This window comes from Bufo gargarizans, unplaced genomic scaffold (assembly GCF_014858855.1).
Source record: "Bufo gargarizans isolate SCDJY-AF-19 unplaced genomic scaffold, ASM1485885v1 original_scaffold_1017_pilon, whole genome shotgun sequence".
Lineage (NCBI taxonomy): Eukaryota > Metazoa > Chordata > Amphibia > Anura > Bufonidae > Bufo > Bufo gargarizans.
Window position 1 is genome coordinate 25,112 of NW_025334201.1, and position 72,089 is coordinate 97,200.

General features: G+C 44.9%; 1 protein-coding gene across 1 annotated transcript; it reads left to right on the forward strand.

Annotated features, from left to right (window-relative positions):
• The first annotated feature begins 22,348 nt into the window (after positions 1 to 22,348).
• Positions 22,349 to 44,089, forward strand: LOC122922881 (keratin, type II cytoskeletal cochleal-like). Its single transcript, XM_044273634.1, has 9 exons — positions 22,349 to 22,729; positions 22,989 to 23,206; positions 23,901 to 23,961; positions 24,209 to 24,304; positions 30,294 to 30,458; positions 42,728 to 42,853; positions 42,992 to 43,212; positions 43,370 to 43,404; positions 43,941 to 44,089. The coding sequence occupies exons 1-9, from the start codon at positions 22,349 to 22,351 to the stop codon at positions 44,087 to 44,089; spliced, it is 1,452 nt and encodes a 483-aa protein (XP_044129569.1).
• Positions 44,090 to 72,089: the final 28,000 nt, after the last annotated feature.

A 72,089-nucleotide genomic window follows, 5' to 3' on the forward strand; every position in this document is an offset into this window, starting at 1 on the left:
GCGTCAAACTGGCTAGGCCCAGAGCTGCTACAAGATTTCGCCCATTATCGCATACCACCAGGCCGGGCTTGAGGCTCACTGGTACCAACAACTCATTGGTGTGTTGTTCCATGCCCAATCAAAACAGCTCCTGTGCAGTGTGGGGTTTGTCCACCAAACAGATAGGTTTTAAAACTACCTGCTGTTGTTTATCCCTAGCTGTGCTAAAGTTGGTGGTGAAGGTGTTACGCTGACCAGATGAGGAGGCGGTAGAGGATGAGAAAGCGGAGTAGGAGGAGGAAGCAACAGGAGGCAAACTGAAGTGCCCTACAATCCTCGGTGGAGGAAGGACATGCGCCAAACTGCTATCCGCCTCAGGCCCAGTCGCCACTGCATTTACCCAGTGCGCTGTTAGGGAGATATAACGTCCCTGACCGTGCTTACTAGTCTACGTATCCGTAATTAGGTGAACCTTGCCACAGATGACATTGCGCAGTGCACACCTGATTTTGTCCCCCACTTGGTTGTGCAGGGAAGGGATGTCTCGCATGGAAAAGTAGTGGTGGCTGGGTACGACCTACCGTAGGACAGCCACCGCCATAAAGCTTTTAAAAATCTCCGCCTCCACCAGACGGAATGACAGCATTTCAAAGGACAGTAATTTTGAAATGCTGGCATTCAGTGCCAGGGATCACAGTTGGGTAGGCGGGTACTTCTTCTTCCGCTCCAGTGTTTGGGAGATAGAGAGCTGAACGCTTCCGTGGGACATTGTGGAGATGCTTGGTGACCCAGGTGTTGGTTTTGCTGGCAGATCCTCTGTTTGCGGGGTGGCAGGTGCCACTGTCACTCCAGAGGTGGATGAAGAGGCCGAGACTGCAGCAGAAGAGGAAGCAGGAGGAGCCAGAGACCATTCTTCGTGTTTGATGTGTCTACTCCACTGCAGCTCGTGCTTTGCACTTAGATGCCTGGTCATGCAGGTTGTGCTCAGGTTGAGAACGTTTATGCCTCACTTCAGGCTCTGATTGCAAAGTGGGCAAATCACTTGTGTCTTGTCATCAGCACATTGTCTGAAGAACCGCCACACCAGGGTCCCTTTCTGCGTTGGGCAGTATTAGGTGTACTGTCTAGGGGACAGCTGCTCCGCTTTTGCACCCTGGTCCCTCTTCTGCTGTTGCTGTGTTGGTGGCTCTGTGCGACCACCTCCTCTTCCTCCGAACTACACAGGTCACTCGCATGACCTTGATTCCATGTGGGGTCAAAGGCTTCATCATCCTCCACATCATCTTCCACCCAGTCTTCACATCTGCCCTCCTTGTCCGTCTGCAGACTGCAGAAAGCCACAGCAGTTGGCACCTGTGTTTTATCATCATCCGAGATGTGCTGTGGTGGTCCTCCTATGTACTCATCTTGAAACATAAATGGTTCGGCATCTCTTGCACTTCTGGGGCAGGGCTATGTGGAGGGCCCTGGGAAACGCTGCTAGTAGAGTTATCAAAAAGAAGAAGAGACTGCTGCATGACTTGGGGCTCAGACTGCTTTGTTGATTTGCAAGGGGGTGAGGTGAAAGACTGATGGACATCGGCTGCATGTGCTAACTCTGATCTTTCAGCAGGAGACTGGGTGGGAGACAATGTGAAGGAACTGGAGGCACTGTCAGCAGCCCAATCTACTATCGCCTGTACTTGTTCTGGCCTCACCATTCGTAGAGCCACATTAGGCCCGACCAAATAAAGGTGAAGCTTCTGTCGCCTACTCGCACCTGAGGAAGGTGTTTCACTTGTGCGTATAGCTGGCACAGATCGACCACATCCTCTCCCTGCAACAGGAGCTCCAACAGCAGCACCACCACGACTGGAACCACGTCCCTTATTCAACGCTTTCCTTATTCTCCGCAAATTTAGTATCTTGCCCAAAATGGGTGTTTTTTTAATAACAGAATATAACAGCAATATCTAACGCGTGTATTTCACACTGACAGATGCAGTAAAGGCCGCAAATTTTGTATTTTTGCCAAAATGGGTGGTTATTTTTTATAACAGAATATAACAGCAGTATCTAACGCGTGTATTTTGCACTAACAGATGCAGCAAAGACTGCAAATTTAGTATTTTGCTCAAAATGGGTGTTTTTTTAAGCTCAAAAAATAATTGCAGTATTTCAAGCTTAAATTTCAAACTGACAAATGCTGCATAGGCCCCACATGTAGGTTATTGCCAAAAATGGGTGCTTTTTTAAAACCCAGAAAATTATTGCTGTATTTCAAGCTTGTATTTAACAATGAGAGATGCAGCAAACGCCACAAAATTAGTATTTTGCCCAAAATGGGTGTATTTTTAATAACGGAATATGACAGTAGTATCTAATACTTGTATTTCACACTGACAAATTTAGTATTATGCTAAAAATTGGTGTTTTTTTAAGCCCCAAAAATTATTGCAGTATTTTAAGCTTAAATTTCACACTGACAAATGCAGCATAGGCACCAGATGTAGTGTATTGGCAAAAGTCTGGAATCCAAATGTCTAAAAATGCCCTCCTAAAAGGAAATTGGGCCCCTTTGCGCATCTTGGCTGCAAAAAAGTGTCACACATGTGGTATCGCCGTACTCAGAAGAAGTAGGGAAATGTGTTTTGGGGTGTATTTTTACATATAACCATGCTGGGTGAGAGAAATATCTGTCTATAATGACAACTTTGTATAAAAAAATGGGAAAAGTTGATTTTTAGAGAGATATTTCTCTCACCCAGCATGGGTATATGTAAAAATACACCCCAAAACACATTGCCCTACTTCTTCTGAGTATGGCGATACCACATGTGTGACACTTTTTTGCAGCCAAGATGCGCAAAGGTGCCCAATTTCCAATGAGTACATTCAGGATTTCACAGGGCATTTTTACGAAATTTGGATTCCAAACTACTTATCACGCTTTAGGGCCCCTAAAATGCCAGGGCAATATAAATACCCCACATGTGACCCCATTTTGATAAGAAGAAACCCCAAGGTATTCCGTGAGGGCTATGGTTAGTTCATGTAAAAAAAAAAAATTTGGGTCACAAGTTAGTGGAATATGAGACTTAGTAAAAAAAAAAAAATAATAATAATTTTCCGCTAACTTGTGACAAAAAATAAAAACTTCCATGAACTTACTATGCCCATTAGCTAATACCTTAGGGTGTCTACTTTCCGAAATGTGGTCATTTGTGGGGTGTTTCTACTGTCTGGGCATTGTAGAACCTCAGGAAACATGACAGGTGCTCAGAAAGTCAGAGCTGCTGCAAAATGCGGAAATTCAAATTTTTGCACCATAGTTTGTAAACGCTATAACTTTTACCCAAACCAATAAATATACACTTATTGCATTTTTTTTTATCAAAGACATGTAGAACAATAAATTTAGAGAAAAATGTATATAGAAATGTAGTTTTAATTGAAACATTTTATAACCGAAAGTAAAAAATGAATTTTTTTTGCAAAACTTTTGGTCAATTTCGATTAATATCAAAAAAAGTAAAAATGTCAGCAGCAATGAAATACCACCAAATGAAAGCTCTATTAGTGAGAAGAAAAGGAGGTAAAATTCATTTGGGTGGTAAGTTGTATGACCGAGCAATAAACTGTGAAAGTAGTGTAGTGCAGAATTGTAAAAAGTGGTCTGGTCATTAAGGGGGTTTAAGCTAGGGGGGCTGAGCTGGTTAAATAAAAGAATATGACAGTAGTATCTAACGCTTGTATTTCACACTGACAGATGCAGCAAGGGCAGTAAACTTTATTATTTTGCCCAAAAAGGGTGTTTTTGAAACCCAGAAAATTATTGCTGTATTTCAAGCTTAAATTTCACACTGGCAAATGCTGCATAGGCACCAGATGTAGGGTATTGCTAAAAATGGGTGCTTTTTTAAACCCAGAAAATTATTGCAGTATTTTAAGCTTGTATTTAACAATGACCAATGGAGCAAAGGCACCAGATGTAGATAATTGCCAAAAATTTGTAATTTTGTAGACCCAGAAAATGTATGCAATATTTCAAGCTTGTATTTAACAATGACAAATGCAGCAAATGCTTAAAAATTTGGATTTTGCCCAAAATGGGTGCTTTTTTTAATAACAGAACATGACAGCAGCATCTAACGCTTGTATTTCACACTGACAGATGCAGCAAGGGCTGTAAAATGTAATATTTTGCCCAAAAAGGGTGTTTTTTAAAACCTAGAAAAGTATTGCAGTATTTTAAGCCTAAATTTCACACTGACAAATGCAGCATAGGCACCAGATGTAGGGTATTGCCAAAAATGGGCGCTTTTTTAAACCCAAAAAATTATTGCAGTATTTCAAGCTTGTATTTAACAATGACAGATGCCGCAATTGACACAAATTTTGTATTTTGCCCAAAATGGGTGTTTTTTTACATAAAAGAATGTGACAGTAGTATCTAACGCTTGTATTTCACACTGACAGATGCACGAAGGGCAGTAAACTTTATTATTTTGCCCAAAAAGGGTGTTTTTTAAAACCCAGAAAATTATTGCAGTATTTCAAGCTTAAAATTCACACTTACAAATGCAGCATAGGCACCAGATGTAGGGTATTGCCAAAAATGGGTGCTTTTTTAAACCCAAAAAAGCTTGCAGTATTTCAATCTTGTATTTAACAATGACAAATGTTGCAAAGGCCACAGATGTAGGGTCTTGCCAAAAACAGGTGATTTTTTTTAAACCCAGATTATTATTGCAGTATTTCAAGCTTCTATTTGACTTTCAGAAATGCACATATGCAGTGCTGGTGCACTGAACTTGCATAAAATGGCTGCCTTTGCCAACCTAACTAACAGATGGCTAAAAGTTATTTTTCTGGGTCACTGGGCTCAGGGCAGGGTAAAAAGATTGTGCACTGCACACACAAAATAAATTCAAGGTAGATCGCTGAGTTAACAAGCATTTCAGATTAAAGATTATTTTCTATTCTCTCCCTCAGAGCAGCAGCATCCTATCCCTACACTAATCAGAGCAGAGTGACGTGCAGCGCTATGTGACTCCAGCTTATATAGAGGCTGGGTCACATGCTGCACTGGCCAATCACAGCCATGCCATTAGTAGGCATGGCTATGATGGCTTCTAAGGGCACACAAGTTAAACGCTTGTTGATTGGCTCCCCTGCAGCCTTTCAAAAATCGCCTTTAACTCGCCGAACCCAAACTTTTACTGAAAAGTTCGGGTTCGGGACCGGGGTCAAAAAATCCTAAAGTTCGGTATGAATCCGAACGTTACAGTTCGGGTTCCCCCAACCCTACCAGAGATAGAAAAAATATTTGTGAAATCTAGTATATTTTTTCCATACTTTTGAAGTACTTTTCCATACTTTTTCTATAGAGGGTGTCTGCTGTGATTTGTGACATCTGTGCAATACCTTCTGTGTGTCAGGGCCAGAGATAGAAAAAATATAAGTGAAAATGTTTTTTGCATACTTTTATGTACTTTTCCTATAGAAGGGTGTCTGCAGTGACTTGTGACATCTGTGTAATACCTTGTGTGTGTCAGGGAAATCTATTTTCCTTTTCCATACTTTTACGTACTTTTTCCATATACTGTGCTTGCTGTGACCTGAGACATCCGTGCCACATCTTGTGTGTCAATCGTGCATATAACTTTTAATATGAAGAAGGCGAGCATTAAGGGGTGGGAAAGTGGCAGTGATGCTGATGGTTTACGCAGAGGCCGTGGCCCTGGGTGTGTTGAAACTGTGCCTACTGCCAGAGCCCAAGAAAAACAATCATCCACAATACCTATATTCATGTCCCTGTTTGGAGGGCGTGGCAGGGCAAAACTCTTGAAGTCAGACCAGTGCGACCTGGTCGTTTGGATTGCAGAAGATAATGCTTCCAGTCGGTTAAGCACCACCCTGTCTTCCACCAAGTCCAGTCTCAGTAACCAAGAGTCTTGTCAACATAATCCTCACCCTGATACTCCTTTTTTCCACCATGGGGAGTCTGGCCAAACAAGTGATCCCACACTCGGATATTCCGAGGAGCTCTTTTTATCGCCATTCCTTGATTTGGCCCTCTCGCCAAGCACGCTTGAAGAGAGACATGAGATCATGTGCCCTGATTCTCAAACTCTTTAGCATCCACAGTCACAAGAACATGAAGGTTGGGCACGGCAATTTGTGTTTAATGAGGTGGATTATGATGAGACACAGTTGCCAATGAGTCAACCGCAATTACTGTCTCAAGAGGTTGATGAAGAGGATGAGACACAGTTGTCAATCACTGAGGTTGTGGTTAGGTCAACAAATCAGATTGAGGAAGTGGAAGAGGAGGTGGTGGACGATGAGGTCACTGACCCAACCTGGGAAGGTCGAAAGCCAAGCGAGGATGGCAGTACAGAAGGGGAGGGATATGCAGCACCGCAACAGGATGAACGAGGCAGTGGGGTGGCAAAAGAGAGAAGGCAGGCCCGCAACTGTTCCACGGAGCACCCCCTTGAGGAAATCTCCCTTGCCAATGGGTAGGTGGTCCGCAGTAGCGCTTTTTTTTAGGAAAGTGTGGATGACAAAAGAATATTAGTTTGCAACCTGTGCCACACCAAAATGGGGTGTGAACACTAGCAACCTCACCACCACCATCATGATCTGCCACATGGCATCCAACCCCCGCAATATGTGGGACGAACGCCTTGGTCCACAATCTGTGTCTGTGGGCCACACCACTGCCTCCTCTTCCCCTATGGTACGTGCTGGCCAATCGCCTTATTGATTTTTTTTTTGATTGGGTGTCTAAAATAATAGATGGCGGATGTGCAGTAGACATAGCTTATCTAGACTTTAGTAAGGCTTTTGATACTGTCCCACATAGAAGGCTTACCCCAAAAAATTGCAGTCCTTGGGCTTGGACTCCCATATTGTTGAATGGATTAAGCAGTAGCTGAGGGACAGACAACAGAGGGTTGTAGTCAATAGAGTATATTCAGACCATGGTCTTGTTACCAGTGGGGTACCTCAGGGATCTGTCCTGGGACCGATATTGTTTAATTTCTTTATCAGCGAAATTGCAGAAGGCCTCGATGGTAGGGTGTGTCTTTTTGCTGATGACACAAAAATTTGTAACAGGGTTGATGTTCCTGGAGGGATACACCAAATGGAAAAGGATTTAGGAAAACTAGAGGAATGGTCAAAAATCTGGCAACTAAAATCTAATGTTGATAAGTGCAAGATAATGCACCTGGGGCGTAAAAATCCAAGAGCAGAATATAAAATCAGTGATACAGTCCTAACCTCAGTATTTTAGGAAAGGGATTTAGAGGTCATTATTTCAGAAGACTTAAAGGTAGGCAGACATCGTCATAGAGCAGCAGGAAATGCTAGCAGAATGCTTGGGTGTATAGGGAGAGGAATTACCAGTAGAAAGAGGGAGGTGCTCATGCCGCTCTACTAGTGAGACGTAATTTGGAGTATTGTGCTCAGTACTGGAGGAGACCATATCTCCAGAAGGATATTGGTACTTTGGAGAGAGTTCAGAAAAGAGCTACTAAACTGGTACATGGATTGCAGAATGTAAAGGGGGAATAATAATCATCAATATTATGCGAATATCGATAATTAATATTCATAAATAGGAGGAACCGTCTAGTGATGACTCCGCCTATTTATACCTTTATATAACAACACAATACTTTCGCTATGCTTTACACTAATCACTAATGCTAGCTGCATGCGCCTTACTAACTCGCTACCGCTAACAAGTACACGCTACACAAAGGGTACAAATATAACGGTATTTATTTAGCACACTAAGCACGCAATACACTAACAATACACAGCACTACACATATACAATACTCAAACTACGCTACACGTTCCCAATTCCACCCATAAACTAACTAGACAATTCACACATACAAGTATAACAACCCACCCGCCTAGCTCTATACTGTCCCTACGGGGTTACAAGAGGGTTATACAGTTTGTATACAGCAAGGGTCCAGGGACACAGCAGGGCAGAGTAGGAGAAGGTGTGCAGAGTAGGAGAAGGCGGTTAACAGGGGACTGGCGCAGCAGGGGTTAATGGATAAGGGACTATGGTTGGCACTGCAAGGGAGGTACAATGCCATGCCAGCGTATACTCAGCCATCTCCAGGGTCAAATGGGCCTCTCTTCCTTCAGGCAGCAGTCCTCATGTGTCTCTGGATCTAGTCTGGTTGCAAAAAGAGCTCACCTCTGTTCGGTTTGGGTTATTATAGCCCCAAAACAGCCCCCTCCTCCTTCCTCAGGCATGTGACATCATAGTGTGGTTTTTGATGTCTCTGGTTAGAAGGTCCCCTCACAAATGGTGCCAAAGTGTCTGATTGCTTTAGGCCTGAACAAAAGGGGACTGGATGCTAATCAGCTGTTATCCTACAGGCTATCAGCACAAGTTTTACTCTAAACAACTCTGTTGATAACAGTTGGAATTGAACCGGGGGTATGAATGGGCAGCAATAAGCCCACATACATACTGTCATGCTGACATAAGTGTATATACATAGACACGTGTGCAAATACATACACACATATCTATATATACACACACCCTCGCATATATCTGGGGCATCACATACAGGGGACATGCATATGTCCCCACTTGCCATACAGGGCCAATATATACACGGTCATACAGGAAATATATACTAACTATAAGGGGATACATATAAGGGGCCACATACATACTAATATAAGGGGGATTATAAGGGGGCACAGCTTCCAGGGACCACATATTTCCCACAGGGGCCACCATGAGCCCCTGGGGATCACCATGGGCAGACGTGCGCAGATGCTGGGCACATCTGCGCACATCACCCCATGATGCGGTGGTTAATGTATGCATATATATACCATACATGCCCGCACGTGTTTGCAGGCATGCATGGATATACACGCATACGTCTCAACCCTTCCTCAACACAGGCCCTCGCATATAATGTTTTACAGGGTCAGCTCACCTTCAGGCCCTCGCATATTATGTTTTATAGGGTCAGCTCACCTGCAGGCCCTCGCATATAAAGTTTTTCAGGGTCAGCTCAACTGCAGGCCCTCGCATATAATGTTTTACAGGGTCAGCTCAACTGCTGGCCCTCACATATAATGGTTTACAGGGTCAGGTCACCTGCAGGCCCTCGGATATAATGTTTTACTGGGTTAGCTCACCTGCAGGCCCCAGCATATAATGTTTTACAGGGTCAGGTCATGTGCAGGCCCTCACCTCCAATCTTTTAAAGGGTCAGCTCATCTTCTGATGACGACAGCGAAGTCATGCCTGTTGGTTCTCTCGTACGCATGGCTGACTTCATGTTAGGCTGCCTTTCCCACGACCCGCGCGTTATACGCATTTTAGACAACACAGATTACTGGTTGTTCACCCTTCTTGACCCCCGCTACAAAGAGAACTTCTCATCTCTAATTTCTCTGGTGGAGAGGACAAGCAAAACGGTGGTATACCAGAATGTCCTTTTTGAAAAATTGCTCCAAAGTTGAAAGGGCAGACATCCAAATGGATCGTCGCCGTCACGGCGACGTGCGATCGCCTAGAAGTTATCTAGAGTCAACAAAGCGGCAGCAGGCCCTCACCTACAAGTCCAGTGTCAGTAGCCAAGAGTCTGGTCAACACAATCCTCACCATGGCGGCACACTGGGTGAACGTTGTGGAGGCCGGGAGCAAGTCGACTGCTGGCACCAGACTTGCCCTCCAATAGATCCTCGTTAACGGAAAGTGTACTTAATCCAATAACAGGGCCTCTTGTTATCTATCGACACTAGTGATGGCCGAACATCAGCCAGAACAGTTTGCGAACGCGATCGAGCAAACGCGATCAAATGTTCGCGAACCGCAAGTTCGCGGCGGGCCCCAATCACTTTAAAGGTGGGCAAACCTGGAATACCTTCAGGTCATATTTGCAGCCACTAAATTCTTACTAGAAGTGCACAAATAGTCCCACAACATGGACAGTGACATACCAGATGTATTATTCGAATTTGTGACCTCCATTCATTCTTTTTTTTCAATGTGAAATATCGGCAATGTAATTTTCGCCTATGCGCATGCACAAAATAGGCGCGACCTAATACAGCAACTGGGTTTCCACCAGACTGAAGTTGGATGCGATCAGTAAAGATGATTGGCAACAATTTTTGCAACGTTAAGGAAGAATTTCTGATCACTGTAAGTAATTTGACATTAAAGCAGTGTATTTGATTACATTTCTCATGCATGTTATAACAATCGCTGTATATTCAGATTGAGTGTTTAAAAAAAGCGCCATTGCGAATATTCCTAATGATGCAATTGTTTTTTTTTTTGCGGTACATACAACTTCACATTTTATAAGGTCTCATGAGGTATTAGTGATTGGTGCACTAAGTATTGTTTTGAGAATTTGTTGCCACTCCAGTACAGGCCCCAAAAATTTGCCAATATGCATTCACCTGACAGCAAATAATTTGGGATTCTGTGGCTGGAGGTACATTAGGTTGTCACAGGATAAATATGCAACTGTCGGCCAGTACAGGCCCCAAAAATTAGCCGTTAGGCGTTCACCTGACAGCAAAGAACTTTGGATTCTGTGGCTGGAGGTACATTAGGTGGTCACAGGATAAAAATTTAACTGTCGGCCAGCATAGGCCCCAAGAATTAGCCAATAGGCACTCACTTGACAGCAAAAAAAATGGGATTCTGTGGCTGGAGGTACATTAGGCATTCACAGAATAAAACTGGAACTGTCGGCCAGTACAGGCCCCAAAAATTAGCCAATATGCGTTCACCTGACAGCAAAGAACTTTGGATTCTGTGGCTGGAGGTACATTAGGAGGTCACAGGATAAAAATGTAATTGTCGGCCAGTACAGGCCTCAAAAATTAGCCAATAGGCATTACCTGTCAGCAAAGAACTTTGAAATCCGTGGCTGGAGGTATATTAGGCGGTCACAGGATAAATATTTAACTGTCGGCCAGTACAGGCCCCAAAAATTAGGCATTCAACGGACATAAAAGGCCTTTTATGCAGCTGTATTTACCTAAGACAGGGACCATGATTTGTTCTGGGTGGTGGCGGATATTTGTGGGCTGTCATGAGGAAATTCAATCAAACATGGCGACTCGTCATATGTGTTGAATTCCTCTGAGAGACATACCTTGTTCATTTTTAGAAATGTGAGGTAGTCCACACTGTCGTGAGCTAGGCGAGTGTGCTTATCGGTCACGATCCCCCCTGCTGCGCTGAACGTCCTTTCGGACAGGACACTGGACGAGGGGCAAGCCAACACTTCCATGGCAAATTGTGCCAGCTCTGGCCACAGGTCAAGCCTGCACATCCAGTAGTCCAGGGGTTCATCGCTTCTCAGAGCGTCCACATCGGCTGTTAACCCGATGTAGTTGGACACGTCAGTCTAGGCGTTCCCTGAGGCTGGATCCGGAGGACGGCTGTTGATGGGTTGGCATGAATGATCTCATATCCGAAGTGACCAACACATCTTCAAACTGCCCTCTTCTTCCATGCGCTGTTGGATTAGTACCTGCAACTGTTTCTCTGTGAGTGGAAATTCCTTTGCCAGCGCCCGCAAAAGCAGAGTGCAGCATTTCTCGAAGCAAGGCCTGGAAGTTCTGCATTCTGACAACCCTCTGTGATGGTGGTAACAATTCTGCCATTTTGTGTTTGTACCGGGGGTCTAAGTACATTGCCACCCAGTACTGGTCCTTGCCCTTTATGCTTTTTATACGGGGGTCCCTCTTCAAACACAGGAGCACGAAGGCACCCATTTGCACTAAACTGGAAGGGGTGGAGTGGCCTGACTCCTGCTCATCATCCAGGATAATGTCGTCCTCGTTCTCCTCTACCCATCCACAGACAACACCAGGGATCCCAGAAAGGTTTAAAGCATGCTCTTCTTGCTCCTCCTCCGCCCCGGCACCATCCTCCTCTGACTCCTCTTCGGACTCCTGTTGTTGACTTGTCTCAGATGGAGTAGCCACCCCTGGGAATTCATCCAGCATTGCGACTTCCTCATCTTCCTGCTCCTGCTCCTCGACAGCTTGAGCAATGACATGACGCAATGCATGCTCCAGAATGAAGGCGTAACGTACAATGTTACTGATGGGGCCCTGGCTGCGACTGACCAGTTTGGTGATCTCATCAAATGGCCGCAGAAGTCTGCATGCGTCGCGTATGAGCAGCCACTGGCAGAGTGAAAAAAAAACAAGATCCCCAGAACCTGTCCTGCAGAAGAGTTCGTACAGGTAGTCATTAACTGCACGTTTCTGCTGGAGCAGCCTATCAAGCATATACAAGGTGGAGTTCCATCGCGTTGGGCAGTCACAAATCAGACGTCTGACGGGCAGGTGGTGTCGCTGCTGAATGTCAGCAAGGTGAGCCATGGCCGTATAAGATCTTCTGATCCACTCAACCAACTCTGGTGCATCCTTTGACATAATCGCACGCACCTTCTGCAATTTCCCACTTAGGCTCTGGCCTGGTGCACCTGCCCGACCCCTAACACCCCTGCGGAATGGCCTGCCTCTTCCTGTCATTTTTAAAATGACCCTGTGACAAAAGTCCCTATAGAAGAGCAGTATTTGTGGAAGAAGGTATATCACACCACTGCCTCAATCAGTTTTTTTGGGGGGCAACTGTTAAATCACACCAGTAGAAATTATTGGTTCCAATAGTGTTTGTCACTCTGTGTAGATGCGGTAACACAGCAAAACCGCAGACAAATGCTGCACTACCTAAATGCACTATATAGAACTTATATTATTGGTTTATACCACCCCTGCTTCAATCAGTTTTTTGGGGGGGGGCAACTGGTAAATCACACCAGTAGAAATTATTTCTTCAATTAGTGTTTTTCACCATGTAGATGCGGTAACGCAGCAAAACCACAGACAAATGCTGCACTACCCAAATGCACTATATACAATGTATATTATTGGTATATTACACCCCTGCTTTTTTAGGAGGCAACTGGTAAATCACACCAGTAGAAATTATTTGTTCTAATAGCGTTTGGCACTTTGTGTAGCTGCAGTATCACAGCAGAACCGCACACAACTGCTGCACAATACAAATGCACTATATTATACTTGTATACCATGTTAGAAAGTATATTATAAGTATGTTACACCCCTCAGTATGTCACACCTATCGATAGTACACCTATTCCAGTCCTTAAAAGGACTTTTGTGGCCCTAGTCTGTCCCTGCTCCACACAGCAACCTCTCCCTACACTGGCAAAAGACTGAATCTAAAATGTTGCGCCAAGATCAGGTTTATTTATAAGGTAGGGGGTTTGTCCATGTGCTGAAACGTCTCAATTGGCTGTCCTGTACCACCTGATGGATGTGTCATGGGTCAAAGTTCTTCACAATGTAAAAGAATATGGCGGGCGCGAACATCGCCATATGTTTGCATGATCAGCAAATAGCAAAGTTCGCTGTGAAACGACCACCAGGCGAACCGCATGGCCATATCTAATCGTCACTACCTCCCCGAAATAGTAGTGGGTAATTGCTGTGCGCCTGCTGCCTTTCTTGGACGCTTGTGCTTTAATAACTTTACCCACCCTCTCTGGGTGGTTCACAATTAGGAAAAAAAGGGGCAAGGCAACAACAGCCAATCAGATTTCAGCCATTGACCTCCCTTGGATGTGGTTCCCGTTTCTCAGGCTCCCTCTCCAGAATGGAACCCTGATTCCCCTTTACCAGTGATCACCATAGTAGACGCAGAAAAGAACATCGAAAGTTGATAGGGCAGACATCCAAATGGATCATCGCTGTCACGTGAACGTGCAATCACCCAGAGGTTATCTAGAGTCACCGATGCGGCAGCAGAACCTCACCTCTAATGTTTTAGAGGGTCATCAGGAGGGTCCTTGCTCCAAATGTTTTTGAGGGTCACCAGCAGGCCATCAATCATAAGTTTTCAAGGGTGTGTGTATGATGCTCTCCTTTATGTGTAACAAAGGGTGTTTTGGAGTGCCGGTTCCTTGTCATTTTTGGCAGCCATTTCACTTAGTGCATAGGCTTTATGAGTGTAGGAGTGCCACTACATGAACAATTGTACCACAATGTGAATGAGGCCCTCCTTTATGTGATATACAGGTTGTATTGGAGTGCCTCTTGCTTGTCATTTCTGGCAGCACTTGCACTTTATATACAAGTAAATATACAAGAAAGAATGTTTCTTAACTATTTCTTCTCCGGTTTTGTGCGTATTATTGTCAGTCTGTAAAAGTGGCGTACTACTCGGACATCATGGTTCCCAGCAGCATCCTGGGAGTCCAAGATGCATTGACACATCCTCCCCATGCTGTTCCCGAACCATTTTGGTGGTGTTTCCATCAATTTCTGACCTTTTCCTATGAACCAGGCACCCTCCCCTCTTCAGAGCAGGTGGTGCCTGTTTAATGCTCGGGTTCCCCCATTGACTTCCATTGTGCTCGGGTGCTCGGTAGGGCACCAGAGCATCCCGATGTGTTCAGTCAGAGCACCTGAGCACTTTGGTGCTCGATCAACACTAGTAGCAAAGTGAAGTAAAAGAGAACACTAGTTTTCTTCAGAAGGTGGTTGTAAATGTGCAGCAGAACAACATTACAGTAGGCTACAGTAAATAATATGGACATTACAGCACTTGTCTGGTTTAGAAAAACAATTTTCAAAACGTCTTTTACGTATTATAATAGAAGTAGTATAGTAAAAGCAGCAATCAACCCTTACTCTTGAAGGCCCATCATCTCCAGCTCAATGATTTTAACAGCAGTTATGGAATGTTTCCTTTCTCTGTGGCACTGCCAGGGAAGTGAATACTTGCCTCAAGGATCCAACACAGTATTCAACTGAATGCTGGAAGTGTCTGCAGCAAGATATCCTACGGTCAGCTTATCATCTGAGGACCCTATCAATTAAGAGGTATCGTGATCGTCCAAGGTAGACAATGCCTCTTCTACTGTACAGTAAAAACGCAAAATGTATTCTAAATTTTAGTATGTAAGAGTATTTACATTGTGGTGTCATCATGCGCTTATACCAACTGTGCATATCGCCTATGTTGATAAGTAATTTTTGTTATGATTATGGATGGAAATAAACTAAACATAGAAAAATACTAAAAAGTTGTAGTGCCCCCCTTATAATGGCACTACTACGTTTTAGTATTTTATAATATAGTTTATAATATTTCAAAGTTTACATTTATTTCAGTACTAAAACACATGAAAAAGTATTTGAATGTGGTGTCACTGTAATCATACTGACCGAGAGAATGAAGGGCACGGGTCAGTTGGAATGTTTTCCCTGCTACATTGTATGCAGTATAAAATGGTTCCATTAGAAAATACAACTTGACCATGACCACAAAAAGCAGTCCTCATTTGGCTATATGATTGGAAAAATAAAAAAGTTATGGCTCTGAGAAGACAGGGAGAAAACGTAAAAACGGGGTTAAAAAGACCTATGTCCACAAAATGCTGTGTAATCTGTAGGAAGCATATTATAGGTCAGGAGAAGCTGAACAGATTGATTTGTGGTTTTGTGGGAAATGATTAAGTAAAACCTCTAATTTTATACATTTAAATCTCAGCTCTTTCAGATTCGTTTGTACATAGGAAGGTGTTATCAGTGACTGACAGCATTCTCTGTGTAAGTGTATTTAAGATAGCTGTGAGTCACTGATAGCTATATGGGCTTAAGTTTAGAAAAAACAGAGATGCAGTATAAATGCCATTTTTTACAGAATTTTTGGCCACAAAACATCACTCTGCTCAACTTCTCCTGCTGTACGTGCAGATTGCACTGCATTTTGTGTTGGAAATTCTTTAAACTGTCAGCCTCAAGAAGGCATGGCATTCTAGGGTTTGCTATTACACCTTATAATTTAGAGTTACACCTCTGCTGCTGGCTATAAAATATTGTTTTAGTACAATCAGTGCGTGCATATTCCACACAGTGTGTAAATAGTTTTACTAGCTTGCATATTTGTTTTACAGAAGAATGATAGATTCATCATTTTTAAGCTTCTTGCAATAGTTTAAATGGCTCTCCAGAAAGAAGCGGTTTCTTGCAGTCCCTTGATCTCCCACAAATAATCTACCCCATAAGTTCCAGTGACTGTTGTTTCCACTGATTGCCCTCTTTTTCAGCTGCATTCACTTGCAGCAATCATTTCCTCTGCATGATCAGGATGAATGATTGCCTCTATGATCATTCGTCCCCACGCAAATTCATTAATTGTTAGCAGCACATCCCTGTTTACTCAGGGAATTTTAGGTGCCACCTGAAAGATGCAATCACCCAAGAAATGAAGGTTTGCTCGTTTGTTGAGTAATCGACTGAACCTTTACTCATGTCCCGCTCCTTGACTCATGTAAAAGTGCCCTGTGACATGAACATTTCATGTCTCAATTCCTATGACATACAGATAGTCAGCTCAACAGCCACAATATTCCTATGCCAACCATATTTCCCCATGCCAACCACAATTCCAGCCGCAATGCCCTGTGACTAAATTTCCTATATGCAAGCTAAAATACTGCTCACGCCAGTCAAAATACCTGCAATTCATGCTATGGCAGCCACAGTGTTCCCAGCATCAGACATAATATCCCACAAAACTTACAATTCCATCCATACCAGCATTGGTGCCCTCCATGTCATCCATAATGCTGTCAGTGTACCTATCCCAGCCACAATACCCCTATTTAAGCCAAAATATCCAATTACTAGAAATCAGCTTAGACTGATCTCAAGTAAAAATAGAGTTTTTAAGGCTAGATCATGTGTCCCTGGTGCATGGGACTACTGATGTCATTGCCGTTGGAGCCAGTGATGTTTGTTTATGGGACATTTTAATTGGGGCTTTCACGGAATTATATATTGATGGTCTATCCTTGGAATAGTTGGGGTTCTGACTCCTTGAACTCCCACCCATTAGTTGCTTGAAGGGGCAGCAGTGTAATAAGAAATGACTGGGTCCCATAATACATCTTTGAACAGTCCACACCAGCTACTTTCCTGCAACCCACACTTCCCATGCAACCACCACTGCTGCTACTAGTCAAGATCGCCCGCGCTCGCTATACAAACTGCTAACCACTCTCTGTAGCAATAGGTATAAAACGTCCCCATCCCTCCTTCCATCCCCCAGGCATTGTTAAAACACGGTTAGCGATATTAATGATTTGAAGCTCTTCAGCGGGATCTGTGCGTATTATGGGCCCTTCCTGTTCCTCAATTGATAGTCTGACGCCGGTTGCGCAGTGCCTAAAAAAAACGCCCTGGAGCCTCTCTCACCTCTACCCAAACCTTGACTCCTATTTGACTACCAACCTCTACTTCATCCTCTCCCTCTAATGTTAGAACCAGATGCCGTATATGTATCTGGATATGTATCTTGCTATTGCGGAAAGGGTGGCTTTAGACATGCTAAAGAGGGACAAAACAATAGTGATCAAGCCCTCGGATAAGGGGGGCAATGTAGTGGTACTTGACAATGATGTGTATATCGAAATGTGTACGAGTATTTTGAATGATAAGGCATGCTATGAAATCCCACAAAAAGATTCAAACATGAATTGGCTGGAATTCTTCATGAGGCTAAAAGGCAGTTGTTCTGTCCCCAGACACAGATCCAATTGGTTCTGTGTGTTTATCAGGTTGACTTTGCATTTTAACTGTGTTGTAATTCATTTGCATTATATTGTATGGTAACAGCACCATCTACTGATGAGTTCATGTATTTCATCCAGCCTGTTCTTCCTATGCATTATGGGAGTCCCAGGGCATTGTGGGTAGTTTCTGGTTCTTTCTAGTCTTGTGCTGGGATAGCAAGCAGCCACCATCTTATGTCTCAGGAGCCACACACTCTCACTGGTTTTCCTGCTCCATCATCTGTTATTCAGCCTGTTTTTAGGCATAGTCGCTAAGGGCACTATCTATGTGTCATTATACTACAGTTTATTATTTTGTTGCATTTGATAGAATTGTCATTGCATTACCTGATGTACTTTATGTATAGCAGATTATTCTGTATCCTATACAATGTACTATTGATGTATATGTTCTAAAATATTACTGTTTTATTCTGTAGTTTCACCTTTCCTGTCAATCTACTATCAATAAAGAGAAAGTTAAAGCAGTACAGTTTTCTCTTCTTATCAAGACAGAGAAGGTTTAGCTACATGTCAGATTACACACTGTGCTAACGTGTATGAGGACGGTATAGCAGTAGCTCATTAATAAAACAGAGCCTGCATTTTTTCTGCCTGAGTATCCGGTGTTAACAGTTTTCTTTAGTCTGCCAAAAATTCATAATGGGATGACACCCCTCAAGGGGAGACCTATGATATTGGGGGTTGGAAGCTTGACAGAATAGATTAGTATCTACGTAGACAAAATGCTAAGTCCGTTTGTGACCAGTTTACCGTCCTTTGTTAGAGACTCTATGGATGTGCTAAGATGCCTTAATGATATCTATTGTGAAAAGGGTACCCTCTTAGCCAGTTTGGATGTAGAGGCTCTGTACAGTTCAATCTCCCATAACAGCGGATGTGAGGCTGCCAGAGCCTTCCTAGCTGAGTGTGGATCACATCTCTGCCTGCATAATGACTTTGTGGTGAGACTTTTGATGTTCACATTGGCCCACAATATATTCTGGTTTGACCACAGGATTTACCACCAGCTCAGGGGAGTGGCAATGGGGAGCCCTTGTGCCCCTACCTTTGCCAATCTCTACCTGGGCTGGTAAGAAAGAGAGGTGGTCTTAAGTGAGGAGATGGAACAATGGACTTCCTCCATCATTTAGTGGATGAGGTTCATTGATGATATCTTCATCCTTTAGAAGGGGACTAAGACCAGATTTGAGTATTTCATCTCCTCACTCAATAACAATAACCTGGGTCTATATTTCACCAGTGAAATCAATGAAACGCGTCAAACTTTTCCTGGATCTCTATATAAACATTGATCAGTCCCGCAAGATTACAACTAGGATTTCAGGAAGCCGACAGCGACAAACACCTTGCTTAGATGGGAAAGTGGTCATCCAAATACATTTAAAGAAGGAATGCCTTAGGGCCCGGTGCAGCTGTTATCAACGGGGTGATTTTAAGATGGCAGCCAGTGACCTCCAATGGAGATTCACACAGAAAGGTTATCCACAATCAACCATAAGAAAGACGTATCTGCATGAGGCTGCATGTGATAGAGAGTGTTTTTTGCACCCCAAGATTAGGGACAGCGAGGATACCAAAGTGCGTATCATTGGCACCTATGACCAGGCACATAAAGAGTTGCGACAAATCTTAAGGTATCATTGGGGATTCTCAAGTCTGATTCAGACATTGGGCATCTAGTTGGTGACTATACATCCATCACATATCAGCGAGGATGCAACCTCAGGGATAAGTTGGTACATAGTGCCTTTACCACCTCTACGAATGAAACATGATTAGCTAAAAACCTGAATGGCACCTTTAAATGTGAAGGGTGCATTGCTTGTAAAGCAATTCAGAAAGGCAATACATTGACAAGCTTAACTACCCAAAGGAGCTATAACATCAGATCCTTCATTATCTGCAGGACAGTAGGGGTGGTATATGTGTGTTTGTAACAAGCAATATGTAGGTAAAAAAGAGGTAGTTCATTAGGGGAACAGCTCCTTGATATTGCCAAGTAGGTGGATACTCCGATTGTACAGCATATACTGACACACCACCCTCATATCAATAACTGTATAAGGTTTCAAGGGATGGAACATATCATACCACCTTCAAGGGGGGCTGATGTCAATAATCTATTGTTGCACAAAGAGACCCAGTGGATATTTACACTACAAACAGTCAAACCACTGGGAATCAATGATTATATTTCATACACCTGTTTTATTTAAAGATCTCAATCTTAGGTTATGGTTATATTGTGGACCAGTAATGGGGATGATTAATCTATAAGGGTCAAAAATCACCTATATGTTTTGCAGCACTATAATGCAGATTGCTATACATTCATATACATATGTTTGAACATATGTATATACGGGCTACATAGATAAGCAATCTATTTATGATCACAAATTACGGTTCCACTTCTCCATGCACTGTATGTTACCTATGTGCTTATATAGTCATCTATGGAAAAATGGGTGGTTCTTCTTTAGATTACCACAATGGGGGCTATCATGCCATATGCAGAAAGGAAATTGCCCCTTATACTAAAAGAAAAAAACGCTACTTATAACACTTCTTTATTTATTCCCCCCTTGATTCTGGCAATGTATTGAAGGAGGTAAGGGGAGTGGCATAGTGGATACTCCCTTCCTGATGTCAATAATCTATTGTTGCACAAAGAGACCCAGTGGATATTTACACTACAAACAGTCAAACCACTGGGAATCAATGATTATATTTCATACACCTGTTTTATTTAAAGATCTCAATCTTAGGTTATGGTTATATTGTGGACCAGTAATGGGGATGATTAATCTATAAGGGTCAAAAATCACCTATATGTTTTGCAGCACTATAATGCAGATTGCTATACATTCATATACATATGTTTGAACATATGTATATACGGGCTACATAGATAAGCAATCTATTTATGATCACAAATTACGGTTCCACTTCTCCATGCACTGTATGTTACCTATGTGCTTATATAGTCATCTATGGAAAAATGGGTGTTTCTTCTTTAGATTACCACAATGGGTGCTATCATGCCATATGCAGAAAGGAAATTGCCCCTTATACTAAAAGAAAAAAACGCTACTTATAACACTTCTTTATTTATTCCCCCCTTGATTCTGGCAATGTATTGAAGGAGGTAAGGGGAGTGGCATAGTGGATACTCCCTTCCTGTGATTTGTTCCCACCCTCTAGCAGATCCCAGGGGGCGTGGCAAGTTCTATTTAGGAAACGGCAATGAGCGGCCATGCTACAGCCACTTCAGAGCTGGAAGCTACCTAAGCTGCACGCACACCATCAGTAGCGTGCAGCTATTACAATTTATGTGTGTTTGTCTGTAAGCTATTGCTCCTGATGAAAGGCTGAAGCTGTTCAACATAAGAAACGCGTCGAGCGCTTACATAAGCTAGCAGTTCAAGTATAGATATTATAGCAGAAGGGTTCATGTAGCCAACTGGGCATCGCTATTTTGATCAGGGTACCTGGGTGTACTGCGAGTAGCTTTATATTTATAAAATAAAGCAGATGCAGATACTGACATATGACTAAGTTGCAGGCACTAACTGATCATATATAGACAGCGTAGTAAATAGCCGCCAAATAAGACATAGGTCTGCATTACAAGAACCTATCCCACGACATAGCGGGCACGGTGCAGGGCTTTGAGTCTACATATAGGAGTCTGATCATATGAATGAAGTGTTGGATAAAAATAAAGCACGGTGTCATACTCTGCCTGATATGAAGTGGGTCAACTTCCACACAATTTTGAACTTGAGTATCCAGTAAAGAGTTTATTTTAGCAAAATGTATTCAGGCAGTTAATAGATAAGATAAGATAAGAACTGGACTATAGTAAGTGATCAGAGATATAGAAGTGAGCTAGCTGAGGAAGAGAATGAAAATTTAGAGGCAGCTATTAGAGCATCTCAGCTATATACAGGAAAAGGGCTCCATATTTTTAATAAAGACCAATTTAAAAAAAGATTTTTAGCTCAAAGTGAGTGCAATGCAATAATGAAAAAAGCATTGCCCCCAAAGGTGTACTTAGCCTTTTAACCTTGATGCACTTTTTGTTGCCAGCTTTTCAAAAGATATAGCCAAAAGTATTGTCAATAGTGTATGATAATGATGTGTTGAGTTTTATTTTCATATCATATCTCTAGGAATGGACCATGGTATCATATATGTTGGAGGGTTATGTGTCCTGGCATCTTGGAACCAATTTTAGATTGACCAAATTATTTAGATAGTGGGCTAAGACTGCAAAGTGAATGTTTGCACCGGGAGATAAAAGGCCTAGCTATGAACATGAGGTCTCTCAACAGATGTCTAATAGCCCTACTGCATACAACAATGCTCTTAGAAACAATGGAATTCACTTCTTACTACCAGCAAATATTTGTATGCATTTTAGGGACACTAAACTATGTAAGTTTACAGCATTAAATTAGGAGCTTTCAGGCAAAACAACATACTTGCTTTCAAGCATGTTTAGCAGGTTGAAAACAACATATTTATCCAAGGCAAAAAGCCATATGCAAATCGATCTGTTTTGAAAAGTGGCCAAACCCAGTTTTTTTTCAAGATATAAGTGAAAGAGACAGTGCATCGGTTCTCCTGCTTAACCTGACTCTAGTTTATCTTCAGTCTTCAGTGAAGTAGCTGCATCTACAATGCGTCGGCAACATGCATCGCCTTCCAAAGGCTTTAGCTCATCCTCTGTAGGAGGCGGCAGCAGGATCAGCACCAGCTCATCTGTTCAACGTGGTGGCTCAAATCTTTTTTCTGCACCTAGTGGAGGCTTTGGTAGCAGAAGTCTTCTTAACCTGGGCAACAAAAAAACATCTGGTTTTGGATTTGGCAGCTCAGGAACAAGCAGAGGATTTAGTGGTTCTGGAGGTGCCTCATCTCCAGGTATTGTAAATGTGACCATCAACCAAAACCTCTTAGCTCCATTCGCTGTAGATATTGATCCCAACATTTCAACTGTCAAAAAAGAAGAAAGAGAACAGATTAAGACCCTAAATAACAAGTTTACATCTTTCATTGACAAGGTACAATATTTTACATATTCTACTTTACTTTTTCACGTGTTATTGCTAGTAATGTCCTCAAAATCAACAGATAGATCTAATTTTTATAATGCTATTGTTTAACCAATTATGCTTGTTAAACCTAACATTAGATATCATAAATAGTGTTTTCTGTATCTCTGCATATGCCTATGTTGCTGTAATGATGATTTACTGATGTATGTATTTGAGTTGTTTTAATTAAGCTCTGCACCTTTTGTGCCATGTTTTCTTTTCATAGGTCCGATTCCTCGAGCAGCAAAATAAAGTTCTTGAGACCAAATGGAAACTGTTGCAGCAACAAGCGGGTCAAGCGAGTGCAAAAAGTAACATTGAGCCTCTCTTTAACGCTTACATCAACTCCTTGAAGAGCCAGTTGGACGGCATACTGGGTAGTAAAGGTCAACTTCAGTCAGATTTAAGTAACGAACAAGATCGGGTCAAAGAGTTTAAAGGAAGGTAAGTTTGTAAAACTCTGCAAGGGGGCTTAAGGCTAAATTCACCTCTTTGTTTTAGGTTCCATTCTGGTCTTTTCTAAGTAGATTCCATCAAAATCAGTGCATGCAGGACTTTTATTTGCTGAAAGTGAGGACTTCTGAATGGAAAACAAATCTCATTAATGATATCTGTTCAGCACCATTTGGTTGAGTTATGTGCCGTATCTGCATGTCTGTTATCTTCATTGCTCTACTCCTCTAATGGAGCAAAATATCAGAAATTAAGAGTAGTGGTGAAAACCCAGCCTTAGGGTGAAACAAAGTTTTAGCTTGGTAGCAATCTTCTTCAGGATTAATTAATCTGTCTTAAAAACTATATATTACATAGATAGTGGAACACTGCTATATTCTTATCTTCTATGTCACACTTAACCGTCTAAAGGGCTATTTGCATGAGCTAAGGATCCACCAGATAATCGCTAACAAGCGTTTATAGTAACGCTCATTTGCGATTATCCGACAGTGTGAAAGGGCCACCGATTTCCTGCTATCGGGTAATAGATCATTCCTGCGGACACAAAAATCGTTGTTTGGTGGCAGCAGACCGTGCCCTGCCAAAAGCATCTGAGGCCAGCAAGTAATGTAATTCTAAATTCTGTTGTGCCGCTATAGGACATATTTAATTAAGACAATTGATGAAAATTATTTTCCTTTAGGTATGAGGATGAAATTGATAACAGAGCTACAGCAGAGAATGAATTTGTGCTGATCAAAAAGGTAAGAATGCTGACAATATGGTGAGGACACATGCTTTTATATATATACTATATATATATATATATATATATATATATATTTTTTTTTTTTTTATATATATATTTTCTTTTGTTTACTTTTATTATATATGTATGTATTATAAAGTTAGTATAAGGAAATCAATCTCTTCTTGCTCTCCATACTCAGTGCAAACATTTCAGAATTTAGATTTCATATGTTGTAATTTCTTTGTCTTCTTATTTCCTAGGATGTGGATGCAGCCTATCTACAAAAGGTAGAGCTGGAAACTAAATTAAATGGACTGAATGATGAGATCGCCTTCCTAAGATCTCTGTATGAACAGGTAACTAATGCCAGCCACACACATGAGAACAGGGGAAATTAATGGTATCATGGTCCCCGAACAGTATAGAAAATGTAAGCTCCCCCCGGCCCAGAGCTTAGTATTTTAAATGGCTTGCCAGATTTATCTATGTACACTGACTACATTAAATGTATTTATGAATTATAGATTGGTAAGTGCACATTAAGTACTTACAGTACAACGGGAACCTTCCAAGCATTTACATTGCACATATACTGAGACACCAGTGTGAATTCATCTTTGTATACACATACACATTGTGCCCCCCTCACAGTAGTTATGCCCACATTGTGCCTCCCTTACAGTAGTTATACCCTCTCTTTGCCCCTTTCACAGTTATAATGTCCTCTTTGTGCCCCTTTCACAATAATAATTCCCATTGTGCCCCTTCACAGTAATAATTCCCATTGTGTCCCCTTCACAGTAATAATTCCCATTGTGTCCCCTTCATAGTAATAATCTCCATTGTGTCCCCTTCATAGTAATAATCTCCATTGTACCCCCTTTAAAGCAATAATGCCACCTGTGCCCCATTCATAGTAATAATGTACATTGTGCCCCCTTCACAGTAATATTGCCCATTGTGCCCTCTTAATAATACTAATGCCGACTGTGATAGTAATGCCCTCTGTGCCCACTCCATAGTAGAAATCTCCATTGTGCCCCCTTCACAGTAATAATGCCCACTGTGCCCCCTTCACAGTAATAATGCCCTCTGGCTCTGTGCCCCTGTAAGCCGTGTATCGGGGTGGGCTCCTCAGGATACAGCAAAGTCACAGACAAGAAAAGCGACACTGACACCAGCTTTATATGCAAGAACAGAAACTTTACTTTGACAATAGTAATAACACAACAATACAAGTATACACAGACTAAGTTATACCCCAGGCCCACAGTCACCGTCCCTGTCTGAGGGACAGGCCTAGCTTGATGGCGCACACAGCAGAGCCTGCAAGTTGTGCTGTGCCGCTAAAGAGGACACACGTAGCCGGTGGCAGACGAAGCAGAGCCTGCAAGTCAATTACTGCGCCGCAATCCAGTACAGTAAGGCCTAGCAAAACATATAACCCTAACTATCTAACTAATACAAGGCCTAGGCTAGTCTCTGTTACTTTAGGCGCCACACAGTATAATACAATCAGTAACCAGGTGTACTGACCTGTGTCCGTTCTGGGCCCGAGGATGCCGCTTACCCGGGATGGCCACCAAACCTCTCAGCAACGGAGAATCGGATTCAGTCTTTCACAGAATAATTCTTCCATCATGTCAGATCAGCTCAGACTTCCTGGTTCACATTGACCAGGTTCATACCAGTGCTATATCGAGTCTGGAGACTGATCACTCTATAGTGATCAAGCCCTCTGACAAGGGGGGCAACACTGTGATTATGGACCATGGCCAATACACTGACATGTGCGAGGCCCTGCTGAGGGATTTATCCACATACGAGGTTCTATCATCGAACCCGTTGAACAAATTTAGGTCACAACTCAAAAATATCCTAGATGAAGCTAGGACCGCGTCAATTATTTCTGATGACGAATACAGATTTATGCTGCCGATCCATCCCCGCTTAGCGACATTCTATTGTTTGCCTAAGCTACACAAGGGGACACGTCCACTGAAGGGGCGTCCCATTGTGTCGGGAGTAGGTAACTTATCCCAAAATGTCGGGATTTATGTGGACCGCGTCCTGGCCCCATTTGTCACCGCATTACCCTCGTACACTCGGGACACCACACACCTGCTCAAGCAATTGGAGGGCATTCACGTCGAGGATGCGAGCCTTTTGGCTAGTATCGACGTGGAGGCCCTCTATTCAAACATTCCCCATGCCTTGGGCCTCAGGGCGGTCGAGTATTTTCTGAGCACCCGTGGATGTCAGTACCGCGCCCACAGCCTTTTTGTCATCTCTCTCTTGGAGTTCACCCTGACCACCAACGTCTTCTCATTCAATGGGAGACTCTACCACCAGCTCAGGGGCACTGCGATGGGGAGTTCCTGTGCCCCGTCGTATGCTAACCTGTTCCTGGGCTGGTGGGAGGAGACCCTGGTGTTCAGGGATGAACGTTCCATTCTTATGGACCAGGTAGGCATGTGGGCGCGGTACATTGATGACATCTTCATCATATGGAACGGGAACGAATCCTCGTTCCGTGCCATGGTGGAGATGTTCAACAATAACCAAATCGGCATGCACTTTACTTGTGAGGTTGGGGGCACCAGATTACCTTTTCTTGATGTCCTCATCTCTACAACATCGTCTGGTGAATTGGAGACGTCGATTTATCGCAAACCCACGTCTACCAATACCCTGCTTAGGTGGGAGAGCAGCCACCCTCTGCCACTTAGGCGGGGTATTCCCAAAGGACAATATCTCAGGCTAAGGAGAAATTGTTCAACCAAACGGGAATTCATCAGACAAGCCACTGATCTATGTACCAGGTTTCGCCAGCGCGGTTACCCTGATAGTGTTCTGAGGAGGGCATTTGAATTTGCCCTACACTCGGACAGAACATCTCTCCTCACTCCCAAACCCTGCACGGTGCCACCTGTCAGTATCATCCGCCCCATCATGACTTTTGATAGGGCTGCGGCTGATATCAGACAAATCCTCCAGACTAATTGGGGCATTCTTCAATTAGACCCAGATTTGAGAGCAGTGGTGGGCGACTACCCACATGTTACCTACCGCCGAGGACGTAGTCTCCGTGACACATTGGTTTCGAGTGAGTTCACCCCCCCCCATTCCGTCGGGCTCAACATGGCTCAGATCCGACGTGAAGGGATGCTACAGGTGTAGTGGCTGCATTGCCTGTCCCTATTTAAAATCTGGGAAAGTATTCAGCAGTGCGGCCACAGGCAGGGAATATCGCATACACCATTTTATCAACTGTAGGACTCGCGGGGTCATCTACCTCCTGTCATGCGAGTGTGGCAGGGGGTATGTGGGTAAAACCATACGGGAACTCCGCAGACGTATTGGGGAACACCTTAACGATATAGCGAAAGCTAAGGACACCCCTGTCGCCAATCATGTCCACAGTGAACACAACGGTAAAGCCCGCATTTCAGTAATGGGGATTGACCGTATCCTGCCCCCAAAGCGTGGAGGCGATTGGGACCGCGCAATTCTGCAGCGAGAATCACGCTGGATTTATTATTTAAAAACCATGGCCCCTTTGGGCTTGAATGAGCAGCTCAATTTCAGTTGTTTTATTTAGACTTTCTCCTTTTCTTTTCTTCTGCGCTTCTATCATATCAGAAATATTTCTCCTGCGGCCGGTGTCCCCTGAGAGCCTGCCTCTAATAGTTTGGTCTATTATGTTCCACTGTTACCATGGGAACCCTCTAACTAAGGGTCCCTTCTGCAATCATGTTGGTTTGCATTTACCTTGCAACCACAGCATTGCATGATGCTTAATCCCGCCCCCTGTTTGAACTATAGACCACTCCCACACTGGCACCTGGGCGGTGGGCGTTCTCTCCTGGGATGACGCGCTCCTTGTCCATGCGATTCCTCGCATCTTGTGTGATGTCATCAGTTGGCGCCGCGCATCTTGGATCGCGTCTCCTTTGGAACGCACGCTCACTTCCCTGCGTTCCACCGCACATGTGACTGGAGTCACATGACCGGAAGTGGGGCGGTACAGGGCAACCGGCGCGATTCCTTGCATCTTCATAAGACGCTTACAGGTGAGCGCACTCTGCTGACAGCCCCCCTGGATTTTTGACTATCCTGCGGTTATTATCTATTCACTATAGTTGGTACCCACTGGTGCAGCTATACCCTAACTAGGAGGTACTTTGTTGCGGTCATTTAGGTGTCACTGTCTGACTGACTCTACACCTCTGTACTATTTTTTGACTACTGACCCCTACATCCCCTCCTTTACCATCTACTTTTATGGTTATACAAGCCCCATCCATAGCCTTGTCATTTCCATACTCTCCCCTGATGATTTTCCTTCACGAATTGAAACGTGACACGTAGGGAGCACCCTTATAGGGTATATTAGGGATTCTGCCCTTACAGGGTCAGGCATCCGGACGGGGACGCCCCTTGATCCTCGTGTAGGTAGGTAGGGCGTATTAGCCCCTGTCCCCCATTTAGGGATGTCTAGGGTTAACCTACCCCGTCACCCCATTACTTAAAGGGGCATTTACGCCTGTTACCATCCAGTACGGTGATCCAACAACACAGGTCCGTTTCTATCCTCAACAACCTCCAAGATAACCCTTGGTCTACATCTACAACCGGGTGAGAACGTTCCTTTTTGTTTTTCCATGCCACCGTTCCCGTACTGTTTTTGTGTGTTCAGTCTAGGCCTTTGGGCTGTTTTTTATGTTGTACGTTACAGAGGCTCATCCACATTAATTCTTGGGAGTAAATAGGTCCGGTCGTCAAACCTGGCCTTCTTGTGTTTTCTTATTTCACTCAGAAGCAGCCTGCATGAGTCATCACCTGCTTTACATATGCAAATCCCAGAGTGTGCTGGTTGTAGCTGCAAAACAGTGGCCTCTAGTGCCTGGAATGCCAAATGACAGTTTAAATACTATTTAGGCACAAACATTATACAGGCAGAGTTGTTCCACAATCTCATACCCCCTCCATAGTAGAAATGCCCATTGTACCCCTTTAATATTAGTAATTCCCTCTTTGCCTCCTCCATAAAAAATAAAAATAACAAGCAGTAATTACTCGCCTTACCCCGTGCCTACATACCTCTCTTCCTTGCAGGCACAGATCATTCTGCAGGACTGTGTGGGCGGAGCTTATGCAGATTTCTGGGCTGCAGGCCCCGCCCACACATGCCGGCAGCATCTTTCTGCTTCACCATTCTGTGCGCCGCTGTCCTGAAGGAGGTGAAGAGCGCGGGAAGCTGAGTGGTGAGAGACAGGATGGCTGCTCCCAGCGATCCAGCAATGAGCTCTTTCATCTGCATTGATGGAAGCGCTCATTGCTTCTGGCACCCCCCTGAGAACCGGCACCCGAGGCTGACTGCCCTCAACGCCCCTCCCTTAATACGCCACTGGTTGGTAACATCTAACACTGCTACCTAGAGGTTCCGAACGCCGCACACTGAATGTTGCCTGCTGACACTGCTCCTCCACCTCCAATGAATCCTGGAGGACGCAGTATGAGTGGTAGCAGCTGCAGCTCTTTCTATTCTTGTGTGGTTTGGGTGGCCATGGGTCCCAAAAGGGCCTTAGGCCCCCAGGCAGCTGCCCAAAATGCCCATATTATAATCTGCCATTGCATGAGATAACTATTGTTCAAGCACTGGTTCCGCCGACATCTATCTCTTCCGAAATCTCCCCAAGAACAAAAATATCTGACAGTTGAAATCCAACCACCCTATCCTTATTTCACCCCATTATTTGCTGTTAGGTGGAGAGTTATACACATTACCTGTAGGTGGTTAGCTAATACAGTGAACATTGCCAGGTTTGGTCGACATACAGTACATCTAATCTGTATGATAGGCTTAAAGGGGTATTCCCATCTCAGACATTGGTGGCATATCACTAGGATATGCCAGCAATGTCAGATAGTTGTGAGCCTAACCTCTGGGACCTGCTCCTGTCTCCAGAATAGGCACCCCAAAGTGAAGGAGTGCACACTGTGCAAGCGTAGCCTACCTCCAGTCACTGCTATGGGAGTCCCAGATATAGAAAAGATCTGATTCATCTATTTCCGTCAGTCTCATACTTGTATTTTCAGAACTCTCATAAAAGTGAAAGGAGAGCATGCGCTCATGTGTGTCTCAGTCTACTTTTCCTTCCTTAGCCATTTAAGATCTGCAAATTAAATCATGATCCCATTAGATCTGCAAATTAAATCATGAACCCACTCAAATTATGAAGAAAATAATATATTTATAGCAGTAACAATATGGACAGGATGGTAAGATAAAATTTTACTATGGCTGTTTTCCTCATTTTCTTCTTTATTCTGTATTTCCAGGAGCTTGGTGAAATTAATCAACAAGTGTCCGACACCTCTGTCATTCTATCAATGGATAACAATAGGTCCCTGAACCTCGACGACATCATTGCTGAAGTGAAGGCTCAATATGAGGACCTGGCTGCCAAGAGCAGAGCTGAAGCAGAAGAGGCCTACAAAAACAAGGTTAGAAAATGTCTTCAAGCTAACTATGGACGAAGAACACTGTAATGTGTTTTAGATTTGTAGTATAATTGGTTATATTACATTCAGTTTGGTTGTACTATTGTAGGATGTACAGGAGGGTGGCGGCAGTGACACTGAGGCAGCGGTTGTAGTCAGCTGTTTTTTTTTAATAGTAGGATATGCAGAAATCTGGAACAAACAATGCAACAAGCACTAATTCTTGACAGGTTGCCAAATACACAGCAGTGTAACAGTCCATATGTATACTGTACTGGCAGTCCTGATCATTATTAACCACTTGGACAACTACATAAGTTTTACTAGGCAATGTCTCAGCTGTCTTTGCATTTATTGCCAAAGAACAGTTCAATTTATCAGGCACTCCTGTTCTCATTACTGACTGTTTCGCTTTCCACTGTCCCTTTGTTCTGGTTTGGGGTGTACAAGCTATTTTGCTAGTGCAGAGACCAGTGGTGTACATAGAGAAGTAAGGGCCCCATAGCAAGGATCAAACCAGGCCCCCACACAGGACAGAAGGGTGTCTGCCTAAACCCTTTTCAAAGAACCCTGGGCCATTTTTCCACTACTTCATTTGCTAAAAGTTGTTCCTTTAGAGGGTAGAGTCTTGACCAAGTTTTCTCCTCCAATAGAAGAAGGAGATAATCCCAGCTAAGACTGGGCCTCCTCTTGTCCTGGGCCCCATAGCAGTCGCATGGTCTGCCGCTATGGTAGTTACGCCCCTGGCAGAGACCTCCAGTACCTGGCCAGCGCTTTTCCTGTGAATTGATGCTCCAGAACTGTGGCTCTCTGTATCACCATTCCAGTGTGATGCCACCTCCCCATTGAGATAACACTCTGGTACTGTTCCCATAATACTGCAAGGGAAAGTTAGTGGTCAGTCTGCAACACTCACAACAGACCTCAGATCACTCTGCCCAGCACTCTGCATATGTTCTTACATTGGTCCTGTTTTCTTTCTGTCTTAAGATCCTTCATAGGAGGGGCATGTGACCAAGAGGTCCTGCTGCATGTACACAGTGCCACAATATCAGTTTGGACACTAGGTTGCAGCATAGTAATGAACATAAAAAAAATCATAGCTATTGTATCTCAGGCTCTATGAAATGGATGTGATGCACATTACAGTGAAACATACTTATGAAGGTACATTATAGTAGATAATATCTGTCAATTTAAAGGTGTAGTGACTATACAAAAAAATAGTTATCAATAATCTCAAAGATTAGTGAGGTCTTTCCAAACCATTCATCACAGTTGTTGTTAGATATTGCGAGCACAAATATTTCTTTAAATAAGTGTTAAATATTAAAATCTCAAGGAAGATCAGTTAAGGGGTTATCTCTAGCACAATTTCCTTGATGCTGTAATTGTAATGTCACAGATCTTTGATTTTCCTCCTGTGTAGGGATGAGCGAACTCGAACTGTATAGTTCGGGTTCGTACCGAATTTTGGGGTGTCCGTGACACGGACCCGAACCCGGACATTTTCGTAAAAGTCCGGGTTCGGGTTCGGTGTTCGTCGCTTTCTTCGCGCTTTTGTGACGCTTTCTTGGCGCTTTTTGAAAGGCTGCAAAGCAGCCAATCAACAAGCGTCATACTACTTGCCCCAAGAGGCCATCACAGCCATGCCTACTATTGGCATGGCTGTGATTGGCCAGAGCACCATGTGACCCAGCCTCTATTTAAGCTGGAGTCACATAGCGCCGCCCGTCACTCTGCTCTGATTAGCGTAGGGAGAGGTTGCGGCTGCGACAGTAGGGCGAGATTAGGCAGATTAACTCCTCCAAAGGACTTGATTAACTGATCGATCTGCAGCTGTGGATCATTGAGCTGCTGATCCTCAATTGCTCACTGTTTTTAGGCTGCCCAGACCGTTTGTCAGTCACATTTTTCTGGGGTGATCGGCGGCCATTTTGTGTCTTGTGGTGCGCCAGCACAAGCTGCGACCAAGTGCATTTAACCCTCAATGGTGTGGTTGTTTTTTGGCTAAAGCCTACATCAGGGTGAAGCTGTCACACCAAGTGCATTTAACCAGCAATAGTCTGTTTATTTTTTGGCCATATCCCAGTCTAATTCTGTCACTAAATCCATACCGGTCACCCAGCGCCTAAATACTAGGCCTCAAATTTATATCCCGCTAAATCTGTCCTTAGTGCTGTAGCTGGGCGAGTTATTTAGTGTCCGTTCAAGCACATTTCTTGTTCTGGGTTGAAATACAATTCCCAATTTAGCAATTTCATAATTTAGTGGTTTCTGCTATATCAGAGCTATTTGAAATCTATCCCTAAAAGGGTATATAATATTCAAGGTGCACATTGGGTCATTCAGAATAACTTCACACACACCCGCTACTGTGTATTTCCAAGTCTAATTCTGGCACTAAACCCATACCTGTCACCCAGCGCCTAAATACTAGGCCTCAAATTTATATCCAGCTAAATCTGTCCCTAGTGCTGTAGCTGGGCGAGTTATTTAGTGTCCGTTCAAACACATTTCTTGTTCTGGGTTGAAATACAATTCCCAATTTAGCAATTTCATAATTTAGTGGTTTCTGCTATATCAGAGCTATTTGAAATCTATCCCTAAAAGGGTATATAATATTCAAGGTGCACATTGGGTCATTCAGAATAACTTCACACACACCCGCTACTGTGTATTTCCAAGTCTAATTCTGGCACTAAACCCATACCTGTCACCCAGCGCCTAAATACTAGGCCTCAAATTTATATCCCGCTAAATCTGTCCTTAGTGCTGTAGCTGGGCGAGTTATTTAGTGTCCGTTCAAGCACATTTCTTGTTCTGGGTTGAAATACAATTCCCAATTTAGCAATTTCATAATTTAGTGGTTTCTGCTATATCAGAGCTATTTGAAATCTATCCCTAAAAGGGTATATAATATTCAAGGTGCACATTGGGTCATTCAGAATAACTTCACACACACCCGCTACTGTGTATTTCCAAGTCTAATTCTGGCACTAAACCCATACCTGTCACCCAGCGCCTAAATACTAGGCCTCAAATTTATATCCCGCTAAATCTGTCCTTAGTGCTGTAGCTGGGCGAGTTATTTAGTGTCCGTTCAAGCACATTTCTTGTTCTGGGTTGAAATACAATTCCCAATTTAGCAATTTCATAATTTAGTGGTTTCTGCTATATCAGAGCTATTTGAAATCTATCCCTAAAAGGGTATATAATATTCAAGGTGCACATTGGGTCATTCAGAATAACTTCACACACACCCGCTACTGTGTATTTCCAAGTCTAATTCTGGCACTAAACCCATACCTGTCACCCAGCGCCTAAATACTAGGCCTCAAATTTATATCCCGCTAAATCTGTCCTTAGTGCTGTAGCTGGGCGAGTTATTTAGTGTCCGTTCAAGCACATTTCTTGTTCTGGGTTGAAATACAATTCCCAATTTAGCAATTTCATAATTTAGTGGTTTCTGCTATATCAGAGCTATTTGAAATCTATCCCTAAAAGGGTATATAATATTCAAGGTGCACATTGGGTCATTCAGAATAACTTCACACACACCCGCTACTGTGTATTTCCAAGTCTAATTCTGGCACTAAACCCATACCTGTCACCCAGCGTCTAAATACTAGGCCTCAAATTTATATCCCGCTAAATCTGTCCTTAGTGCTGTAGCTGGGCGAGTTATTTAGTGTCCGTTCAAGCACATTTCTTGTTCTGGGTTGAAATACAATTCCCAATTTAGCAATTTCATAATTTAGTGGTTTCTGCTATATCAGAGCTATTTGAAATCTATCCCTAAAAGGGTATATAATATTCAAGGTGCACATTGGGTCATTCAGAATAACTTCACACACACCCGCTACTGTGTATTTCCAAGTCTAATTCTGGCACTAAACCCATACCTGTCACCCAGCGCCTAAATACTAGACCTCAAATTTATATCCCGCTAAATCTGTCCTTAGTGCTGTAGCTGGGCGAGTTATTTAGTGTCCGTTCAAGCACATTTCTTGTTCTGGGTTGAAATACAATTCCCAATTTAGCAATTTCATAATTTAGTGGTTTCTGCTATATCAGAGCTATTTGAAATCTATCCCTAAAAGGGTATATAATATTCAAGGTGCACATTGGGTCATTCAGAATAACTTCACACACACCCGCTACTGTGTATTTCCAAGTCTAATTCTGGCACTAAACCCATACCTGTCACCCAGCGCCTAAATACTAGGCCTCAAATTTATATCCCGCTAAATCTGTCCTTAGTGCTGTAGCTGGGCGAGTTATTTAGTGTCCGTTCAAGCACATTTCTTGTTCTGGGTTGAAATACAATTCCCAATTTAGCAATTTCATAATTTAGTGGTTTCTGCTATATCAGAGCTATTTGAAATCTATCCCTAAAAGGGTATATAATATTCAAGGTGCACATTGGGTCATTCAGAATAACTTCACACACACCCGCTACTGTGTATTTCCAAGTCTAATTCTGGCACTAAACCCATACCTGTCACCCAGCGCCTAAATACTAGGCCTCAAATTTATATCCCGCTAAATCTGTCCTTAGTGCTGTAGCTGGGCGAGTTATTTAGTGTCCGTTCAAGCACATTTCTTGTTCTGGGTTGAAATACAATTCCCAATTTAGCAATTTCATAATTTAGTGGTTTCTGCTATATCAGAGCTATTTGAAATCTATCCCTAAAAGGGTATATAATATTCAAGGTGCACATTGGGTCATTCAGAATAACTTCACACACACCCGCTACTGTGTATTTCCAAGTCTAATTCTGGCACTAAACCCATACCTGTCACCCAGCGCCTAAATACTAGGCCTCAAATTTATATCCCGCTAAATCTGTCCCTAGTGCTGTAGCTGGGCGAGTTATTTAGTGTCCGTTCAAGCACATTTCTTGTTCTGGGTTGAAATACAATTCCCAATTTAGCAATTTCATAATTTAGTGGTTTCTGCTATATCAGAGCTATTTGAAATCTATCCCTAAAAGGGTATATAATATTCAAGGTGCACATAGGGTCATTCAGAATAACTTCACACACCCGCTACTGTGCATTTCCAAATCTAATTCTGTCACTAAACCCATACCTGTCACCCAGCGCCTAAATACTAGGCCTCAAATTTATATCCCGCTAAATCTCTCGTTACCGCTGTCCTGTTGTGGCTGGGAAAGTTATTTAGTGTCCGTCAAAGCACATTTTTTGTTCTGGGTTGAAATACAATTCCCAATTTAGCAATTTCATAATTTAGTCGTTTCTGCTATATCAGAGCTATTTTAAATCTATCCCTAAAAGGGTAGATCATATTGAAGGTGCACATAGGGTCATTCAGAATAACTTCACACACACGCTTCTGTGCATTTCCAAGTCTAATTCTGTCACTAAATCCATACCGGTCACCCAGCGCCTAAATACTAGGCCTCAAATTTATATCCCGCTGAATTTGAATACAATACATTGGGCCAAATAATATATTTGTTGTTGTGGTGAACCATAACAATGAGAAAAACATCTAGTAAGGGACGCGGACGTGGACATGGTCGTGGTGGTGTTAGTGGACCCTCTGGTGCTGGGAGAGGACGTGGCCGTTCTGCCACATCCACACGTCCTAGTGTACCAACTACCTCAGGTCCCAGTAGCCGCCAGAATTTACAGCGATATATGGTGGGGCCCAATGCCGTTCTAAGGATGGTAAGGCCTGAGCAGGTACAGGCATTAGTCAATTGGGTGGCCGACAGTGGATCCAGCACGTTCACATTATCTCCCACCCAGTCTTCTGCAGAAAGCGCACAGATGGCGCCTGAAAACCAACCCCATCAGTCTGTCACATCACCCCCATGCATACCAGGGAAACTGTCTCAGCCTCAAGTTATGCAGCAGTCTCTTATGCTGTTTGAAGACTCCGCTGGCAGGGTTTCCCAAGGGCATCCACCTAGCCCTTCCCCAGCGGTGAAAGACATAGAATGCACTGACGCACAACCACTTATGTTTCCTGATGATGAGGACATGGGAATACCACCTCAGCATGTCTCTGATGATGACGAAACACAGGTGCCAACTGCTGCGTCTTTCTGCAGTGTGCAGACTGAACAGGAGGTCAGGGATCAAGACTGGGTGGAAGACGATGCAGGGGACGATGAGGTCCTAGACCCCACATGGAATGAAGGTCGTGCCACTGACTTTCACAGTTCGGAGGAAGAGGCAGTGGTGAGACCGAGCCAACAGCGTAGCAAAAGAGGGAGCAGTGGGCAAAAGCAGAACACCCGCCGCCAAGAGACTCCGCCTGCTACTGACCGCCGCCATCTGGGACCGAGCACCCCAAAGGCAGCTTCAAGGAGTTCCCTGGCATGGCACTTCTTCAAACAATGTGCTGACGACAAGACCCGAGTGGTTTGCACGCTGTGCCATCAGAGCCTGAAGCGAGGCATTAACGTTCTGAACCTGAGCACAACCTGCATGACCAGGCACCTGCATGCAAAGCATGAACTGCAGTGGAGTAAACACCTTAAAACCAAGGAAGTCACTCAGGCTCCCCCTGCTACCTCTTCTGCTGCTGCCGCCTCGGCCTATTCTGCTGCTGCCGCCTCGGCCTCTTCCTCCGCCTCTGGAGGAACGTTGGCACCTGCCGCCCAGCAAACAGGGGATGTACCACCAACACCACCACCACCACCTCCGTCACCAAGCGTCTCAACCATGTCACACGCCAGCGTTCAGCTCTCCATCTCACAAACATTTGATAGAAAGCGTAAATTCCCACCTAGCCACCCTCGATCCCTGGCCCTGAATGCCAGCATTTCTAAACTACTGGCCTATGAAATGCTGTCATTTAGGCTGGTGGACACAGACAGCTTCAAACAGCTCATGTCGCTTGCTGTCCCACAGTATGTTGTTCCCAGCCGGCACTACTTCTCCAAGAGAGCCGTGCCTTCCCTGCACAACCAAGTATCCGATAAAATCAAGTGTGCACTGCGCAACGCCATCTGTGGCAAGGTCCACCTAACCACAGATACGTGGACCAGTAAGCACGGCCAGGGACGCTATATCTCCCTAACTGCACACTGGGTAAATGTAGTGGCAGCTGGGCCCCAGGCGGAGAGCTGTTTGGCGCACATCCTTCCGCCGCCAAGGATCGCAGGGCAACATTCTTTGCCTCCTGTTGCCACCTCCTCCTTCTCGGCTTCCTCCTCCTCTTCTTCCACCTGCTCATCCAGTCAGCCACACACCTTCACCACCAACTTCAGCACAGCCCGGGGTAAACGTCAGCAGGCCATTCTGAAACTCATATGTTTGGGGGACAGGCCCCACACCGCACAGGAGTTGTGGCGGGGTATAGAACAACAGACCGACGAGTGGTTGCTGCCGGTGAGCCTCAAGCCCGGCCTGGTGGTGTGTGATAATGGGCGAAATCTCGTTGCAGCTCTGGGACTAGCCAATTTGACGCACATCCCTTGCTTGGCGCATGTGCTGAATTTGGTGGTGCAGAAGTTCATTCACAACTCCCCCGACATGTCAGAGCTGCTGCATAAAGTGCGGGCCGTCTGTTCGCGCTTCCGGCGTTCACATCCTGCTGCTGCTCGCCTGTCTGCGCTACAGCGTAACTTCGGCCTTCCCGCTCACCGCCTCATATGCGACGTGCCCACCAGGTGGAACTCCACCTTGCACATGCTGGACAGACTGTGCGAGCAGCAGCAGGCCATAGTGGAGTTTCAGCTGCAGCACGCACGGGTCAGTCGCACTACAGAACAGCACCACTTCACCACCAATGACTGGGCCTCCATGCGAGACCTGTGTGCCCTGTTGCGCTGTTTCGAGTACTCCACCAACATGGCCAGTGGCGATGACACCGTTATCAGCGTTACAATACCACTTCTATGTCTCCTTGAGAAAACACTTAGGGCGATGATGGAAGAGGAGGTGGCCCAGGAGGAGGAGGAGGAGGAGGAGGAAGAGGGGTCATTTTTAGCACTTTCAGGCCAGTCTCTTCGAAGTGACTCAGAGGGAGGTTTTTGGCAACAGCAGAGGCCAGGTACAAATGTGGCCAGCCAGGGCCCACTACTGGAGGACGAGGAGGACGAGGATGAGGAGGAGGTGGAGGAGGATGAGGATGAAGCATGGTCACAGCGGGGTGGCACCCAACGCAGCTCGGGTCCATCAGTGGTGCGTGGCTGGGGGGAAAGGCAGGACGATGACGATACGCCTCCCACAGAGGACAGCTTGTCCTTACCCCTGGGCAGCCTGGCACACATGAGCGACTACATGCTGCAGTGCCTGCGCAACGACAGCAGAGTTGCCCACATTTTAACCTGTGCGGACTACTGGGTTGCCACCCTGCTGGATCCACGCTACAAAGACAATGTGCCCACCTTACTTCCTGCACTGGAGCGTGATAGGAAGATGCGCGAGTACAAGCGCACGTTGGTAGACGCGCTACTGAGAGCATTCCCAAATGTCACAGGGGAACAAGTGGAAGCCCAAGGCCAAGGCAGAGGAGGAGCAAGAGGTCGCCAAGGCAGCTGTGTGACGGCCAGCTCCTCTGAGGGCAGGGTTAGCATGGCAGAGATGTGGAAAACTTTTGTCAACACGCCACAGCTAACTGCACCACCACCTGATACGCAACGTGTTAGCAGGAGGCAACATTTCACTAACATGGTGGAACAGTACGTGTGCACACCCCTCCACGTACTGACTGATGGTTCGGCCCCATTCAACTTCTGGGTCTCTAAATTGTCCACGTGGCCAGAGCTAGCCTTTTATGCCTTGGAGGTGCTGGCCTGCCCGGCAGCCAGCGTTTTGTCTGAACGTGTATTCAGCACGGCAGGGGGCGTCATTACAGACAAACGCAGCCGCCTGTCTACAGCCAATGTGGACAAGCTGACGTTCATAAAAATGAACCAGGCATGGATCCCACAGGACCTGTCCGTCCCTTGTCCAGATTAGACATTAACTACCTCCCCATAACCATATATTATTGGACTCCAGGGCACTTCCTCATTCAATCCTATTTTTATTTTCATTTTACCATTATATTGCGAGGCTACCCAAAGTTGAATGAACCTCTCCTCTGCCTGTGTGCTAGGCCTAAATATATGCCAATGGACTGTTGCAGTGGTGGCTGACGTGAAGCCTCATTCTCTGCTATGACATGCAGACTGATTCTCTGCTGACATGAAGACAGATTCTCTGTTACGGGACCTCCCTCCTCTGCCTGGGTGCTGGGCCTAAATATATGCCAATGGACTGTTGCAGTGGTGGCTGACATGAAGCCTGATTCTCTGCTATGACATGCAGACTAATTCTCTGCTGACATGAAGCCAGATTGTCTGTTACGGGACCTCTCTCCTCTGCCTGGGTGCTGGGCCTAAATTTATGACAATGGACTGTTGCAGTGGTGGCTGACGTGAAGCCTGATTCTCTGCTATGACATGCAGACTGATTCTCTGCTGACATGAAGCCAGATTGTCTGTTACGGGACCTCTCTGCTCTGCCTGTGTGCTAGGCCTAAATATATGCCAATGGACTGTTGCAGTGGTGGCTGACGTGAAGCCTCATTCTCTGCTATGACATGCAGACTGATTCTCTGCTGACATGAAGCCAGATTGTCTGTTACGGGACCTCTCTGCTCTGCCTGTGTGCTAGGCCTAAATATATGCCAATGGACTGTTGCAGTGGTGGCTGACGTGAAGCCTGATTCTCTGCTATGACATGCAGACTGATTCTCTGCTGACATGAAGCCAGATTGTCTGTTACGGGACCTCTCTGCTCTGCCTGTGTGCTAGGCCTAAATATATGCCAATGGACTGTTGCAGTGGTGGCTGACGTGAAGCCTCATTCTCTGCTATGACATGCAGACTGATTCTCTGCTGACATGAAGACAGATTCTCTGTTACGGGACCTCCCTCCTCTGCCTGGGTGCTGGGCCTAAATATATGCCAATGGACTGTTGCAGTGGTGGCTGACATGAAGCCTGATTCTCTGCTATGACATGCAGACTAATTCTCTGCTGACATGAAGCCAGATTGTCTGTTACGGGACCTCTCTCCTCTGCCTGGGTGCTGGGCCTAAATTTATGACAATGGACTGTTGCAGTGGTGGCTGACGTGAAGCCTGATTCTCTGCTATGACATGCAGACTGATTCTCTGCTGACATGAAGCCAGATTGTCTGTTACGGGACCTCTCTGCTCTGCCTGTGTGCTAGGCCTAAATATATGCCAATGGACTGTTGCAGTGGTGGCTGACGTGAAGCCTCATTCTCTGCTATGACATGCAGACTGATTCTCTGCTGACATGAAGCCAGATTCTCTGTTACGGGACCTCTCTGCTCTGCCTGTGTGCTAGGCCTAAATATATGCCAATGGACTGTTGCAGTGGTGGGTGACGTGAAGCCTCATTCTCTGCTATGACATGCAGACTGATTCTCTGCTGACATGAAGCCAGATTCTCTGTTACGGGACCTCTCTCCTCTGCCTGTGTGTGTGCTGGGCCTAAATATATGCCAATGGACTGTTGCAGTGGTGGCTGACGTGAAGCCTGATTCTCTGCTATGACATGCAGACTGATTCTCTGCTGACATGAAGCCAGATTGTCTGTTACGGGACCTCTCTCCTCTGCCTGTGTGTGTGCTGGGCCTAAATATATGCCAATGGACTGTTGCAGTGGTGGCTGACGTGAAGCCTCATTCTCTGCTATGACATGCAGACTAATTCTCTGCTGACATGAAGACAGATTCTCTGTTACGGGACCTCTCTCCTCTGCCTGGGTGCCGGGGCCTAAATATCTGAGAATGGACTGTTCCAGTGGTGGGTGACGGGAAGCCAGATTCTCTGCTATGGAACCTCTCTCCAATTGATTTTGGTTAATTTTTATTTATTTAATTTTTATTTTAATTCATTTCCCTATCCACATTTGTTTGCAGGGGATTTACCTACATGTTGCTGCCTTTTGCAGCCCTCTAGCTCTTTCCTGGGCTGTTTTACAGCCTTTTTAGTGCCGAAAAGTTCGGGTCCCCATTGACTTCAATGGGGTTCGGGTTCGGGACGAAGTTCGGATCGGGTTCGGATCCCGAACCCGAACATTTCCGGGATGTTCGGCCGAACTTCTCGAACCCGAACATCCAGGTGTTCGCTCAACTCTACTCCTGTGCATAATTGTAGTTGTAGTGCAGCACCCTCTATGGGTCTCATCAGTATCTGCTCGGTCGGGGTCCGACACCCTCACCGATCAGGCACCATGGACTTCTCTCAGCTTTTCCTAGGCCAGTGACTACACGTTCATTGGTCACGTGTCCTAGGCACAGCTCAGCCCCATAGAAGTGAAGGGGCTGAACTGAAATACCAAGTGCAGCCGATATACTGTGTACGGCACTGCACTTGGTAAGCTGCGAGAAGGCAGCAGTGTTTACAGCGTGGGTCTCGGGTATCGGACCCCCACTTATAAGATACCGATGACCTATCCTGAGGATAGGTCACCAGTTATAAAGTATTGGAGAACCCTTTGAAGTGCAAGAACATTATCTATACGTCCTAGGCTTTTTTCTGTTTAGCTATAATGTGGGGGCTTTATTTGTATTTAAAGAATGTGTTACATAGCAATACAACCTTTTGTTATGCTGCCATCAACTAGGCAATAGGAACACATTCCTAACTTTGCTCAAAGGCTTATTAGATTGTACAGTAATTAAGCCCCTGGGCATGCACATAGCCACCAATTGAATAAAATTTAGGGTGAGCATCCAAATCAGTCAAGTTATTTAAAGCAGTTGCCTGACCTAGGAGCCAACCAACCCAATGCTCTGAACCTGTGCCAAATAAAAAAAACATATACAGTATATAAAAAAAACATTCCACAGTCCTGCTATTACCCCATTCCCAGCCGCTTCTGCAGTGATGTGCTGTTCATTGAGGCGAGTGATTGGCCGTCTTTTGCTAACCCAGGGCCGCTGCAGCTCTTAGGTCTCCCAACTCCAACATCTGAGTTTATGTGGGTCACATGTCTGCTGCAGCCAAGGACTGGCTGCAACGATGATGTGTCTCCCTTGTGTTATGTGACCCAGTGACATGTCACATGGAAGGCATGTTTCTGCTGCAGCCAGTCATAGGCTGTAGTGGCTAAGTAAGCTGCAGCAGCTCAGAGTTAGCGAAGCGGTGGACAACCCCTTTAATAACTCAGTTTAATATATTAGTGAATTGCATACATTAGGAATTGCAGTCCTATCTTTTCAGGTTTTTTTCTTCCCTTAACTTTGGCTGTTTTATAATTTTTTCAACAGTTCCAGCAGTTGCAAAGTGCAGCTGGCCAACAAGGAGATGAGCTGAAGAACACTAAGAATGAGATTTCAGAGCTTACCAGAGCAATCCAAAGACTTAAAGCTGAAATTGAAAATATAAAGAAACAGGTAATGTTCCCTGTTTTTATTCTTTTAAATGCAAATTTGTCAATCCTTTTCACTTGTTCTTACCTTGACCATGCACTGACCATTTCAACAAGTGTATAACTGGCCGTGTCTATCTTTCTATCAATTGCACTTTTCCAGATTGCCAGCCTTGAACTTTCCATTTCAGAGGCTGAAGAAAAAGGAGAGAGGGCTCTAAAGGATGCCAGGAATAAGCAGGCTCAACTGGAGGTGGCACTGCAAAAACGTAAACAAGAGATGGCCCGTCAGCTTAAGGAATACCAGGAGCTGATGAACATCAAGTTGGCATTGGATGTTGAAATTGCCACCTACAGGACACTGCTAGAAGGCGAGGAGAGCAGGCAAGTTACATTCCAGCAGTAATATACTGTTACATTTTTTACAAAGTCCTACCAAAGCAAAGACAGAAATGAAGGACTTATAGGTGATGCCAAAATGGTGATAATCATAATTTTCAGCACTTAAAAGCTAATATATTTTTAACTTTTTTTTCTACAGGATTTCAGGAGAAATTACTAATCAAGTCAATGTCTGTAAGTATTTCATCTTGATGCACTAAATATTTTGTAAGCTATGCAAATGAAAAATTAAGATTTTACCATATTGTATCATACATTACTAAAAGTTCTAAAAGGTCTTAACTATTTTGATAATTTACTAGTTTTTCATAAACTGAGCATTAATTCTGGTAGTGTTCTCTGTGTGAACACTTTGTGTTGATAGAGGGTGACCCACATTTGTAGATCCTCATCCAATTAGCCAAAGTAGAGAGCAGCTTTCACTTACTATAGACCTACACATCTGTATATTACATAGACAACCAATTTATTTCTAATTGCTCTGTGTAATACCTAATCTCCCCTAGGGATTGAATGACTATAGCCTGGTTCCTAGCAAACTATAGGCAATCATAAATGGCGAGTGTAATGTTAGGGTTCCCTTTCAATAGAAAGACATTGTGCAGACAAGCCCAAAAAATTGCTAGGTTTTTGTGTTAAACATACTGTAACATCATGGATTTTCCAGATATATGAAAAGAATCCAATAAAATCTCCTAATCTTCCTACAGCTGTTGTGAACTCTGCTTCTGGGGGTGGCCTCTCCTATGGCTATAGAGGCAATACTTCAAGCGTATCTGCTTCGCAACCAGAAAAGAAGCGTGCAGCAGTGAAGATCATCTCAACCACTGAAAGCCTGAGATCCATCCATGCATCCTAAAGAATTCAGAAATGCTGGTCAGGGCACGAGAAAGAGTGATTAAAGTTCAGTGTTTGCTCTGTAATCATTATAATCCTATCACTAGGTGCATTGAGGTGTATTTAATGAAAGGGGAGCAGGGACAAATCGTTAAAACTGTCCATGCAGTTATATAAATGCAGATTATATTTGACATACGTATGCAACCTGAAGGTTGAGTTACAATGATATGCAATGGTTGCCATGATTGCTAAGGAATAGTAACAAAGTCTTTCTAGAATTGTTTCATTGTTTCAAAATATAGTAAGAAGCTAACACAAAACTGTAAATAACATTTCAAGTTCCTTTCAGCCTGCTTCTCTTTTTGAATAAAAAAAAAATTTTGAGTTGATTTTGGGGAGGTTGTGGGTTTATGTCTTACATTCGAAAGCTCTCTCAAAACGGTATCAATTCAGATGTCATTTTCTTCAAAAGCTTCTTCTTTGTTGCAAAAATTGAACTAAAGCATGATCCTCAAATAAAAGTCACCTCTGTTCTTCTGTAAATAGAGTAAAGGAGCACTAAAGCTATAAATGAATTATCAAGGTAAACAGGAGGCAATCTGGCCACATTAACAGAGTTTTTTGGTACTTTAATTTTGATGGTCAATGCTCAGGAAAGGCCATCAATGTGTGATTTGGGCAGGACGGGGAGGATGACACCCAGGATCCTTGTCAATCAGCTGTAACATAGCAACATAGTACATAAGGCCGAAAAAAGACATTTGTCCATCCAGTTCGGCCTGTCATCCTGCAAGTTGATCCAGAGGAAGAAACCATCTCTTGACCCGACCGGTGCTACTAACTACCAACCTGTTTCTAACCTCCCCTTCATCTCTAAACTTCTTGAAACATAGAAACATAGAAACATAGAATGTGTCGGCAGATAAGAACCATTTGGCCCATCTAGTCTGCCCAATATATCTGAATCCTATGAATAGTCCCTGGCCCTATCTTATATGAAGGATAGCCTTATGCCTATCCCATGCATGCTTAAACTCCTTCACTGTATTTGCAGCTACCACTTCTGCAGGAAGGCTATTCCATGCATCCACTACTCTCTCAGTAAAGTAATACTTCCTTATATTACTTTTAAACCTTTGCCCCTCTAATTTAAAACTGTGTCCTCTTGTGGTAGTTTTTCTTCTTTTAAATATGCTCTCCTCCTTTACCGAGTTGATTCCCTTTATGTATTTAAAAGTTTCTATCATATCCTCTCTGTCTCGTCTTTCTTCCAAGCTATACATATTAAGGTCCTTTAACCTTTCCTGGTAAGTTTTATCCTGCAATCCATGTACTAGTTTAGTAGCTCTTCTCTGAACTCTCTCTAGAGTATCTATATCCTTCTGGAGATATGGCCTCCAGTACTGCGCACAATACTCCAAGTGAGGTCTCACTAGTGTTCTGTACAGCGGCATAAGCACTTCACTCTTTCTACTGCTTATACCTCTCCCTATACATCCAAGCATTCTGCTGGCATTTTGTGCTGCTCTATTACATTGTCTTCCCACCTTTAAGTCTTCTGAAATAATTACTCCTAAATCCCTTTCCTCAGATACTGAGGTCAGGACTGTGTCAAATATTCAAAAGTGGTGCTGGAGGGCTAGAACCACTATGCTGCCCAACATGTTCTGACAGGTAAGTCACAGTTTGTATATCAAACTGGGGGCAGTGTTCTGTTCTTGAATGTCTTGTCTACTCTTGCTTAATAAGCTATCTCTCTGCAAACTCTCTTCTTGACCCCTTTTGGCACTCTTCACTCTACAGAAACTGCCCTTACTAAATTGTCTAACGATCTCCTAACAGCAAAAAGAAATGGTTATTATTCTCTACTGATTCTGCTGGATCTCTCTGTAGACTTTAATGCCGTAGACCATAAACTCCTCCTCACCATACTCCACTCAATTGGCCTTAAGGGCACTGCTCTCTCTTGGTTCTCTTCCTATCTCTCTGGCAGCGCCTTTAGTGTATCATTCGCTGGCACTTCTTATTCTCCTTTTTCTCTTGATGTTGGTTTTCCTCAGTGCTCAGTACTAGGTACTCTACTCTTCTCCCTCTATACAGCCCCCATCGGACAGACTATTAGTAAATTTGGCTTTTGATACCATCTCTATGCTGACGACCCCCAACTATACACTTCATTCCCTGACATCATCCCTGCTTTATTCTAAAACACAAGTAATTGTCTGGCAGCTGTCACTAACATCATGTCCCCTCTGTATCTAAAACTGAGCCTCTCAAAAACAGAACTTTTTGTCTTTCCCCCATCTATTAATCCACCTAAACTTGATATTTCAATTTAGGTCTGCAGCACTATCATAACTTCTGTGCAACATGCCCACTGTCTTGGGGTCACATTTGACTCTGATCTTTCCTTTGTTCCCCATATTCAATCACTTTCACGTTCTTGTTGTCTGCACCTCAAGAATATCGCCAGAATCCACCCTTTTCTTATGGTGGAAACGGCAAAAACTCTTGTTGTTGCCTTGATTAATTCTCGTCTTGACTACTGCATTACTAATCGGTCTCCCTCTCACTAAACTGTCCCCCTTCAGTCTGTCCTAAATGCTGCAGCCAGGCTCATCTACCTATCTGCCCCCTACACTGATGCTACTAGCCTGTGCCACTCACTTAACTGGTTGCTTATCCACCACAGAATACAGTTCAAATTTCTCACCCTCACCCACAAAGCTCTCCACAGTGCTGCACCTCCGTATATCTGCTCCCGCATCTCCATCTACCACCCTACTCGTGCTCTCCGTTCTGTTAGCCACTAGAGTTGAACGGACACCTGGATGTTCGGGTTCGACGGGTTCTGCCGAATTTCACAAAAAAGTTTGAGTTCGGGAGTAGGGACCCGAACTTGAACCCCATTAAAGTCAATGGGGAGCCGAACTTTTGAGCACTAAAATGGCTCTAAAAAAAGTCATGGAAAGGGCTAGAGGGCTGCAAATGACAGCAAAATTTGGTTAAGAGCATGGCAAGTGCTCTGCAAACAAATGTGGATAGGGAAATTAATTAAAATAACATAAAATACATAAAAATAAAAAATAATAATCTTGATCTAGGATGACGAGGTCCATATGGAGTAGGAGGTTGAGGAGGCAGTGGATGTGGCGGTGTAGGTGGAAGCGGCGGTGGAGGAGTAGGAGGTAGCCTACACTGTTTTTTGGTTTTATTTATATTTTTTGTTTAAATTAGGATACACCCCAAAACATTGGGAAATATAACCTGTGATAACCCCCTCCAGTCGTGCTAAACAAACGTTTAGACAATACACTGGCTGCAGGGCAGCACCTCCCAGGCATAAAGGGCAAGCTCAGGCCATGTGCCCAATTTGGAGACCCAGAAGTTGAAGTGGGGAGGCCCATCAGTCAATACGAATAGGCGTGTGCACACATACTGCCGCACCATATCGCTCGACCCCGTGATGTTCACAATCCATTTGGATATCTTCTCTATCAACTTTCGATGTTCTTTTCTGCGCCTACCATGTTGATCATGGTTATCGGCGACTCAGGGTTCCACCCTGGAAAGGGAGCGTGAGAAAGAGAGACAACATCCAAGACAGGTTAATGGCTACAATATGATCGAGCAGAAATGTGGGAGAAGCTATTGAAGCAGAAGGATCGAATGAATTTTAGAAATTTAAGTCCCTGTCACCTATGCAGAGCAGGGGTTTTTCATCGCCAGAAATGGGTTAATGTCACTCACCAATGGAACAGATGATTTTTAAAAATTTCGGGCCCTGTTACCTATGCAGAGCAAGGGCTTACTCACGGCAAAAATTGTAAAATGTCACCCAAGAATGTAACAGAAAAATTTGTGAAATTTATTAACCTGTCTACTAGGTAGAGCAGGGGTCTATCACAGCCAAAAATTGGGTGAATGTCACCCAACAATGTAACAGAAAAATTTGTAAAATTTATTAACCTGTCTACTAGGTAGAGCAGGGGTATATCACAGCCAAAAGTTGGTTAATTTCACCTGAATATGTAACAGACAAATTAGTGACATTTGTTTACCTGTCTACTAGGTATAGCAGTGGTATATCACAGCCAAAAATTGGTGAATTTCAACAGAGAATGTGCAGACAAATTTATGAAATGTTTTTACCTTTCTACTAGGTAGAGCAGGGGTATATTACAGCCAAAATTCGGTGAATTTCACCCGAAAATGTAACAGACAAATTAGTGAAATGACATAAAATAAAATACGTACAAATAAATAAAAAAAATCTTGATTTATGAGTTGGAGGTCCATATGGAGTAGGAGGTTGAGGAGGCGGTTGACGTAGCGGTGTAGGTGGAAGCGGCGGTGGAGGAAGACGAGGTAGCCAACACTGTTTTTGTTATTTTTATTAAATTAAAGCAAACCTTTCACCAGGATTTCACATAATAAACTATTACCAGTACCTTATAGATATCCTCATTGTGTTTTAATGCATTATTGTGCCGCTTTCCTGGGATGGATATTCATGAAAAAAAACGAGTTATAAAGTCCTGTCTCCAGCTCCTGAAGTCACGCTCCTGAAGTCAAGGGGGTAGCCCTTCCCTCACTGCGGGCTGTACCTCCCCTGCCCTAACCCCGCCTCTATGTAGTGTAACTGACACCTGGCTCAGTCGCCGGGACCGCGCTTGTACAGGCGGCGCATGAGCCGTCGGACTCGAGCGCGATCCTGTAACTGAATCGTGCATGACCTCACAAGCGCAGTCCCGGCGACTGAGCCGGGTGTCAGTTACACTACATAGAGGCGGGGTTAGGGCAGGGGAGGTACAGCCCACAGTGAGGGAAGGGCTACCCCCTTGACTTCAGGAGCGTGACTTCAGGAGCTGGAGACAGGACTTTATAACTCGTTTTTTTCATGAATATCCATCCCAGGAAAGCGGCACAATAATGCATTGAAACACAATGAGGATAATCTATAAGGTACTGGAAATAGTTTATTATGTGAAATCCTGGTGAAAGGTTCGCTTTAAGTTACACCTCAAAAGAGTGGGAAATATCAAAAATACAAAACAAGCAATTGCACTGTAGTATAACAACGGCTGGGTAAGGCCTGTATACATGTCTATTCTGCACAAAGTACAGACAAGTCCTGTGGGATCCAAGCCTGGGTCATTTTAATGGACGTGAGCTTGTCCACGTTGGCTGTGGACAGACGGCTGCGTTTGTCTGTAATGATGCCCCCTGCCATGCTAAATACACGTTCAGACACTGGATTCTGGGAATGCCAGCACCTCCAAGGCATAAAGGGCAAGCTCAGGCCATGTAGACAATTTGGAGACCCAGAAGTTGAATGGGACAGAACCATCAGTCAGTACGTGTAGGCGTGTGCACAGGTAATGTTCCACCATGTTGTTCAAATGCTGCCTCCTGCTAAGACGTTCCATATCAGCTGGTGGTGCCGGTTGTTGTGGCGAGGTGACAAAGCTTTTCCATATGTCAGCCATGCTAAACCTGCCTTCTGAGGTGCTGGCAGTGACCCAGATGCTTTGGCGACCTCTTCCTCCTCCTCTGCCTTCGCCTTGTGCTTCCATTTGTCCCCCAGTGTCAGTTAGGAATTCTCTTAGGAGCGCGTCTACCAGTGTGCGCCTTTAGTCGCGCATCTTCCTATCACACCCTAGTGAGGGAATTAAGGACGGCATGTTGTCTTTGTAACGGGGATCCAGCAGGGTGGCCACCCAGTAGTCTGCACACGTTAAAATGTGGGCAACTCTGCGGTCGTTGCGCAGGCACTGCAGCATGTAGTCGCTCATGTGTGCCGGACTGCCCAGAAGTAAGGACAAGCTGTCCTCTGTGGGAGGTGTATCGTCTGTGTCCTCTGTATCCCCCCAGCCATGCTCCAGTGATGGCCACGAGCTGTATTGGGTGCCACCCTGCTGTGAAAATTATTCCTCCTCCTCATCCTCCTCGTCCTCCAGAACTGTGCCCTTGTTGGCCAAATGTGTACCTGGCCTCTGCCGGTGCAGGAACCCACCCTCTGAGCCACTGCTGAATGACTGGCCTGAAACCCTTTCATATGACCCCTCTTCCTCCTCCTCCTATGCCACATCCTCTTCCATCATCGCCCTAAGTGTTTTCTCAAGGATAATAGAAGTGGTATTGTAACGCTCATAACGGCGTCATCGCCACTGGCCATGTTGGTGGAGTACTCGAAACAGCGCAACATGGCACACATGTCTCGCATGGAGGCCCACTCATTGGTGGTAAAGTGGTGCTGTTCCGCAGAGCGACTCACCCGTGCATGCTGCAGCTGAAACTCCACTATCGCCTGCTGCTGCTCGCACAGTCTGGCCAGCATGTGCAAGGTGGAGTTCCACCTTGTGGGCACATCGCATATGAGCCGGTGAGTTGGAAGGACGAAGTTACGCTGCAGTGCTGACAGGTGAGCAGCAACAGGGTGAGAACACCAAAAGCGCACACAGACGGCCCACACTTTATGCAGCAGCTCTGACATATTGGGGAAATTTTTAAGGAACCTCTGCACCACCAAATTCAGCACATGCACCAGGCAAAGGATGTGCGTCAAACCGGCTAGTCCCAGAGCTGCAACGAGATTTCGCCCATTATCGCACACCATCAGGCCAGGCTTGGGGCTCATCCTGAGCGGTGTGGGGTATGTCCCCCAAACACATGAGTTTTAGAACCACCTGCTGACGTTTACCCTTGGCTGTGCTGAAGTTGCTGGTAAAGGTCTTTCGCTGACCGGATGAGGAGGTGGTAGAAGAGGAGGAGGAATCTGAGTAGGAAGAGGAGGCAACAGGAGGCAAAGAATAATGCCCTGCGATCCTTGGTGGTGGAAGGACATGCGCCAAACCGCTATCTGCCTAGGGGCCAGCGGCCACTACATTTACGCAGTGTGTAGTTAGGGAGATATAGCGTCCCTGCCCGTGCTTACTTGTCCACGTATGTGTGGTTAGGTGGACCTTGCCACAGATGACATTGCGCAGTGCACACTTGATTTTATCCGCCACTTGGTTGTGCAGGGAAGGAACGGCTCGCCTGGAAAAGTACTGGCAGCTGGGAACGAAGTACTGTGGGACAGCAACCGCCATTAGCTGACTGAAACAGTCTGTCTCCACCAGACAGAATGACAGCATTTCCAAGGCCAGTAGTTTAGAAATGCTGGCATTCAGGGCCAGGGATCGAGGGTGGGTAGGTGGTACTACCGCTTTCTCTCCAGGGTTTGGGAGATGGAGAGCTGAACGCTTCCGTATGACATGGTGGAGATGCTTGGTGACGGAGGTGGTGGTGTTGGTGGCACATCCTCTGTTTGCTGGGCGGCAGGTGACAATGTTACTCCAGAGGCGGAGGAAGAGGCCGAGACAGCAGCAGAAGAGGGAGCAGGAGGAGCCCTTTCTTGGTTTTTAAGTTGCTTACTCCATTGCAGCTCGTGTTTCGCATGTAGATGCCTGGTCATGCAGGTTATGCTCAGGTTCAGAATGTTAATGCCTCGCTTCAGGCTCTGATGGCACAGCGTGCAAACCACTCGGGTCTTGTTGTCAGCACATTGTGTGAAGAACTGCCATGCCAGGGAACTCCTTGGAACTCCTTAAACAATTTAACTGCAGAAGCTAACAATTTAATTTGACTGTTAGAAACGCAGCGTACACCGAAAATGTGCAATCTACCATAAAACCAATGTTTATTGCAAACAAGCCTAGAAATGCAGTATTTCACAGGTAAATTCTAAAATAGCTAATGCTGCGTTGTACGCAAAAGTGCTCTGGGGCAATAGTACAGTGTTTTTTGGCAACCAACTGTGTAAATGCAGAGTTCCACTGGTTACTTCACACAAAAGAAACGCAGGGTAGGCCTCAGATCAGCTATATAGGCCAAAACCAGTGTTTATTGAAAGCATCTGTAGAAATGCATTGTTTCACTGATTAATTATAAAATAGGTAATACTGCGTTATACGCAAAAGTGCTCTGGGGCAATAGTACAGTGTTTTTTGGCAACCAACTGTGTAAATGCAGAGTTCCACTTGTTACCTCACATGAAAGAAATACAGGGTAGGCCTCAGATCTGCTATGTAGGCCGAAACCAGTGTTTTTTGCAAACAACTGTAGAAATGCCGTTTTTCACTGCTTAATTATCAAATAGGCAATACTGCGTGGTATGCAAAAATGCACTGTGGCACTAGAACACTTTTATTTGGCAATCAACTATAGAAATGCAGTATTTCACTGCTTAATTATAAAATAGGCAATACTGCGCTGTACGCAAAAGTGCTATCTAACACTAAAATTGTGCTTTTTACAGCAGCAAGTTAGCGGCACTATTTCACGGTTTTATTGGACTGTCAGATATGCAGTGCCTGTGGCAGACAGATAAAAAAAACTCATTTTAGGTCACAAAAATGTGTGACAGTCTGACAGACTAATGTCATTGAATAATTTTCAATGCCAGGTATGCACTGCCGGCTGTAGGGGTACGTGGCCTGCCAAAAAAGGGAATTTCACCGTCACTGAGCTACCAGAACAGAAGTAGACTAATGTCCCTGGCATACAGGTAGTTAACATGCAGTTTCAAGGTGACTGCATTTAACAAAATGGCCGCCGACGCCGCCCTCCCTAACAGATGGATTAAAAATTATTTTGGAGTATCACTGGGCTCAGTGCTGGGTACAATATTGTAGCATAGCAACCTCAATTATTTCTGTAGTTTGCAGATTGTACAACACCAGAATTCTGCCCTAATCTGTCCCTCACAGCAGCAGCTGTTCCCTACACTGACAAGAGCAGAGTGTCGTGCGGCGCTATGTGACTCCAGCTTATATAGAGCCTGGGTCACGTGCTGCACTTGGCCAATCACAGCCATGCCATTAGTAGGCATGGCTGTGATGGCCTCTTAGAGCAAAGTAGTTAAACGCTTGTTGACTGGCTGCACTGCAGTCTTTTAAAAAGCTCAAAGAGATCGCCAAACACCGAACCCAAACCCAAACTTTTACGGAAATGTTCGGGTTCGGGTGCCAAAAATCGTAAAGTTCAGTACGAACCCGAACTTTACAGTTTGGGTTCGCTCAACTCTATTAGCGACCTAATATTAATAACCTCCATAATTCGTAGCTCTCACTCCCGTCTTCAAGACTTTTCTCGAGCTGCACCTACTCTCTAGAATACTCTGCCCCAGAATATTATGTCAATTCACAACTTCTCCACCTTCAAACGTGCCTTGAAAACACAACTTTTCAGGCAGGCTTATCAAGCTACCTAAAATGACTTTTCCTCTACTAAATCTCTCCCCCCACCAACTCCACGGCCTAAACTCTATCCTCTAGCAGTCCCAAACCTAAAGCAGATCGGCCGGCACCACTCCTGTCAGTTCAATAATGGCTTGAATCCTACTTATCACAATCGACTACCTTATGTGTTATACCCCATTCCTCATAGATTGTAAGCTCTTGTGAACAGGGCCCTGACTCCTAGTGTTTCAGTTATATGTTAGCCAGTAACTTTTGTTTTGTACATGAACCCTAGGAATTTGTAAAGCGCTGCGGAATATGGTGGTGCTATATAAATTATTATTATTATTATTATTATCCCACCTTTTCCACTACTTGCAATGCTATAACTTGATGTCCCGACATGTTTTGTGCACTCTCCATGTGGTTGTGAATGTCTTTGCCAATTTATGCATCTATTTGTTTTATCGATTTCAATAAAGATACATTTTTGTATTATATCTGTGTATATGCTGTGTGTCTGGGTTTGTCCCATCTAGGAGCTATTCATTTTTGACACTTGCGTTCTATTTGTGTTGTACAGTTGCATTCCGATTTTGTGTTTTATTGCTCATTGGTATCTCCTAAAATATAGAACTGTATATGTACATTTTCAGGACACATATACACACCACACACATTACGCGCATTCATATATGCCTAACACGCACATGCACACACACTTGGTAACATATTAGACACATACAAATAATTAGCTGTGGACGGCCTGCTGTTCTTTACCTGAGCTACTCTCTGCCTTCTCTTCTACCTCTGGACAGAGCTGCTGTTGATGCTGTTGTGACCAATAAAAGAGGGAGAAGGAGGGGAAAGGCAGAATCTTCTACTTCTCTACATCTCTTCCCAGCTGTGCTTGAGGCCAGTCTTCCCCCAGGAATGCCTATTAGAAGGAGGTAGAAATAACCTATCTAATGGTACATACTGTATACATCACAAAATATACTACTTAGGGCCACATGATCAGGGGTGATTCGGGAGTGAAACCAGGAGTGAATAAAACAAGAGGAAAAGGAAGTATCTGTCCTTACTTTCTCCTTTTATAATTCACTCTTAATTCTGGCTTTCAAAACTGCATGCAAAAACCTAAACAAGTGGTTGTACCCTTAGTCTTAAAAAAAAGTTTTTTTTATTGATATTCATGCTCCTTGCAAGTATCACAGGAAAAATGCAAATGCTGCTTCTGAATGCTAAAACAACAGATATATAAATCAATAGTACCAGGAAGAAGCAATATCTATTTGCAATTTCACTGAAGTGATATTACCTACATTCCACCGCTAGATATCTCTTTATTTGCCATTCCTTTCTTTGGTCCCTTTTGTCTCCATTTTCAGTGTTTATTTCTGGTTTGGTTATTCTTGTATCTAATATTTACTTTGGATAAGTACCATCTGTCCTATGTCCTATGGAGAAACAACGCTCAGCAGCTTTTCTCGATAAGTAAATTAAAACCAGAGTACCTTGCCAGTCCTTTGTGATTTCATACCACTGGTAAGGTCTTCATGCATTTCGGAATAATCATATTCGTTTGCTAGACATGTTCATGTTCTTCAAATAGATTTTGGACCTGTACAATAGGGATGAGCAAATCAATTTCGGATTAAACATCCAAAGTCTTTTTGCATAAAACTTGGTTTCAATACTGTACCTTGGAACCGAACCCGAGTTCAAGAAATGTTTTTTTACAGTATAAATCAATTTCTGAAGTTAAGCTAAGTAATAACTTTGGCTCATCGGAGCCAAAACATTCTAATACTGTACGGAGCGCTCGCTCAAGTACAGTATTAAAACAAAGTTTTATGTAAATCGACTTTGGATGTTTCATCCGAAGTCGACTTGCTCATCCGTACTGTACAATTATGCTAGTCCTTATAAGACCATAATACATTGACCATATTCTTTAAGCTCCCCCTTCTCATTGTTTCAAATTTTATTTCCTCTGCTACCACTTATAAATAATGATACTTTCTACTAAGCATGCACATTAGTGTTGAGCGAGCATGCTCGGCCGAATACCAGTTCAGCGCGAGCATTGCTATGCTCGGCACATGGTGGTACTCGGCTAAGTACCACATATGTCGCGGCTCCTAAGCAGCTATTAAACGTGCAGGTAAGTACTGCCCTCACTGTAATACCAGTAGCCATTTTGGCTACTGTCATTACAGTAATTGGCTGTCCAAAATGCATCATCGGGTGCTATATAGCACCCGATGACGCGTGTCCGGCTCATTCTAAGTCAGGGAGAGCAGAGCATTGGAAGGGACAGATTGTGTAGGGAGTGTAATTGAATTTTATTTTTATACAAAAACATTTTATAGACCCAAAAGTTCTTTTAAGGACTATTGTGTGTGACAGCAGCAATATATTTTTGTAGTGCAACCTGCGCTAAATTGCTCAGTGTTAGAGAGAGCTGTGCATAGGAAGGGATAAGAAGATTTTTATCCCAAAAACTTCAGAGACCCAAAAGTCATTTAAGGACTATTGTGTGTGACAGCAGCAATATGTATTTTTAGCGCATCCTGCGCAAAATACCGTGTAAAAGGCCACTGCGGACAGTTAAATTATTCGTGCCACATCTCTTTTGTAAATTGTGAGCATCCCTAAAATATCATTGACATCCAGTGCACTTTTTTTTGTAGACGGTGTCCCCTGCGTACAGTAAAATTATCCGCGCCACATCTCCTGTTTAAAGTGTGCGCATCCCTAAAATATCACTGACATCCAGTGCAGTTTTTCCGTAGACGGTGTCCACTGCGGACAGTTAAATTATCTGCACCACATCTCCTGTTTAAAGTGTGCACATCCCTAAAATATTAGTGACATCCAGTGCACTTTTGCCGTAGACTGTCTCTCCTGCGGACAGTTAAACTATCTGCGCCACATCTCCGGTTTAAAGAGTGCGCACCCCTAAAATATCAGTGACATCTAGTACACTTTTTCCGTAGACACTGCCAAAATCCTACGCTACTGTACGTGTGATATACTTTCAAGCATATACTGTATCACATTGAATAAGGCGAGCAGTAAGGGACAGGGAAGTGGCAGTAATGCTGATTGTGAATGCAGAGACCGTGGTCCTGAAACAGTGTCTGCTGCCAGAGCACAAAGAAAACATTCATCCAAGATTTGCAGGGGGGCGCAGGACACCACTCTTGAAATCAGACGAGTGCGACCAGGTGGTCAGTTGGATTGCAGCAGATAATGCTTCCAGTCGGTTAAGCACCACCCTGTCTTCCACCAAGTCCAGTCTTAGTAGCCAGGAGTCTGGTCAACAAAATCCTCACCCTGATCCTCCTTCCTCCCACCATTTACAGTCTGGCCAAACAATTGATCCCATACTTAGAAATTCCGAGGACCTCTTTTCAACGCCATTACTTGATTTGACCCTCTCGCCAAGCACGCTTGAAGAGGGACATGAGATCTTGTGCCCTGATTCCCAACCTCTCTAACATTCACAGTCACAAGAACATGACGGTGGGGAATGGCAATTAGTGTTGAATGAAGTGGATGATGATGAGACACAGTTGCCAATGAGTCAACTGCAATTACTGTCTCAAGAGGTTGATGAAGAGGATGAGACACAGTTGTCAATCGCTGAGGTTGTGGTTAGCTCAACAAATCAGGAGGATGTTCAGAGTGAGGAAGTGGAAAAAGGAGGTGGTGGATGATGAGGTCACTGACCCAAACTGAGAAGGTGGAAAGCCGAGCGAGGACAACAGTACGGAGGGGGAGGGATCTGCAGCAACGCAACAGGCTGGAAGAGGCAGTTGGGTGGCAAAAGGGAGAAGGCGGGCCACACCACACAGGCCCGCAACTGTTCCACTGAGCAACCCCATGTGGAAATCTCCCTTGCCAAGGGGTAGATGTTCCGCAGTATGGCTCTTTTTTTTTTTTTTTGGCGACAAAAGAATAGTAATTTGCAACCTGTGCCACACGAAAATGAGCCGAGGCATGAACACTAGCAACCTCATCACCACTAGCATGATCCGCCACATGGCATCCAAGCACTGTAATAAGTAGGACGAACGCATGGGTCCACAATCTGTGTCTGCTTTTTACGCCACTGACTCTTCTTCCCCTGTGTTACGTGCTGGCCAATCCCCCGTTGAAGGCGCAGGCCCGGAAGCATCCTGCCCTGCACCTGTACCTTCGCAAGAACCATCAGCGACCACATCCACTTCCGTGTCCCAGCGCAGTGTACAAATTTCCTTATCCCAGGCATTTGAGCGCAAAGCACAAATACCCAGCCACCCACCCTTAGGCCATAGCACTAAATGTGCAGCTTTCCAAATTACTGGCCCTGGAAATGTTGCCATTTAGGCGGCCGACCCTCATTACCCAGTCCCGAGCTGCCACTATCTTTCACGGTGTGCAGTGCCTGCCTGTGTCCATGTTTCTACTTAACCACGGACACATGGACAAGTGCATTTGTCCAGGGACTAGAGTTGAGCGAACACCTGGATGTTCGAGTTCGAGAAGTTCGGCCGAACTTCCCGGAAATGTTCGGGTTCGGGATCTGAACCCGACCCGAACTTCGTCCCGAACCCGAACCCCATTGTAGTCAATGGGGACCCAAACTTTTCGGCACTAAAAAGGCAGTAAAACAGCCCAGGAAAGAGCTAGAAGGCTGCAAAAGGCAGCAACATGTAGGTAAATCCCCTGCAAACAAATGTGGATAGGGAAATGAATAAAAATAAAAATAAAATAAATAAAAATTAACCAATATCAATTGGAGAGAGGTCCCATAGCAGAGAATCTAGCTTCACGTCACCCACCACTGTAACAGTCCATTGTCAGATATTTAGGCCCAGGCACCCAGGCAGAGGAGAGAGGTCCCGTAACAGAGAAGTTGGCTTCATGTCAGCAGAGAATCAGTCTGCATGTCATAGCAGAGAATCAGGCTTCACGTCACCCACCATTGTAACAGTCCATTGTCATATATTTAGGCCCCGGCACCCAGGCAGAGGAGAGAGGTCCCGTAACAGAGAATCTGGCTTCATGTCAGCAGAGAATCACTCTGCATGTCATAGCAGAGAATCAGGCTTCACGTCACCCACCACTGTAACAGTCCATTGTCATATATTTAGGCCCAGGCACCCAGGCAGAGGAGAGAGGTCCCGTAACAGAGAATCTGGCTTCATGTCAGCAGAGAATCAGTCTGCATGTCATAGCAGAGAATCAGGCTTCACGTCACCCACCACTGTAACAGTCCATTGTCATATATTTAGGCCCACGCACCCAGACAGAGGAGAGAGGTCCCGTAACAGAGAATCTGGCTTCATGTCAGCAGAGAATCAGTCTGCATGTCATGGCAGAGAATCAGGCTGCACGTCAGCCACCACAGTAACAGTCCATTGTCATATATTTAGGCCCACGCACCCAGGCAGAGGAGAGAGGTCCCGTAACAGAGAATCTGGCTTCATGTCAGCAGAGAATCAGTCTGCATGTCATAGCAGAGAATCAGGCTTCACGTCACCCACCACTGTAACAGTCCATTGTCATATATTTAGGCCCCGGCACCCAGGCAGAGGAGAGAGGTCCCGTCACAGAGAATCTGGCTTCATGTCAGCAGAGAATCAGTCTGCATGTCATAGCAGAGAATCAGGCTTCACATCACCCACCACTGTAACAGTCCATTGTCATATATTTAGGCCCAGGCACCCAGGCAGAGGAGAGAGGTCCCGTAACAGAGAATCTGGCTTCATGTCAGCAGAGAATCACTCTGCATGTCATAGCAGAGAATCAGGCTTCACGTCACCCACCACTGTAACAGTCCATTGTCATATATTTAGGCCCAGGCACCCAGGCAGAGGAGAGAGGTCCCGTAACAGAGAATCTGGCTTCATGTCAGCAGAGAATCAGTCTGCATGTCATAGCAGAGAATCAGGCTTCACGTCACCCACCACTGTAACAGTCCATTGTCATATATTTAGGCCCACGCACCCAGACAGAGGAGAGAGGTCCCATAACAGAGAATCTGGCTTCATGTCAGCAGAGAATCAGTCTGCATGTCATGGCAGAGAATCAGGCTGCACGTCAGCCACCACAGTAACAGTCCATTGTCATATATTTAGGCCCACGCACCCAGGCAGAGGAGAGAGGTCCCGTAACAGAGAATCTGGCTTCATGTCAGCAGAGAATCAGTCTCCATGTCATAGCAGAGAATCAGGCTTCACGTCACCCAACATTGGAATAGTCCATTGGCATATATTTAGGCCCCGGCACCCAGACAGAGGAGAGGTTCATTCAACTTTGGGTTGCCTCGCAATATAATGGTAAAATGAAAATAAAAATAGGATTGAATGAGGAAGTGCCCTGGAGTACAATAATATATGGTTAAGGGGAGGTAGTTAATGTCTAATCTGCACAAGGGATGGACAGGTCCTGTGGGATCCATGCCTGGTTCATTTTTATGAACGTCAGCTTGTCCACATTGGCTGTAGACAGGCGGCTGCGTTTGTCTGTAATGACGCCCCCTCCCGTGCTGAATACACATTCAGACAAAACGCTGGCCGCCGGGCAGGCCAGCACCTCCAAGGCATAAAAGGCTAGCTCTGGCCACGTGGACAATTTAGAGACCAAGAAGTTGAATGGGGCCGAACCATCAGTCAGTACGTGGAGGGTTGTGCACACGTACTGTTCCACCATGTTAGTGAAATGTTGCCTCCTGCTAACACGTTGCGTATCAGGTGGTGGTGCAGTTAGCTGTGGCGTGTTTTTCACATCTCTGCCATGCTAACCCTGCCCTCAGAGGAGCTGGCCGTGACACAGCTGCCTTGGCGACCTCTTGCTCCTCCTCTGCCTTGGCCTTGGGCTTCCACTTGTTCCCCTGTGACATTTGGGAATGCTCTCAGTAGCGCGTCTACCAACGTGCGCTTGTACTCGCGCATCTTCCTATCACGCTACAGTGCAGGAAGTAAGGTGGGCACATTGTCTTTGTACCGTGGATGCAGCAGGGTGGCAACCCAGTAGTCCGCACACGTTAAAATGTGGGCAACTCTGCTGTCGTTGCGCAGGCACTGCAGCATGTAGTCGCTCTTGTGTGCCAGGCTGCCCAGGGGTAAGGACAAGCTGTCCTCTGTGGGAGGCATATCGTCATCGTCCTGCCTTTCCCCCCAGCCACGCACCAGTGATGGGCCCGAGCTGCGTTGGGTGCCACCCCGCTGTGACCATGCTTCATCCTCATCCTCCTCCACCTCCTCTTCATCGTCGTCCTCCTCGTCCTCCAGTAGTGGGCCTTGGCTGGCCATATTTGTACCTGGCCTCTGCTGTTGCAAAAAAACTCCCTCTGAGTCACTTCGAAGAAACTGGCCTGAAAGTGCTAAAAATGACCCCTCTTCCTCCTCCTGGGCCACCTCCTCTTCCATCATCGCCCTAAGTGTTTTCTCAAGGAGACATAGAAGTGGTATTGTAACGCTGATAACGGCGTCATCGCCACTGGCCATGTTGGTAGAGTACTCGAAACAGCGCAACAGGGCACACAGGTCTCGCATGGAGGCCCAGTCATTGGTGGTGAAGTGGTGCTGTTCCGCAGTGCGACTGACCCGTGCGTGCTGCAGCTGAAACTCCACTATGGCCTGCTGCTGCTCGCACAGTCTGTCCAGCATGTGCAAGGTGGAGTTCCACCTGGTGGGCACGTCGCATATGAGGCGGTGAGAGGGAAGGCCGAAGTTACGCTGTAGCGCAGACAGACGAGCAGCGGCACTTTATGCAGCAGCTCTGACATGTCGGGGTAGTTGTGAATGAACTTCTGCACCACCAAATTCAGCACATGCACCAAGCAAGGGATGTGCGTCAAACCGGCTAGTCCCAGAGCTGCAACGAGATTTCGCCCATTATCACACACCACCAGGCCGGGCTTGAGGCTCACCGGCAGCAACCACTCGTCGGTCTGTTGTTCTATACCCCGCCACAACTCCTGTGCGGTGTGGGGCCTGTCCCCCAAACATATGAGTTTCAGAATGGCCTGCTGACGTTTACCCCGGGCTGTGCTGAAGTTGGTGGTGAAGGTGTGTGGCTGACTGGATGAGCAGGTGGAAGAAGAGGAGGAGGAAGCTGAGTAGGAGGAGGTGGCAACAGGAGGCAAAGAATGTTGCCCTGCGATCCTTGGCGGCGGAAGGACGTGCGCCAAACAGCTCTCCGCCTGGGGCCCAGCTGCCACTACATTTACCCAGTGTGCAGTTAGGGAGATATAGCGTCCCTGGCCGTGCTTACTGGTCCACGTATCTGTGGTTAGGTGGACCTTGCCACAGATGGCGTTGCGCAGTGCACACTTGATTTTATCGGATACTTGGTTGTGCAGGGAAGGCACGGCTCTCTTGGAGAAGTAGTGCCGGCTAGGAACAACATTCTGTGGGACAGCAAGCGACATGAGCTGTTTGAAGCTGTCTGTGTCCACCAGCCTAAATGACAGCATTTCATAGGCCAGTAGTTTAGAAATGCTGGCATTCAGGGCCAGGGATCGAGGGTGGCTAGGTGGGAATTTACGCTTTCTCTCAAATGTTTGTGAGATGGAGAGCTGAACGCTGCCGTGTGACATGGTTGAGATGCTTGGTGACGGAGGTGGTGGTGTTGGTGGTACATCCCCTGTTTGCTGGGCGGCAGGTGCCAACGTTCCTCCAGAGGCGGAGGAAGAGGCCGAGGCGGCAGCAGCAGAAGAGGCCGAGGCGGCAGCAGCAGAAGAGGTAGCAGGGGGAGCCTGAGTGACTTCCTTGGTTTTAAGGTGTTTACTCCACTGCAGTTCATGCTTTGCATGCAGGTGCCTGGTCATGCAGGTTGTGCTCAGGTTCAGAACGTTAATGCCTCGCTTCAGGCTCTGATGGCACAGCGTGCAAACCACTCGGGTCTTGTTGTCAGCACATTGTTTGAAGAAGTGCCATGCCAGGGAACTCCTTGAAGCTGCCTTTGGGGTGCTCGGTCCCAGATGGCGGCGGTCAGTAGCAGGCGGAGTCTCTTGGCGGCGGGTGTTCTGCTTTTGCCCACTGCTCCCTCTTTTGCTACGCTGTTGGCTCGGTCTCACCACTGCCTCTTCCTCCGAACTGTGAAAGTCAGTGGCACGACCTTCATTCCATGTGTGGTCTAGGACCTCATCGTCCCCTGCATTGTCTTCCACCCAGTCTTGATCCCTGACCTCCTGTTCAGTCTGCACACTGCAGAAAGACGCAGCAGTTGGCACCTGTGTTTCGTCATCATCAGAGACATGCTGAGGTGGTATTCCCATGTCCTCATCATCAGGAAACATAAGTGGTTGTGCATCAGTGCATTCTATGTCTTCCACCGCTGGGGAAGGGCTGGGTGGATGCCCTTGGGAATCCCTGCCAGCGGAGTCTTCAAACAGTATAAGAGACTGCTGCATAACTTGAGGCTCAGACAGTTTCCCTGGTATGCATGGGGGTGATGTGACAGACTGATGGGCTTGGTTTTCAGGCGCCATCTTTGCGCTTTCTTCAGAAGACTGGGTGGCAGATAATGTGAACGTGCTGGATCCACTGTCGGCCACCCAAATGCCTGTACCTGTTCAGGCCTTAACATTCTTAGAACGGCATTGGGCCCCACCAAATATAGCTGTAAATTATGGCGGCTACTGGGACCTGAGGTAGTTGGTACACTAGGACGTGTGGCTGTGGCAGAATGGCCACGTCCTCTCCCAGCACCAGAGGGTCCACTAACACCACCACGACCATATCCGCGTCCGCGTCCCTTACTAGATGTTTTCCTCATTGTTACCGTTCACCACAATAAGAAAAATATTATTTGGCCCAATGTATTGAATTCAAATTCAGGCCTTTTTTTACAGACACCTAACACTATCTGGCTATCTATTTAGGTACCGTAATACACTAATACAGGCACAGCAGTAACGACAGATTTAGCTGAATATAAATTTGAGGCCTAGTATTTAGGTGCTGGGTGACAGGTATAGGTTTACTGACAGAATTAGACTTGGAAATGCACAGTAGCGTGTGTGTGAAGTTATTCAGAATGACCCTATGTGCACCTTGAATCTTATATACCCTTTTAGGGATAGATTTAAAGTAGCTCTGATACAACAGAAACCACTAAATTAGGAAATTGCTAAATTGGGAATTGTATTTCAACCCAGAACAAAAACTGTGCTTTGACGGATACTAAATAACTTGACCAGCCACAGCAGTAACGACAGATTTAGCTGAATATAAATTTGAGGCCTAGTATTTAGGCGCTGGGTGACAGGTATAGGTTTACTGACAGAATTAGACTTGGAAATGCACAGTAGCATGTGTGTGAAGTTATTCAGAATGACCCTATGTGCACCTTGAATCTTATATACCCTTTTAGGGATAGATTTAAAGTAGCTCTGATACAGCAGAAACCACTACATTAGGAAATTGCTAAATTGGGAATTGTATTTCAACCCAGAACAAAAACTGTGCTTTGACGGATACTAAATAACTTGCCCAGCCACAGCAATAACCACAGATTTAGCTGACTATAAATTTGAGGCCTATTATTTCGGCGCTGGGTGACAGGTAAACGTTTCCTGACAGAATTAGACTGGGATATGGCCAAAAAATTACCACACTATTGATGGTTAAATGCACTTGGTGACAGGCTCAGCTTGCCCCTGATGTAGTATATGGCCAAAAAATAACCACACTTTTGATGGTTAAATGCACTTGGTGTGACAGCTTGACCCTGATGTAGGATTTAGCCAAAAAACAACCACACCATTGAGGGTTAAATGCACTTGGTGACAGCTTGCCCCTGATGTAGTATATGGCCAAAAAATAACCACACTATTAATGGTTAAATGCACTTTGCGTGACAGCTTGACCCCGATGTAGGATTTAGCCAAAAAACAACCACACAATTGAGGGTTAAATGCACTTGGTGACAGCTTGCCCCTGATGTAGTATATGGCCAAAAAATAACCACACTATTGCTGGTTAAATGCACTTGGTGTGACAGCTTGACCCTGATGTAGGATTATCCAAAAAAAAAACACACCATTGAGGGTTAAATGCACTTGGTGACAGCTTGCCCCTGATGTAGTATATGGCCAAAAAATAACCAGACTATTGATGGTTAAATGCACTTGGTGTGACAGCTTGACCCTGATGTAGGATTTAGCCAAAAAACAACCACACCATTGAGGGTTAAATGCACTTGGTGACAGCTTGCCCCTGATGTAGTATATGGCCAAAAAATAACCATACTATTGATGGTTAAATGCACTTGGTGTGACAGCTTGACCCTGATGTAGGATTTAGCCAAAAAAACAACCACACTATTGAGGGTTAAATGCACTTGGTGGCAGCTTGTGCTGGCGCACCACAAGACACAAAATGGCCGCCGATCACCCCAGAAAAAAGTGACTGAAAAACACTCTGGGCAGCCTAAAAACAGTGAGCAATTCAATAGCAGCAGTTCAATCATCCACATCTGCAGATCGATCTCTGAATGAAGTCTTTTGGAGGAGTTAATCACTGCCTAATCTCACCCTAACGTCGCAGCTGCAACCTCTCCCTATACTGATCAGAGCAGAGTGACGGGCGGCGCTATGTGACTCCAGCTTAAATAGAGGCTGGGTCACATGCTGCACTGGCCAATCACAGCCATGCCAATAGTAGGCATGGCTGTGACGGCCTCTTGGGGCAAGTAGTATGAAGCTTGTTGATTGGCTGCTTTGCAGCCTTTCAAAAAGCGCCAAGAAAGCGACGAACACCGAACCCGAACCCGGACTTTTACGAAAATGTCCGGGTTCAGGTCCGTGTCACGGACACCCCAAAATTCGGTACGAACCCGAACTATACAGTACGTGTTCGCTTATCCCTACCAGGGACGCTACAATTCCCGAACGGCACACTGGGTGAACATTGTGGAGGCCGGGAGCGAGTCGTACCCTGGGATGGCACAGGTGCTACAGACACCAAGGATTGCGGGCCCTACGTCGATCAGGGTTTCCGCCAGCACCTACATTAGTGGCTCCAGCCCACACTTCTCCTCCTCCGCCTCCTCCTCCACTTCCACCTCCGAATTATCTGCGTGCAGCACCAGTCAGCCATCAGCTGGTATCTGGAAGCAGTGTAGCACTGCGGTGGGGAAACGTCAACAGGCCATGCTGAAGCTGATATGCTTAAGGGGACAAACAGCACACCGCAGCAGAGCTGTTGCAGGGGATAAGAGACCACACTGAGCTGCGGCTCTCGTCACTCAACCTACAACCAGGCATGGTTGTGTTTGATAATGGCCTTTAACTTGGTGGCGTCTTTGGAGCTCGGCAAGATCACACACATCCCATGCCTTCACACGTTCAGTGGTTTCTCAAAACCTACTCCAATTTGCCTGAGCTATTGGTGAAGGTGCTCCGCGTGTGTGCACATTTCCGCAAGTCATCGACAGCTTCAGCCCACCTGTCAACGCTGCAGCAGCGCTTGAAATTGCCAGCTCACCGGCTGTTGTGCGAAGTGAGCACGCGCTGGAACTCAACGTTCCACATGTTGGCCAGGCTTTGTGAGCAGCAGAGGGCAGTAGTGGAATACCAGCTGCTACATGGTCGTCGCATTTCCAGTCAGCTTCTGCTAATCAGAAGCGAGGAGTGGGCATGGATGTCTGACCTCTGTGAGGTTTTAATAAACTTTGAGGAATCAACACAGATGGTGAGCTGCGATAACGCTATTATCGGAGTAATCATCCCATTTCTGTGTCTATTCAAACGCTCGCTGCTCACAATTGAGAACGACGCTTTGCATGTGGAAGAAGTGGAAATGGGGGAAGACATTACATAGGGTGATAGCCAGACCACCCTCAGTTTGTCTTCTCATCGCAAATTGGACGATGAAGAGGAGGAGGAGGATGGAAATTTAATTTTTATTCCATTTGTTCAGTGTGGGTGGGCTGAAGAGAAGGAATAGGATGAGGAGATTGAGAGTGATCCTCCTGATGATGACAGCGAAGTCTTGCCTGTTGGTACTCTGGCACACATGGCTGATTTCATGTTAGGCTGCCTTTCCAGCGACCCGTGCGCTATATGCATTTTTGACAACACGGATTACTGGTTGTTCACCCTTATCGATCCCTCCTACAAAGAGAACTTCTCATCTCTCATTCATCTGGTGGAAAGGATGAGCAAAACGGTGCAATACCAGAAGATCCTTGTTGATAAATTTCTCAAAAAATCTCCATCTGGCAATGCTGGCAGCAGAGTCCGTAGTCCCTTGGCCAACCGAGGAAGGGAGAAAAGAGGAACACACAGCAGTTCCAACAGAGGCAGGGCAACACTCTCCAAAGCCCGTGACAGTTTCATGACACCCTGCCAGCACCCTCATCCTGATGCGCGGCCTAGTGTCACAAGGAGGGAAACATTTTGGAAGATGGTGAAGGAGTACATAGCAGACATGTCAGCGTCCTCAATGATCCCTCAGTGTCTTAAAACTACTGGGTGTCCAAGCTAGACATGTGACACGAACTGGCGTTCTACACCTTGGAGGTGCTGGCCTGCCCTGCTGCCAGCGTTTTGTCTGAGCGGGTATTTAGTGCTGCTGGTGGCATTATAACAGATAAGTGCATCCGTCTGTCAACTGAAAATGCTGACAGATTGACTTAATTCCACCAGAGGAAAGCGGTTGAACACAAAGGCACTTTAAATCCTTAAACTCCTCTTCCATCATATCAACATTAGAGTTGAGCGGACATCAGGATGTTCGGGTTCCGCCGAACTTCACAAAAAAGTTTGAGTTCGGGACCCGAACTTGACCCTGAACGCGAACCCCATTGAAGTCAATGGGGACCCAAACTTTTGAGCACTAAAATGGCTCTAAAAAAGTCATGGAAAGGGCTAGAGGGCTGCAAATGGCTGCAAAATTTGGTTAAGTGCATGGCAAGTGCTCTGCAAACAAATGTGGGTAGGGAAATGACTTAAAATACCTAAAAATAAAAAATAATAATCTTGATCTTGGAGGAGGAGGTCCATATGGAGTAGGAGATTGAGGAGGCGGTGGATGTGGTGGTGTAGGTGGAAGCGGCGGTGGAGGAGGAGGAGGTAGCCAACTCTGGTTTCTTGTTTTGTTTTTTATTTTATTTTATTATTTTTTTTTTCAAATTTGGGTAGACCCCAATACATTGGGAAATAGAACCTGTGCTAACCGCTTCCAGCCGTGCTAAACAAACGTCCAGGCAATATACTGGCTGCAGGGCAGGCCAGAACCTCCAAGGCATAAAGGGCAAGCTCTGGCCATGTGTCCAATTTGAAGACCCAGAAGTTGAATGGGGCAGACCCATCAGTCAGTACATGTAGGCGTGTGCACACATACTGCTCCATCATGTTGCACGTCCCCGTGATGTCCACAATCCAATTGGATATCTTCTCTATCAACTTTCAATGTTCTTTTATGCGCCTACCATTGTGATCACGGGTAACGGGGAATCAGGGTTCCAGGCCGGAGAGGGAGCCTGAGAAAGGCATACCACATCCAAGGGAGGTCAATGGTGGAAATGTGATCAAGCAGAAACGTGGGAGAAGTTATCAAAGCGGAAGGATCGAATGAAAGGAGGTAGTGACGATAAATAACAATACAGGACTCTTAAGATTTCCTGTTATTGGAATTATTAATAAAAAAAGATTACAGGTAATGTCACTGGGGTATTTTGGATTTGGAAACGTTAGACAGGAGAGGCCCTGCTGCCATTTTGTTGACGCTAGATAACTTCTGCCTATTCGTACCTCCCTGTGACGTCGACGATCCAATTGGATATCTTCTCTATCAACATTCGATGTTCTTTATTAAATGTGGATCTTAAATTACTTTAAAAAATGTTAGCCACTAGATTACAGAGCTATTTACCACAACTAATTAACCCTGACCAAGTGGGTTTTGTCAGAGGTCGGGAAGGTAAAGATAATACCACCAAAGTATTAAATGCTTTATATTATGCCTCCCATAGTTCCACCCCCCTAGTATTGATTGGCACGGACGCCGAAAAAGCATTTGACAGAGTGGACTGGACCTATATTTCATTGACTTTATCTAAATTTCAAATACCAGTGCCATTTATCAATGCTATCTTCTCCATGTACTCCCACTCTTCGGCGTCCGTGTCAGTCAATGACACACTATCCTCCGGTTTCCCCATTAGAAATGGAACAAGACAGGGCTGCCCACTTTCCCCCCTTCTTTTCGTCCTGGTGATGGAAACTCTATTACAATCCCTTAGACAATACCCATATATTAAAGGCCTGCAGGTTAGTGGCTGTGATTTTAAACTGGCTGCATTCGCTGATGACTTATTGATAATTACGACCAACCCACTTACATCTATACCTGCAATTTTGTCTAATCTCAATCACTTTGGCTCCTTATCCAATTTTAATGTTAATGCCTCTAAATCCCAGATAATCCATATAGGCCTCTCCCCACATATTCTTTCATCCCTCCAAAGCAATTCCCCCTTTAATTGGCAAACCCAACAACTGACATATTTAGGTGTGAAACTATCCCCATATCTTGTGGACTTATTTAATCTTAATTATAAACCCCTTTTAGCATCTTTGGTTACCCAATTGGATTCTCTAAATTTCCCCTTTCTATCCTGGTTTGGGAGGAAAAATATTGTTATGTCTTTGGTAATACCCAGACTTACGTATCTGATGCAAGTACTTCCCATCCTACTTTTCTTCTCTCAACAAGTGTATCCGCAAATATATCTGGCAGGGGAAAAAGTCCTGTATCTCTTTTGAGACTCTAACCAAGCCAAAGTCCAAAGGAGGTATGGGACTTCCTGACCCAGAAATGTACATGAAGGCTATTCAGCTCTCAAAGGTAGTGGATTGGATTAGAAACCCCCCTCATAAATCTTGGCTAGTCTTAGAAAATGCTTTCCTACCCTCCCCCATTCAGACCCTGATTCTGGCTGACAAACAGCCCCCAGCTCCCAGCTCTATACCAAACCCCCTGATTCAGAATACCTTAAAGGTCTGGGGGTGGTTCTCGGCCAGCATGGGGGCCTTGACTCTCCCCTCTCCTTTCACCTCTATAAAAGATGTGATCGCTTTAGCTCCTAAAGAGCTGAGAGATAGCTGTCCCTCCTCTCTTGGGAATTCGGAGCTTGTGGTTTCAAAACTGTTCAATCAAGATGGAGGTATCCTTTCTGATCAAGATATTTGTGATCTTCTTAAGATCACTATTAGAAACCCTTTTCTCTTAAGCTTTATTAGAAAGGAATCGCTCCTCATTGCCAAAAAAAACCTCCTCCCCAAGATCTCCTCTGGTTTGACAAGATGATCGGTGCTTCATTATACCCTTCTAAATCCATATCATCAATATACAAACAGCTTAAATCTCCTCCCTCTTCAGTTAAACTTGCTGTTATTGGGCTCTGGGAAAACGACCTGGAGCGTAAGTTGACACCCTCTGAAATATCGACCATACTGATCACTCCACACAGGATTTCGAGATGTATTCTAATCCAAGAAAATAGCTATAAAATCTTGATGCGTTGGTACAAAACCCCTGATAAGACTTGCCTTTATAACCCCAACTCCACCAATATCTGCTGGAGATGTGGTAAAGAAAAGGGCTCATTTTTCCATATATGGTGGTCTTGCGATTTGATTAAGCCTTGGTGGTCTAATATCATCAAACTTAGCAACCAGATTTGCCAGACCTCTTTTCCTTGCACTCCTGAAATTTCATTAATTAGCTTGGGTATTAGAACAACGAATTCTGGCAAATCATTACTTTTCTCCTTTATGATAGTTGCTGCCAGATTACTAATTCCTAAACACTGGCTGTCACCTGATCTCCCAAGTCTAGAACAATGGATTAACAGGCTTGATCAAATATATAGACTAGAAGAAATTTCCCATTGGGAACAACGTTCCAGACATATTTTCCTCCAGATTTGGACCCCTTGGAGGGAATATAGAAAATTTTCATAGAGGGTTCCCCTAGCTCCCGAGTTAACCCTTAGTTTAAAATCTCCAATCAAGTACTAGTTCAATACTAGTTCATATACTTACCTATAGAAATCTGATTTGCGTTATATTGCATATCAGTACCCTTTAACATACATGTATCCTTCAATATATATATTTTCCTGTCATAATCGGAATGCATTTATGTAAACGTATCTTGAGCATCGCTCTACCTATCTTTTTCGGACCACACCGGTCCCTACAATGTTAACTTTATTCTATTTATTTTGTTGTCTTATTATTACGAAAATTGAAATATCTGGATATTTAGCCCAATGTCACTGATTGCTTGTGATTATCCGTGCAATTTATCTGGCTATTGTTATATATATATGTGTAACAAGAAAAACAATAAAAATTGTCAATATAAAAAAAAAAAAACATTCGATGTTCTTTTCTGCACCTACCATGTTTATCACGGTTAGCGGCGAATCAGGGTTCCACGCCGGAGAGGGAGCGTGAGAAAGGGATACCACATCCAAGGGTGGGACAAGTTGTTAAAGCAGAAGGATCGAATGAAAGTAGGTAGCGCGCGTCAATTAAAGAGGGGTTTTTCATCTGCAAAAATGGGTTAATGTCACCCACCAATGGAACAGCCGATTTTTTTAAATTTAGGTCCCTGTCAACTATGCAGAGCAAGGGTTTATCCATGGAAAAACTGTGTTCATGTCACCCACCAATTGAACAGACGATTTTACAAAAATTAGTTCCTTGTCACCTATGCAGAGCAAGGGTTTGTATACGGCAAAATTGCTAAAATGTCACCTGACAATGTAACAGACGATTTTAAAAATGTATGCCCCTGTCACCTATGCAGAGCAGGGGTTTATTCACGGCAAAAATGGTAAAATGTCACCGAAAAATTTAACAGACGCTTTTGCACCCTGCTCCCTCTTTTGCTGTGCCTCTGTGTGACCACTGCCTCTTCCTCCGAACTACACAGGTCACTTGCATGACCTTGATTCCATGTGGGGTCCAGTATCTTATCATCTTCCACATCATCTTCCACCCACTCTTTACCCCTGCCCTCCTTGTCGGTCTGCATACTGCAGAAAGCCGCAGAAGTTGGCACCTGTGTTTCGCCATCATCTGAGACGTGCTGCGGCGGTTCTCCCATGTACTCATCCTGAAACATAAGTGGTTGGGCATTGGTGCATCTCTTCCACTTCTGGGGCAGGGCTATGTGGATGGCCCTGGGAAACCCTGCTAGCAGAGTAATCAAAAAGCAGAAGAGACTGCTCCATGATTTGGGGCCCAGACTGCTTGGCTGATTTGCAAGGGGGTGAGGTGAAAGACTAATGGCCACGGGCTGCAGGTGCCAACTCTGATCTTTCAGCAGGAAACTGGGTAGTAGACAATGTAAAGGAACTGGAGGCACTGTCAGCCACCCAATCTACTATCGTCTGTACTTGTTCAGGCCTCACCATTCATAGAGCCGCATTAGGCCCGACCAAATACCGCTGCAGGTTCTGTCACCTACTCGCACCTGAGGAAAGGCTTTCACTTGTGCGTGTAGCTGGCACAGATCGACTACGTCATCTCCCTGCAACAGGAGCTCCACCAGCAGCACCACGACCTGGGCCACGTCCCTTATTTGACGCTCTCTTCATATTTCTCGAATTTAGGATCTTGCCCTAAATGGGTGTTTAATTAATAGTAGAATAGAACAACAGTATGTACAGGGTGTATCTCACACGCCCTGAACCAAACTAGGCCTCAATTAAATTTGTTTGCCCAAGATGGCTGTATTTCAAATACATGATTTAAACCCCTGTATTTAAAGGGTG

Coding starts and splice junctions, on each gene's coding strand:
- LOC122922881 (XM_044273634.1), top strand. CDS start 22,349: ATGCGTCGGCAACATGCATCGCCTTCCAAAGGCTTTAGCTCATCCTCT. Junction 42,854..42,991: donor TTGAAAATATAAAGAAACAG/GTAATGTTCCCT, acceptor GCACTTTTCCAG/ATTGCCAGCCTTGAACTTTC. Junction 43,405..43,940: donor TACTAATCAAGTCAATGTCT/GTAAGTATTTCA, acceptor ATCTTCCTACAG/CTGTTGTGAACTCTGCTTCT.